This window comes from Paroedura picta, chromosome 7 (assembly GCF_049243985.1).
Source record: "Paroedura picta isolate Pp20150507F chromosome 7, Ppicta_v3.0, whole genome shotgun sequence".
NCBI lineage: Eukaryota > Metazoa > Chordata > Lepidosauria > Squamata > Gekkonidae > Paroedura > Paroedura picta.
The window spans coordinates 3,548,658-3,604,963 of NC_135375.1; the positions used below are offsets into that span (position 1 = coordinate 3,548,658).

The 56,306-nt window shown below is 51.4% G+C and overlaps 2 protein-coding genes across 5 annotated transcripts; both read right to left on the minus strand.

Moving 5' to 3' along the window:
- Positions 1–7,478: 7,478 nt before the first annotated feature.
- On the minus strand, positions 7,479–26,105 carry LOC143841995 (myogenesis-regulating glycosidase-like). 2 transcript variants are annotated; one of them, XM_077346567.1, is made up of 2 exons: positions 25,985–26,105; positions 7,479–10,427 (listed from the first exon to the last, which is right to left on the minus strand). In XM_077346567.1, exon 2 carries the CDS (start codon positions 10,211–10,213, stop codon positions 8,177–8,179), a length of 2,037 nt encoding a protein of 678 aa, XP_077202682.1. In that variant the 5' UTR covers positions 10,214–10,427; positions 25,985–26,105; the 3' UTR covers positions 7,479–8,176. The 2 variants fall into 2 exon arrangements, with proteins under 2 accessions (XP_077202682.1, XP_077202683.1); XM_077346568.1 differs by lacking the exon at positions 25,985–26,105 and adding an exon at positions 20,178–20,195.
- Positions 26,106–29,628: 3,523 nt separating this feature from the next.
- Positions 29,629–55,422, minus strand: SPMIP6 (sperm microtubule inner protein 6). 3 transcript variants are annotated; one of them, XM_077346387.1, is made up of 7 exons: positions 55,070–55,422; positions 42,651–42,798; positions 41,188–41,300; positions 38,944–39,019; positions 36,159–36,372; positions 33,070–33,159; positions 29,629–29,780 (listed from the first exon to the last, which is right to left on the minus strand). In XM_077346387.1, the coding sequence occupies exons 1-7, from the start codon at positions 55,202–55,204 to the stop codon at positions 29,672–29,674; spliced, it is 885 nt and encodes a 294-aa protein (XP_077202502.1). In that variant the 5' UTR covers positions 55,205–55,422; the 3' UTR covers positions 29,629–29,671. The 3 variants fall into 3 exon arrangements, with proteins under 3 accessions (XP_077202502.1, XP_077202504.1, XP_077202505.1); XM_077346389.1 differs by having other exon boundaries at positions 36,164–36,372; positions 55,070–55,420; XM_077346390.1 differs by lacking the exon at positions 55,070–55,422 and adding an exon at positions 46,047–46,249.
- Positions 55,423–56,306: the final 884 nt, after the last annotated feature.

Genomic DNA, 56,306 nt, shown 5'->3' on the forward strand with positions numbered 1-56,306 from the left:
CCTTCCCCTTCCCCTTCTTCTTCTTCTTCTTCTTCTTCTTCTTCTTCTTCTTCTTCTTCTTCTTCTTCTGTTAAGAAGACATATTTTGATGTGGAAACATCTTATGTGACATCCATAGGGAAAGTGTTTCAGATATGCAACAAAAAATGCAATGGAAATCCATTACGGAAGTAATCATCGACTAGCCAAATTGAAAGGACATGCAGAAACAAACTGTGACCCTCGAGGAGGCTGAGCATGAGATGCGCATGCCGCTCCGTGTGGTGCAGCTACAGGCAGCAAGCGTACCCCTCCAGCAGTGCGTCGTGATATCTCTGTTATTATTCAAACTATTCCAAAACTTTGAAAACTAACAGTTTTGTCTCATCGAGCTTTAATTTGACATAAAAATAGAAAAAAAATTAAAAATAAAAATAAAAAACCCAGGCTTTTCATGTTTGGTGTTTTCACATACCTCTTATGCAACAATCAGATTCTCACAATGTTGTCTGTACTTTTTGTATTTTTCATTGCCTCAAACTGTTCTACACGTATTTTCCACTTGAAGGTTGGCCAAGGAATCTGACGCTAGGCCCATCAAAGGAAGGGGAGGAGAAGTTCTTGTATGCTGGTGCAGGATGGTTGAATGTTTTCTCCTTAAATGCAGTTGCTTTGCATTGTCCATGGTCCAGTGTCTTTGTTCTGTTGCTTCAGACCAGCACAGCTACTCAACTGAGCAACTAATTATTCAAGGTTAGTAGCAACCCGAGAAAACAGAGCAAATAAGGCCTTTGTTTTTAGCTGGTTCGGTATTTTATTTAGCCCACAAAATAACAATTTTAGAATGTGAGGCTTGTCCATTCTGAGAAAAGGAAAAGTGATATCCTTACCATGACCAATGGATGAATTCAACACTGTCAGCTTCCGAATTACCCTGATTTCACCCTGAAGCTGCATGCTTAAGAGGGGAAACACCAGTCTGACTGAAGGAACAGCCCACAATTTCTACCTGCAGAACGGCTTCGGTCTTAGGTGGCACTTCAAAATGACCATGCAGGCCAAACTGACGCATGTTTACTTGGGAGCTAAACTCACTGAACTGAACAGAGGAAGAAGAGCTGCTGGTTTTCATATCCTGTTTTTCACGGCCTGAAGGAGTCTCACGAGGGTTTAAAATCGCCTTTCCTTCCTCTCTCCACAACAGAAGCCCTGTGATGTAGGTGGGGCTGAAAGAGCTTCTGACAGGACTGCTTGGTCAGAACAGCACTACCAGGACTGTGACCAGACCAGGGTCACTGAGCTGGCGGCATGGAGGGGGGAGTGGGGAATCAAACCCGGCTCTCCAGATTAGAAGCCACTGGTTACTAGGCAGCCGCTACTAGGCTTACTTCCCAGTGGGGGTGTATAATTCGTGAGAGCAACCCCCTTGGGAAGCCCCTCTCTTGTGGCTTCCGTATCCTACACACAAGGTGGGGATAATTCTAATTTATCCTACAAGCATGGGGTAAAGAGCAGAATGCACTGACCTGGATGGTGCAGCCTAGCCTGATCTTGTCATATCCCAGAAGATAAGGAGGGTCAGCCCTGGTTAGGATTTGGATGGGAGACCCCCAAGGAAGTCCCGGGTTGCTACGCAGAGGCAGGTGAGGGCCCACCACCTCTGTTTGTCTCTTGTGATGTTGTCAGGTCCCTCCAGGGGTTGTCTCATTGGAGTGGTTGTACGTGGCAGCAAAGTTGGCATCTGGGTTTGTTTGCAAGAGTCCATGTTCAAAGCAGATGTTGCATTGTTGTGGGTGAGGAGGTGTTTGAGATTGGGGGGCTGTCTGTGTGAAATAAAAGGTTTACCCCCCCCCCCCAGTGCTTGGGAAAAAGAACTGTCATTATCCAGGAAGTCCCTGATGGTGCCCAACTGTTTTGAGTTGAGAGCTACATGTCACCACTGGTGGTGTTCTGTTATTGTCTCTTTTGGGTCTGTCTTCCAGCAGGTTTTCTCTTGGAATCCTTCTGCCTTTGTTTCTTGACCTCATTGGGTGGGTACTTTGGAGCAGTTGCGGTTGTAGCATAGAGCCTGGCTGTATACTGTGGATTGTTTGGTATGTACAACCTCTGCTGGATAATGACAGTTCTCTTTCCCAACTACTGGAGGTCAAAACTTTTCTTGCACACAGACAACTGCCCAATCACAAATACCGTCTCGCTCACAACAATGCAACATCTAAATTGAACATGGACGCTGGTACCGGAGCTTGCAACAAACCCAGATGCCAACATTCAATAAGGGGCCTCAAAGTAGCCGTTTTATCGCCAAGGAACTTCAAGAACAAGCTAGAAAGGGAGACTGCAGAAAGGCAAGTTATTACAACATTCCAAACAGTGGCACGCCCTGGACTCAACAAGGACATGGGTTTTGTATCTCACTATGCATACTAACCTCGTTCAACTCTTATATCCACACTCCTTGCAATACCCTCTTCTTTTTGTTTTATTTGGGACAATTAATGTGATGTTAGTAATATGTGATGTAACTCAGAATCTAACTCTCTGGTCTCCGGACAAGATAACTGGCCAGCACAGCTTCACACTTCCAGGGTGCTCCCATGCTTGGGGGGAGACGGAGGGGGGCAGCAACTAGTCACTTTTAAGTCTTTCTTTTCACAACTGGGAAAGTGTCTGCTATTAATTACTAACCTGGACAGTTTTATTTCTCCAATGTTTTTGTGAACTACAACAGAACACAAAAGGACTGGTTAGCTGTTTTAGCAAAGAATTATCATATGGCATAAGATGGCATAATTGGGATACTATGACAGTTTACTAATATCTCACTCATTTACCTTTTTTCTATATATCTTTACTCTCATGATCCTTGTTCCATTTGGTCTGAGGAAGGGTGCCTGCACTCGAAAGCACCTGCCTTGAATAAATCTTTGTTGGTCTTAGTTTTTCTTATGCTTTTCGTGTGTTTGTGGGAAACCGGTCCGAGGCCTAATTGTGAACCTGCTAGAGGCAGCTTCTGGACAAAGCGTGATAAAAACGCCAAGGGCCGTCAAAGTGGTTTGCAATTAAAATACTCATGCAGAACATGCAAACATCGTAAAACTCTGAGCGGCTCTAAATGAGTTTATACTAGAAACAGATTAGCCACAGGCTGGTCAAAGGTCGAGCCTTTCTGCGTCAGCCGGCCTCAGATAGAAATCAAGACTTACATGCAAGTTGGAACACATTCTGGCCGTCCACTTCTGCCAACAGTGGCTGGGAAATGCCTGGTGGTTTAGGGTGAAGCCTGAGGAAGGAGGGATGGGGGGGGGGGACGGAAGGATTTCAGCTGGGTGTAATGCCAGAGTCCTCCCTCTGAAGCAGCCATTTCTTGCAGGGAAGCTGGTCTCCATGGTCTGGGTACGAGTTGTAATTCTGGGAGATCTCCAGGCCCCAGCCAGCATGGTGTAGTGGCTAAGAGTGGCGGCTTCTAATCTGGAGAGCTGGGTTTGATTCCCCACTCCTCCTCCACATGCAGCTAGCTGCGTGTCCTTGGGCCAGTCACAGTCCTGACAAAGCTGTTCTCACAGAGCCTCCTCAGCCTCATCTACCTTAGTTTGTGTTGTGGAGAGAAGAAGGCAATTGTGAGCCGCTTTGAGACTCCTTCACATACTGAAGCCAACTCTTTTTCTTCTAAGGAGAGGAATGCCAGCTTCCAGGGGGGACCTGGGGATCCCTTGGAAATATATCTCATCTCCTACGGGGATCAATTCTCCCAAATAAATGACTGCTTTGGAAGACGGACCTTTTGGCAGTGAACCCCACTGAGGTCCCAGACTCCGTCCCTAAATCTCCAGGGGTTTCCCAACCTGGATCTAGGACCCTACTGCTTCATCCCTGGGCAGCTTTACCTAACAGGTGATCAACACGCAAGCCCTCACTCTTGCTTCAGCCGGAGAGCGATCTCTGTGGAGATGGAGGACAGCATTTTAATACACTTCTGCAAACCTCTGGCTATGCAGCCAACCCATGCAGAAAGGCCAAGCCCTATGAAGACAGGTTGAGGGACTTGGGAATGTTCAGCCTGGAGAAAAGGAGGTTGAGAGGGGACATGATAGCCCTCTTTAAGTATTTGAAAGGTTGTCACTTGGAGGAGGGCAGGATGCTGTTTCTGCTGGCTGCAGAGGAAAGGACACGCAGTAGTGGGTTTAAACTACAAGCACAACGATATAGGCTAAATACCAGGAAAAAATTTACAGTCAGAGTAGTTCAGCAGTGGAATAGGCTGCCTAAGGAGGTGGTGAGCTCCCCCTCACTGGCAGCCTTCAAGCAGAGGTTGGAGACACACTTTTCTTGGATGCTTTAGGATGCTTTGGGCTGATCCTGCGTTGAGCAGGGGGTTGGACTAGATGGCCTCTATGGCCCCTTCCAACTCTATGATTCTATGATAACTTGGGCATGAAATTGGGGTCACTGTGCGTGTGCAGGTAGTTGTGAGTTCCTGCATTGTGCCGGGGGTTGGACTATTATTATAATTATTATTAATTATTGTTATTATTATTATTATTTCGATTTATTTCCCGCCACTCCCAAATGGCTCGTGGCGGGTTACGGTGTCTTAAAACCCCATTAAAGCTCCCATTAAAAGACTTAAAAGCCATCACAGCATGGCGGCACAATAATAAAATCCCCTTCCTACCCCCCTTCCTAAAAAGGGGGGGCGGAGGAAAAGGGGGGGCGGAGGACTAGATGACCCTGGAGATCCCTTCTAACTCTCTGATCCTATGATCTTGCTCTGGATACGTCTCAAATGCCTCAGCCTGGTTGTTTATTGTTTACACAGGTAAGTTTGCTCCTCTCTTTACCTGGAGCATTTTTAAAGGGCCTTTGCAATTGAATCCTAGGAATTCAGAGTAAGGCAACATTGGAATGGAGAAGGCAGTTCTGTGCTGTTTTCACCTCAGTCCCTTTGGGTCTTACAGCTCCAGCTTTCCCTGTCATGGAAAAGTCTCTCTGGCTCTTCCAGGTAGCCAGGGCAGCAACCAATTAGAGATTTTTTCCGCCTCGAGGGGAACACCAAAAGGGAACACTTGGTTCGCGGAGAGATTAGGCGGCTTAAATGAGCAGAAGCCACTGCTGAGGCCTATCGATGGAACAGGCTGGTCCTGACTTTAATAAAAAGAAATAAAGAAATACTATTGAGCAGGGCGTCGGACTAGATGGACTGCATAGCCCCTTCCAAGTCTCCGATCCTAGGAGCCCTTAAAGCATCTAGGTGCAGGCAGTGCATGACAAAAATGCTTATAGGATGAAGTCTACCCCTTAGGTTTTGTTGGCAGAGTCAAAATAGGCACAGGAGCCGAGCACCAGCAGCTTAAGAGAATTAAACTGAGCAAAACGGGGCTGTTCTGCCAGGCTGATGGTTGAGGCCAGGTATAAACATCAAGATTCTGGCCTCCCAGAGCTCTCCCACAAACATAAGTCCCCTGACCAACCTTAAAAATGTAGAAATTATCAGGAGAAGGGGGTTCATTGTTTTTAATGCTTTTATTGATCTTCATGTTGTTTAAGTTGGTTTATGACCTGCCCTGAGTCCACCAGAGAAGGAATAGACATTTAAAATTATTATTATTATTATAAAATAGTTTTACCGAGGACACAAACTTTGTAAGAGAAGATAGTCCTAACAGTCTAACTGACTAATCATTCAGGAGGGAATCAGGGAAGAATTGTGCTCAAAGGTACAGCACGTCTCCAACGGAGCCAATCAAGACACAAGGAGGAGGTTCTTTGAAAAATACCAGGAAGTTCGTAATCTGAATATGCTAACTACACATGACCTCCAGTGCCCCCTGTAGGATCATAGAGTGGGAAGGGACCTCCAGGGTCATCTAGTCCAACCCCCTGCACTATGCAGGAAACTCACAACTACTTGCCCACCCACGGTGACCATAACTCTGACCACCAAATTACAATCTCCCTAAATTCGCAGAATCCGCTTTTCTGTCAGAGGGCTATCCAGCCTCTGCTTAAAACGCCTGTTCCACGGAAGAACCGCTGTCAGGAACTTTTTCCGGATGTTCGGCTGAACATTCTTTTGAATTAATTTCAACCCATTGGTTCTGCTCAGGCCCTCTTGGGCAACAGGAAACAACTCCACTCCATCTTCTGTGTGACAGCCCTTCAAGGACTTGTAGATGGCCATCATACCACCTGTGCTCCTCCCTTGCCTTGAAACCACCTGCTGGGGTCTCCATGAGTCTTAGAAGAGGGACGACCAAGGGAGGCTGTGCAAAGGAAGGTGAAGGGAAACCCCTTCTGCTTCTCCCTTGCTGGGATTGCAATAAGTTGGGTGTGACTTAACAGCACTTTATCAACATGTGCTGTACCAGGTGGCTTATGGACGTGTAAAATGGCCCTCTAGCAATTCAGACCACTGGTCCATCAAGGCTGGTTTTGTCAGCTCAGACTGGTAGCCGATTTCCAGGGTCTCAGGAAAAGGGCCTTCCTATCACTTTCATACCACATCCTTTTAACTGGAGATACCAGGGATCGAACCAGAGACCTCTTCCCTTCAAAGTTGATGCTACACCACAAAACCACAGCCCCTCCTCCAAGCATCACCTTCCTTTTCTTTACAGGTTTGGAAAAGAAGCCACAAACCTGTGCCCAGGGCACCATGCCGTTTTCTGGGCAAAGAATAATGTTATTGTTGTTTGCCCCCCGATCGGTAATTCCACAGCCAAAGTTTGGGTCCCCCTTCTTAACCCTGCCACCCTGACCCCTTAAAATAGGATCTAACAGAGTCGCAGACCGGAGAGCTTCCGCTGGATGGGGGAGAAGTCAGATGGTCTTCTGAGAGCATCTGGCAAGGAACTGGCACAGTTCTTCCACTGGACTTCCACTATATATTTCTTGTAAGGCCTTGGAGGAGGAGCATGTCTCATGGCTTAAGTGCCATTCAGCACTTAACACCCACTCAGGGTGACCCCTGAGTGCCTCCTCCTGCAACCGGCTGGCCTGTATGTCCAGTGGCCAGCCTATCACCTCCTGTCCCCCACCCCTGATCACCCCCTCCTCCTTCCACTTCCCTCCAAGGCTCGGAGGCTGCAGATTCCTGCCACTTGAGAGCTGCCGCTGCCGGTGAGTTCCCTAACAGCAGCCTGCAGCTTTTCCGGGCCCAGGAGGGAGGGAGAGGCCGTCCACAGAGTTCTTCCACCCCCACCTCCCTAATCTAGTACCTGTTGTATTCCTCTATAGTCCAGTTCCCCTGTTGCTCTGCAAAGCCTATACAGAGTAGCCTTAAAGCATCCACTTTGGTCTTACCCTATTGGCCCTTACTAACACTGATCACATTGGAAGGGAGTACACAGGTGATATCACTTCCAGGAGGTGTGGCAGGCAGGGGTGACCAGTTGACATCACTTCCGGGGTTCCTCGAAGCCTGCAAAATATTTCCGGGGTCCCTCCATGGTCAAAACGTTGAAAAAGGCTTACTGGGAATGGGGAATTATTTTTATTGATGATCATTTTTCCAGCCTTGCCCAATACGAGGCAAGGAAAAAATATATATTTATATACACACATTTAGGCCTCTAATAATCCGATTTATCGTCGTTAGAAAAAAAGTTATTTCAAACAATAGCTTACTGCATTTTAAAACTTAAGGCTTGTTGTGCTATCAGAACCCTGTCCTATCTGAATTTCCCGGCCCAAGCGGGGCACGGATTCTTCTTCGTATGCAAACATCCCTTGGCTCACAATGGAAGAGGGCAAGGAAGAGCTTTCCTGCAGCTTATCGAAAGACCCAGCTTGCAACTTCTAGCTAGCAGCCTGCTCCTCAGGCTCCCAAATCCAGGATTATTTGGGTTTTGTCCGATTGGGAATGGCCCAGAAGGGCCTTCCCACAGCTCCGATGACACACTTCGAAGATGGAGGAAACACTTTTACGTGAATGCACATCGAGAAATGGAGGCAGAGGAGTTCTTCCTTTTCCGAGCGGGGTCTGAAAAGGTCCGTTGCCTCACTTGCAAATCTGCGACATCCCCTCCACCTTCCACCAAAGCTAGATCTTTCGCATCTTTCAAAGGTTCGTGTGCAGCCGCTTCCCGTTCTCCCCCTTCCCCTAACCGCAGGAATTACATTGCTTTTACAGTAATAGAATAAGGCATGATTACTCTCACAAAGCTAACAAGCTGGTGGCCGCGGTGGCGGAAGTAGGTTAGGAGACCCAAACGAAATAAGCAATCTCGTCCAGGTCGACCGGGTAGTCCGTCAGCAGGATTGGAGTCTTCTCAAAAAGCTCTCCCTTGTAGCTGCGCCATTTGCCAGCGGGGAGGTAGATGTCTCGTTCTTGTTTATTTTGTTCCAAGACCGGAGCGACCATGAGGGTGTCGCCAATGAGGAACTGGGAATCGATTTTGTGGGCATTCTCGTCGTTGGGGGAAATCCACCAGATGGGCCGTATGATGGGATCCCCCGTCTTGATGATCTCGCCGGCCAACTCCAACAGAAGGGGGGCAACCAAAGATTCGTGGAGCTGGGTGAACTTGTGGGCGATTTCTATGACCTCTTCGGTGTAGAGCCAGGGGGGCACGGAGAACTGCATGGACGGCATGAAGGCGGACAACTCCAGCCAGCGGATATAGAGCTCCCGGTCTGGGGTTCCCGTAGCTCCATCTGTCCTGTTGGGGAAAAAGTTTCCGCCAATCATGTCTGCCGAAATGAATGGGTATCCCAGCATGCTAATCGTCAGGACGGTCGGGATCAAGGACTTCAGTCCCAGTTCGTAGCCCCACACGGAGTCCCGGTCAATGATCCGGAAGAAGCAAGAGATATTCTGAGCCTTGTAGCCGACGCGGACCTCGGCCAACTCAAAAAAAGGGATGGCCATTTCCGTGTACCTCCGGGACCAAATGTCGGGATCCGACAAGGGACGGAAAGTGCTGAACTGCTTGGGAAGGTAGTTGGTCTCTCCGGCATCAAACTTGAAGGATGAGATGCCATACTTGTTGCTCAGGTGCCTCAAGTGACTCTGAAACCATTCCCTGGCAGAAGGGTTGGTGAAATCCAAGATGGCGCCAATGCCGTTCCACCACTCCACCATGGCAGGGAGCCTTCCGGTGGGCTCCTTGATAAAAAGCTGTCTCTCTATCCCCACCCCAAAGTTGGAGGAATTGTAATTGATGAACGGGTGAATCCACAGGGTGATCTTGAACCCGTCTTCTCGGAGCTTCTTGAACGTTTCCGTCACGTTGGGGAACTTCAACGGGTCAAAGTCGAAATCGCCGTACGCTTGTGTGTACGTGTCGTCTATTTCAATATGGCTGCAGTTAAATTTATACATCTTGATCTTCTCCGCAAAGCGTAGCAACTTATCCTGGTTAATCTCGTTTTTGTACAAGGCCCAAGTGGACCAGATGGGATACTTGAAGGCATTCTCTGAAGGTGTCCGGGAAGGTTTATCAAAATATCTCCGCACCATGTATTTGTGGATAGACGTGATGTCCGAACCGACACAGACACGATAACTCAGCTCCGGGAAAGGCTGCTGTCCCAGGGGAGGCTTGTAGGGCGAGTCCTTGTACCGGGCCTGAAAGAAGAGGGACCTCTCCGAAGCATTGAAGCCAAGGTGGAAGGGCACCGAGTCGTTAATCTTGATGGCCGCTGCTTTGGAGGAGACCCAGTACCGCTCCAAGATGCCCCCAAAGCTGTTCCTGAAAGCATGCACGTCACTTGTCACAAACGGCATAGGTTCTTGGTATCCCGGGAGCTGGATTGGCCAGTGCTGCACACTCATCTCACAGCCCCCGTACCAGTGGGCGTCCCCCCAGAACATCTTGTGGTCCACCACGGTGTCGGCCACCAACTCCTCCCACCGAACCCGGTAGCACATCACCGTGTCCTTGGGCTTGACGGTCTGTATGAAAAAACTGAACTTTCCTTTGTTTGACCTGGTGCAGCTTAAAATGTTCCCCTCCTTAGAGCACGACTCCAGGTCCAGAGTCCCCGACTGGAAGGCCACCTTGAAGACCACCTCCCCGTTATTGTTTCTGATGATGAACCCGTCGGACTTCAGGTCCATCTTCTCCGTCTTCAGCCTCTCAGCCTTCCGGAGGGAAGCCACGTAGTAGCACCAGGCGATGACCGCGGCAATGAACAGCATCAGGCCCAGAACTATGGCAAAGATCATGGGTTTGAGTTCCTTGGCTGGCTTCTGCTTCACCGGAGTGAAGTTCTCTGGCAAGAACGTGTACATGATCCTGTCCGCCCTTTCCGAAGCAGATGAGATGCGGAATCTGATGCAGAGTTCTGGAGCTGGTTTCAGCGGGTAGCAGAGAGCTGCCCTCCTTCCCTCCCTCCTCTTTACGGAGGGGTGATTCTTAATCGCATGTCGAAAAGGAAGGCACCATCTTCATTCCCACATCCGCTGCTTTTTTTCCTGGTTCCGTTCAGTCCCATAATGCAGGAGTCTGGAAGGAAGGAAGAGAGAGGGGGGTGAATGAGGACAGAAAATTGGTGATGTCTTTATTTAAAAGATGGCTGCATTCAATCCACGCGAGCAAATAATACGGCATTCTGACAAGCTTAAACGGTTTGAAGAAGAAGAGTTGGTTGTTCCATGCCACCTTTATCTCCCAGGAGGCTCAAAACAGCTCACAATCCCCTTCCCTTTCCTCTCCCCACAACAGACACCCTGTGGGGTGGGTGAGGCTGAGAGAGCCCTGATATCACTGCTCGGTCAGAACAGTTTTATCAGTGCCGTGGCGAGCCCAAGGTCACCCAGCTGGCTGCATTAGAAGATGCAAGACTGGGTGACAGCTGTGATTTCCCTGCAACGTGCAGGACAGTAGAGGTCCCTTCCAACACTATGATTCTAGTTTGACGGGGATCATTGGTTGAATTTTACTGGCTAACTAAACCAATTGCACTTACCCCCCACCACACGCACACAAACACACACTGTGGCCTTTCAGGAGATCCAGCCAGAGGAGGAGGAAGCCCTGGGCCAGCTGCCAGCTGGCAATCTCAGCCACTTTAGGAGGCTGTGAGAATTAATCATCCCTCAAGGCGGCAATCAAAGGGATCCCGAAACTTGTCAAATCAGATCCCATCTTTCAGATCTGGGTTGCAGGAGGAAGGCTAATCCTGCCCTCGGCCGGCATCAGATTTCAGCCAGAACCGAGAGGCCCGTCTCTTTCCCCGGCAGAGAGGGAGGTTATTTTTGCTCCTTGAAACATCTTGCTGAACAGGCAGCGCCTTTCCGCAGCTGCGGATCCGGCCCAGGCTTCTGCTAACCTCACCCCCCTCCCCAAAGGCTGGGCTCCAAACAGCCGCCCTCATTCTGCACAGCTCTGCCCGCTGCCGGGGGCTCACTGACCGGGCTGCTCCTGCAGGGTTCACATGCCGGAGACCTGGCTTGCTGGGGGGTGTTACACGGTTGCTAACCTCCAGGCCGGGCCAGGAGATCTCTTGGGATAACAACCCCTCTCCAGACTTCCGAGGCCAGGCCCCCGGGGTGGGCTGCAGGATTCTACCCCGCTGAGCCCCTCACCTCCAGAACCGAATAGGCTCCACGGTTAGAACAGGAAGCTAAACACAACTGCTTATTATGCAGTGCACAAAATCGTCAAGAGGAAAACAACATTCCACAGAACGCAAAGAAAACACAGCATTTCTGATTTACACATGAACACACACCACGAATGCAGCAATGGCCAAGGACAGGAGGGTGGTTCATAGTCAGGGATGCCAGCCTCCAGGTGGGACCTGGGGATCCCTCAGAATGACAGCTCATCTCCCATCAACTGAGAGCTGTTCCCCTGGAGAAAATGGCCATTCCGGGGGTGGATTGGATGACCTTAAACCTCACTGAAGTACCTCCCCTCTGCAAACCCCGCCTTTTGCAGGCTCCGCCCCCAAGACTCCAGGTGTTTCCCAACCCAGAGCTGGCAACCCTATAGAGAGCTACCATCTCCTCTACATGCAGGTCTGGTTCATATGATTTGGAGTGACTCTTCTCCAAAGACTCTTAGACAGCCTACTTTATCCTGAAAAAGATATTTTAATATATTACAGATGTGTGTGTGCTTGTACAATTCAAACCACTGAAGAAGGCCCCCCAAGCCAAAACATGGTTGGTCACGTGATTATGATATACATGTAAATATTCTTGAAAAGCAGTAGTCTATGTACGTGCTACTTGAACCTCTGGCTGTATGCTCAGGGATGGGCAAACGGTGGCTCTCCAGAGGTTGATGAACTACAATTCCCATGAGCCCCTGCCAGCATGGCTCTGCTCGAACAAACTGCAGATCCAGAAGGTCTCTCGCAACCCTTTGTGTGACGGAAGGTGTGTGCAAACACATTGCCTCGCTGTTTTTGAAACGTACACACACAAAACTCGCTCCTCAGCGTTCTGGGAACCCACAAGCGACTGGACCTTCGGCCCGCCAAGGAGCGGCTCTATTGGTGAACAGTAAACACAGAAAGACGCTTGTTCCTGGGGAGGAAAGCTATGGCAAATCTAGACAGCATCCTAAAAAGCAGAGACATCACCCTGCCAACAAAAGTGTGTTTAGTCAAGGCTAAGGTCTTCCCAGTTGCAATGTATGGCTGCGAAAGTTGGACCATAAGGAAGGCCGAGCGTCAAAGAATTGAAGCTTTTGAACTCTGGTGCTGGAGAAGACTCTTGCGAGTCCCTTGGACTGCAAGGCGAACAAACCGGTCAGTCCTAGAGGAGATCAGCCCTGCCTGCTCCTTAGAAGGCCAGATCCTGAAGAGGAAACTCAAATACTTTGGCCACCTCAAGAGAAGGAAGGACTCCCTGGAGAAGAGCCTCATGCTGGGAGCGATTGAGGGCAAAAGAAGAAGGGGACGACAGAGAATGAGGTGGCTGGATGGAGTCCCTGAAGCTGTTGGTGCAAACTTAAATGGACTCCGGGGAATGGTAGAGGACAGGAAGGCCTGGAGGATCATTGTCCATGGGGTTGCGATGGGTCGGACACGACTTCGCACCTAACAACAACAAAACACAGAAAACTGAATTTTCTGGATGCATCCCTGAATGTGGACAACATGGAGGGGGGGGGATATCAGCCAGATATTACCTGGATCTGAAGAGAGCAGGGAGGACGCAAATCTTTTCATCCCTTTAACTTCCCAGCCTTTTGGTTGTTTTCAATAATGGGATTAGGGTGGCATTAGGGGAGATTAGCCTCAACAAGGGATAGGTTTAAACCAGCAGAATGTCTGGCGGCCGAGCAGCATCAGGAGCCCTGGCCAGATGGCGGAAGGCTCTCGGCTGCCCACTGGGGCTTCCCCCCCCCTCCACCGCCAGCAAGCAGCTAATGGCTCATTGGAGCTGTAATCGGTTAAACCCACAGGCACGCTCCTAATTACAAAGCATCATGCCCTCTTTTAAAGATCCATTTGCTTAAAAAAACTATTGCCGACTTGCTTCATTTGTAGAATCCTAGAGCTGCAAAGTTGATCTCCCGGGTCATCTAGTCCAACCCCCTGCAGAATGCAAGAAACTCACAATTACCTGCCCACCTACAGTGTCCCAAATTCCATGCCCAGATGATGCCCCCCTCCCAAAATCTAGAATCCCTGGTCAGTCTGGCCTGGAGGAAATTTACTTTCTTTACCTCAAAGGGGCAATCAGCATTTCCCTGGGCATGCAAGAAGAGTCAAGCGGAGACACAATCCCTTCTGCCCAGCCACCCCCAATCTGCCTAAATCCTCTACTTTCCTTATTCGGTTGAGAAATGCATTCCTTGAAAATCCCGATTCAAAGAGCAACGCAAGGAGCCCTGCAGAAGAGGCGGCCCAGGGAAACGTCCAGCGTGGGAGGGCCCTTCGGCAACCGCTCTGGGGCGGAGATGGCCCACGAAATGTCTTGTTTTCTGCACGCCAGGCCCTGGGCACCGGGCCACCAAGTTCAGTGCCAGGGGCCTAGTGGGAACGCAAGCAGCTGCCTTGGCCCGCAGGCGGGTGAGTTGCGTAACAACAACAAAGAGGCTCGTGATTGGGAGAACGAAGCTGCAGAAGTGTGGAAATCACAACCGTGAACTGCAGGACGGGCGTCCCTACCCATCCTGGGCAAACTGTGCCGTGGGCTTCCATGCCCTGACGAGTTATTAAGGCAGAGCGCGGCCGGCTCGGCTCTCCGGGGGACGGGCCTTTGACGGGAGCACTTCACGGGCAGAATAGTCGTCACTCGAAGCAGGCAGCTGCAAAGCTAACTTAGGGGCGGCCCAGGGCTTCAGAGCGGATCAAATCAAGCAAAATGTCCAGGGCGATCCTTAACGCCTGGCTCACGGGTGGCTTAAAGGGGGATTAGACAGATTCAGGGAGGGAGGCTCCTGGCCAGGGTGACGGAGGGGAACCTCCACTGCGTTCAGAGGCACTGACAGGGCCAGGAGCAACATCAGGGGAGGGCCTCTAGGGCAATAATCCCACAGATGACATTCCTCGGAAGAAAGAAATCTGCTTCTGTATTATTAGAATTCGAGGAAAAGGATGCCTAATTGAGCACTGGAGTCTGAGAGGCCCGTGTTAATGTTGTTTAAACAGTTACTGTTCATATTAGAAATACTGTTATTCTGTTGTCACTGTTATTCATTGGACGTTTTTACTGAGCTGTACTGTATCGTTTCATGTTCTCCCACAGAATTGTAGCGTTGGAAGGGACCTCCAGGGTCATCTAGTCCAACCCCCTGCACAATGCAGGAAATTCACAACCACCTGCCCACCCACATTTACCCCAATTCCATGCCCATGATTACTCCCCCCCACACACACCAAAAAAATCTCCAGAATTCAGCCTTACATGTTCCATGTAAACCGCCCTGAGCCACAGGGGAGGGTGGCATATAAATCTAAGAAATAAATTCAGAACATAAATAAAACTCAAGCTTCAGGTGGGACATACTTGCCCTCTGACAAACGAATGATTCAGCCCAGAGCCTTAGCATTCACCCTTGTTTCTGAAAACTGATTTTGCTTCTTTACACACAAGCAAACAAGCACGTCCGGCCCACGCGCCAAGCGCATGCGCAGAGAGCATGACACCCCCAGAGAGGCACATGGGATTTAGCAGCAGTCGCAAGCTGAAGGCACATTTCCAAGGAAGCACATTCTCAAGTGGGGAGGCTTCTGCCTGAAGATTTAGAGCAGGGGAGGGCAAACTGTGGCCTTCCAGATGTCCATGGGCTACAACATTCCTGGAGCTCTGGGGTGGAGCCTGGGAAGGGCAGGGTCTGAGGAGGGGGAAAAGCTCAGCAGGAATAGGATCCCCTCCAGCCCCCCCTTCTGAAGCCGTCTCTTCTTCCGGAAGCTAAGCAGGGCAGGTGCTGGTCAGCACAGGGATGGGAGACCACCAAGACTTGCTGCTACTAGGAAAATGCAGCTGCAGAAGGAAGAGTCAGACTGCTGGCCCCCGACAGCCCCCTGATTCCTCGCTGCCCCCCTGGATCCTTCCACCGCCCCCCACAGGGGCGACATTCCGCCCACCCTGGGAACCCGTATTCTAGATCACAGCTGTAGGACGAGACTGAGCCTGTCATAATTGGGTCACTGTATATAAGAATAAACAGAGCCTCTTGTGGCGCAGAGTGGTAAGGCAGCAGACATGCAGTCTGAAAGCCCTGCCCTTGAGGCTGGGAGTTCGATCCCAGCAGCCGGCTCAAGGTTGACTCAGCCTTCCATCCTTCCGAGGTCGGTAAAATGAGTACCCAGCTTGCTGGGGGGTAAACGGTAATGACTGGGGAAGGCACTGGCAAACCACCCCGTATTGAGTCTGCCATGAAAACGCTGGAGGACGTCACCCCCAAGGGTCAGGCATGACTCAGTGATTGCACAGGGGATACCTTTACCTTTACCTTTTATATAAGAATGCTGCAGCCCCCAGTTGACAAGATCTGAGCCCGCCTACCAACAACAGGGCATTGTGGAGGATCTTAGTTCATGTATTTTGTGTCCATTTTAATGTGGTTTTTAATTGGACATTTGTAACCTGCCACGGGCCGGTTCGGGAGTGGTGGGTAATAAATTAAATTAAATGATGATGATGAATTTCTGGGGGCTTGTTGGCATTGTGACTTTACCCCGAGTCAGAGCTGATGGATTTTCACAGCATCGTGTCTGGCAGCTCTCTTTCATACAAGGGCAAATGTGGAATTGGCACCAAGATGCTCAGGTCCTGATGCCCACGCAAAGAATCTAGAATCACTGGACACGTCACCGTGACTCCTTCTCCCTAGAACCACCCTTAGGGCCAAAGCTCTCTTGGCTTAGAAAAGAAGTCTAATTTTGTTCACTTCCAGGAAGGGCCCGGGGCGCTCCACCTGCCTTGATTCCGCCATTGGCTTTATTATAATGCTGCATCCCCCCCCCCCCAAGATGACGGGCTCCAGAGGGGTGGCCTGTACATCTAAATAGTGATAAATCTTTCCTTAAATCCTGCTAACTCCTCAGTCAGGGCTGGCAGGCTGGGAAACAAGAAGAGCCAGTGACATGCAGGACGGCCTTCTCTGTGGTGGCCCCGGACTGTGCTGGGTGCTGTCCTGCCAGGGAGTGAGGGAGGGAGGAGGGGGTTAAATGTTTTAATATATATTTTAGATCAAATTATTCTGTATTGTGAGCTGCCCTGGGACCCTCGAATGAAGGTGTGGGGTGGAAATTCCTATATAAATAAAATACTGGGACATTTTTTTTGGGGGGAGGGGGGAGCCCGAGGATTGAACCTGGGGCCTTCTGCAGGCCAAGCATAGGCTCTGCCACTGAGCCAGGGTCTCAGGCCAAGGTCTTTCCCCTTCCCTCCTGCCTGGTCCTTTTAACTGGAGATGCCGGGGATTGAACCTGGGACCTTCTTCAGGCCAAGCATAGGCTCTGCCACTGAGCCAGGGTCTCAGGCCAAGGTCTTTCCCATCCCCTCCTGCCTGGTCCTTCTAACTGCAGATGCTGGGGATTGAACCTGGGACCTTCTTCAGGCCAAGCATAGGCTCTGCCACTGAGCCAGGGTCTCAGGCCAAGGTCTTTCCCATCCCCTCCTGCCTGGTCCTTTTCCCTGGGGCCCTCTGCATGCCACGCAGAAAGTCTACCCCTGTGCCACAGGACCTCCAACCTGCCCTTCTGAACTGGAGGCCCTGGGGGTTGAACTTGAGGCTGTCTTCTGCACGCTAAGAAGATGGTCTACCACCAAGCCACGGCCCCTCTCCTCGCCATAATAACAATGACTCAAGTTCTCCGCACCAGTGTCTGTAAATGGCTCATGCCGGCTGGCTCCTTGGCACGCAGCTGCCCGGTTCATGTTGCGTTGCCTCTGCACCTTAAGTGCCAGTCCGTGACACGCCACGAAGCAACACCAGACCGGCCTCAGCCTATTTGAAACCAGCTAATATTCCACTTGCCGGCTCGGGAGGGCCTCTCGTTTTCCCGGCCGAGGCCAAAGAGGCTTGCTGAGCTTGGCCCTGCAGTAGATAAACTTCAGTCGGATGCCAGGTGGCTGCGAAGAAAGACAGCCAAGGCTGGCTCCTTTGCTGGCAAATCCCCCATTCTCTGGGCTGGGTGTCCTTGGCTCTTGGGCACAGGCCCCAAGACTCCAGTCGGCCACTCAGGTAGAACAACCCCCAGCATGCTTACTAGGGAGTAAGCCCCACTGAATTAACTGGAACTGACTGCTGAGTAGACCTGTGAAAGGCTGCACTATGGGAGCCCCAGCACAGTTGCTCTGGTCATTTCTGCAGGGGGTCCCACTGCAGCGGCAGAGAGATCTTTAGCTTGGGGAGGGCAAACAAGCCACTCGGCCCCGAAGCATTCAGCTCAAGGGCAAAGGGCACCTTAGGAGCAAACATGAGTATCTGGCCACTGGGGCAGCTTTCAAAGCACAAAGCACAAAGCACAAAACGTGGCCTTCGAGATTCAGAAGGGCATCGATGTGCAGTTCTAAGACTGCTGACGCCAGTAGATGCAGAAGGGAGTAAAACTGTCCAGGGCGGGATGGTGGGAGCAAGAACGTGGGATTACCCCCCTCCAAATTAAGCAGAGTACCCTTTGTTTTCTTGCAAGGCCACCAAAGCACTTTTGCTGGGGATGCCAACCTCCAGGTGAGCCCTAGAGATGCCCTAGAGAATGATAACTGCTCTGCAGCCAGGGGAGATGAGTTTCTCTGGAGAAAACGGCTGAATCGGAGGGGGGACTCTGCAGCAGGATACTCTGCGGACCAAACTCTTCCTTCACAAGAATCTACCCAACATTTCCGGGGGATTTCCCCCAAGCCAGAGTTGGCAACCTTAACCCTTGCCCAAACGAGCTGCACTCAGCTCCCATTCTTCTTGTCATTTAAAGTCTATAAATTTCATATATGTATGAGAAGACTCCCCAAACAAGCATCGTTGGCTTTCATATTTCTCATTTGAAGAAGAGTTGGCTTTTATTTCCAGCTATTCACTACCCAGAGGAGTCTCAAAGCGGCTTCCAATCACCTTCCCTTCCTCTCCCCGCAACAGACACCCTGTGAGGTGGGTGAGGCTGAGAGAGCTCTAGAAGAACTGCTCTATGTGAACAGCTCTAACAGGACTCTGACCGGCCCAACGTAACCCAGCTGGCTGCATATGGAGGAGGAGGAGTGGGGAATCCAACCCGGCTCTCCAGATTAGAAGTTGCTGCTCTTAGGTCACATTTGGTTAAAAGGTCACAGGCGCAGTTTCAAAAGGGGAGTCAAGAGATTCATGAAGGCGTGGTCTAATCAGTGGCTACTGGCCACGCTAACTGAGGGGAACCTCCACATTCAGAGGCAGTCAACCTTTGAATCCCAGTGCCAGAAGGTGGCATCAAGGGAAGCTGAACTGTTATTCTGGGAGATCTCCAGGCCTGACCTGGAGGCTGGCAACCCTGTCTCCAAATGACAGAGATAATTTCTTCTGAAGGAAGTGGCTGCCTCTAGGGCATCAGACAATTTTTTAAATTATTAAAGAAAAACAGAAATATAAAAGGGATACGAAAAGAGACTGCCAATTAATCCAGCCAGTCCTAGAGAGAGACAGAGATCTGGTCTCTCATCAGGGGAAAAGGTGTGGAAGATCCTAAGGGACAAAAAGTAGTCAAATAACTGTTTGTACAGCCCATCTCATGCTGCTGCCATCAAGTCACGTAGCTCTTTTATAGGGTAACTTTTAAAAAATTAAATTAATTTTTATAATATTTATTTCTAAATTAAGTTTTTGCCAGCCAGTTTACATTTTGATAACCTAAATAATTGATTGTATCTATTTAATATTTTAAGTGCTTGTTTTGGTCTAAATAGCAGTAAATAAATATTCATGCATTCATACAAAAAGAGAGGCAGGGTTATACAACAAACCCTATTCCTCAAAAAGTTATTGAGACATTGCAGGGTACTTAGAACCAATTCTCTCTAGATCTCTGTCTCTCTAGATCAGTGGTTCTCAACCAGGGGGTCGGGACCCCTTTGGGGGTTGAACGACCCTTTCACGGCAGGGCAAGCAGCTTGACCGGGGGTGTGGGTGGGCTTGGCCTTGCCATTCACACAACAGCCTTGCAGGGTAGATCAAGAGAGCATTGGTTTGTCTGGAGCAGTGGAAAAGAGTGAGATCAGCATGGAGGGACAAGAGGCAGAACTGAACTGAGAAACCCCGGGGGAGGGGGGGGAGCCAATTTATCTACAATCACAAACCATGGATCTTCATGCCATTGGTCAATTTCAGTTTAATTTTTGTGAAAATACATGTGCATAATTTTAGGGTTGGGGGTCACCACAACAGGAGGAACTGGATTAAAGGGTCGCGGCATTAGGAAGGTGGAGAACCACTGGGCTAGATCTATTCTCCCAAACCTTATCACAATCATTCCAACATTCCTTATTTCAGACATCTTACCTTCATCTAAACTTTCAACAAGTCTGTTTTACCACTAGACTGTTAACTCTCATCCTAGCTACATATTCTATTGGACTCAGCCCTTAATAGGTCAGAATCCAAAAAGAAATCTACTATGTATCTCAAGATGCAGAAGAGAATCAAAAAAGAAAATATATATATATATTATTCAAATCCCAAGACTTTATATTCAGAATCTGACCTCATTCGCCGTGGCATTACACCATGTGGAGGCCCCGCCCATCGATAAACCCCGTCCCCCAGGCTCCACCCCCACAGCTCCCAAAATTTCCCAGTCCAGAGCTGGCCACCCTTGTGTACCTCAGAGGATTGGGAACAAGCATCAGGACTTCTGCAAAAGGTCCTGAAGAAAAGGAAGTTTCACAATATCACGATGTCGGTTCATAACAGGCCAGAAGACTCGCAATCCAGAGCTGAGTCAGCTGCACAAACATCTTGTGCAGTGCTACCAGCTTCGGGTAGGGAAATACCTGGGGATTGGGGGGGGGGGCGGAGTCACAGGAGGGTAGGGTTGGGGGAGAGGAGGGGCTTCAATGGGGCACAAGAGCCTACAGATCACCTTTCATTTTCTCCAGGGAAACCTATTTCTATCACCTGGAGAGCAGCTGTAATCGCAGGAGACCTTCAGGCACCACCTGGATATTGGCCACCCTCGTGATCTGCCCCGAATCCCCTGCTTGGAAGGAGGATTTTGCACGCCAGGAACAAGAGAAGGGGCTGCTGGAAATTACACCCCTGTGCTCTGTGTTTATCCCAGACGCAGGGAGCCTGCTTGCTGATCAAAGTGGTACAAAGAAGAGTAGTCATCATTGCAGGGGGGGCGGGGGGGGGGGGAATAGCACACCCGCCGCACGAGAGCCCGTCACGCGGAAGTTGATGTGCTCCTGCAAGCAAGGTGACCGAATCCGCACATTCAAGGTGGCCCCTCCCTCCCACCTCAGGCTGCCTTCGTTCCCCACGCAGGAGAAGGCTGTCTAGGCCAGGGGTAGTCAAACTGCGGCCCTCCAGATGTCCATGGACTACAATTCCCAGAAGCCCCTGCCAGCATTCGCTGGCAGGGGCTTCTGGGAATTGTAGTTCATGGACATCTGGAGGGCCGCAGTTTGACTACCCCTGGTCTAGGCTCTTCTTGACAGCAGCTCGGCCCTTCCAAAATTGGCCCGGGGCAAACTGTGACTCCACAGGACAGGAATAACGGGCCAGCTATGCAAAGCGTTCTGCCTGGTGTCCATCAGTCGCCATTTGCAATCTCAGCAGACAGCTATTCAACAAGAGAGGTACCGAGTCATCCACAACCGTCCCTTCCCAGGAGACGGCCAGGAAGGTCACAAATCGAACTCCAGTTGAATTCCGGATTCGGTTCAAGGGTTTGGTTTTAACCTTTAAGCCTTAAAAGTTTAAGGCCATGCACGGTCTGGGCCCTGTGCATCGGAGGGTCAGCTTCTCTGAATATGTCCCCCGGAGAGTTCTCCGATCAGCTAATGCCGACCGATTGGGGGTCCCCACAGAAGGGTCCCTTTGGCCTCAACCAGAGGATGGGCCTTCTTGAGTCTGGCCCCCACTTGGTGGGACGAACTCCTGGGAGTGATCAGGGCAAGTGGAAAAAACATCCAATCCGTCCGTCCCTCCCACACCCTCCCTCTATGAGCCTAGTGGCTTTGAATAATTACTTTTAATTATTTATACAATTTTAAAGTTTTAATACTGCTTCTAACAATAACATACAATTCCTTGTTTTTTTATGTGAATAGTTACCGAGCTTATTGTTGCAAACCGCCCCGAAATGACCACTCACAAGAAGCGTCAAAATAAATAAATTCAAAACAAAATTTTAAGAGCCCAACCCTCTGTGTACAAATAACTGTTCAGCGGTTCCGATTCTTGATGGGTTCCACTCACAATTCCACTCCTTCCCCTTTGGAAGCGGACTCAAGTCAGAGGTTCCCCAACCTTTTTGAGTCACTGGGACCACTTCGAATTTTAATGGCTGGCAGAGGAGGCGGGGCAAATCGGAATGCCCCGCCTCCTCCTGGGAGGATAGAAAGCCTGCAGGAGGCATGGAGTCACACAGGGACTACGAAAAACCCAGGGGCTTCCCCATCCTCTGGACCCTCCAGAAATGCTCAGGAGAACCAGTTGGAGAGCCCTGACATAAACGAACAATTAAATGGCTACAAATGACCGTGCTAGACCAAAAACTTGTGTTTGTCCAGACATGGTGGGAAGAAGCAGAAGCTTGTGGGTAAAACACCCACCGCTCCTCGGGGATTCAAGTGAAGGATCTAGTCCTTTGGATTTCGAAGTAACTTGGGAAGGCACAGAGAGCAAACATGTCATGAGGGCCGGCGAGAGACCTTCACCCCAAATCCTGGGACCTAAGTCCAAGCAAGACTTATCCTCTTAATCCCCTGCTCCTGATTAGGAGCACGTTGGAAGAAGAACTGGAGATGCCCCTTCTCCCTTCACCCCTTCTGTAGACTCCTCCACTGATTCATCGTATTCCATGCTTGCACCCTGCCCATGAGCCAAGCAGATCGGGGCAGAACACACAAAAGAGGCTCATCTGAGAGACTGGACCAAGGACCCTAAGAAGAGCGGCCAACTCAGGGGCACCCAAAGATCTCTGGGAATGACCACTCCTCTACAGAGGACCAGGCTCACGTCTGCTGGAGAAAGTGGCTGGCTGCTCAGGGGTACAGACTCTGTGGCACTGCAACACAGTGCACTGCTGCCCAACTAGGCTCCATCCCCCAAATCTCTGGCAATTTTACAACCCAGAACTGATACCCTATATGCCTAAGTGAATTTTCACAGAATCCTAGAAGGGGTCCTACAGGCCATCCAGTCCCACCCCCTGCTCAGTGCAGGATCAGCCTGAAGCATCCAGGAGAAGGATCTGTCCAGCCGCTGCCTGAAGACAGCCAGTGAGGGGGAGCTCCCCACCTCCTGAGGCAGCCCCTTCCACTGCTGAACTAGACTCCTGGAATCCTAGAGTGGGAAGGGGCCATGCAGGCCATCCAGTCCCACCCCCTGCTCAGTGCAGGATCAGCCTCAAGCATCCAGGAGAAGGATTTGTCCAGCCGCTGCTTGAAGACGGCCAGTGAGGGGGAGCTCCCCACCTCCTGAGGCAGCCCCTTCCACTGCTGAACTAGACTCACAGAATCATAGAGTGGGAAGGGGCCATGCAGGCCATCTAGTCCCACCCCCTGCTCAGTGCAGGATCAGCCTGAAGCACCCAGGAGAAGGATCTGTCCAGCCGCTGCTTGAAGACGGCCAGTGAAGGGGAGCTCCCCACCTCCTTAGGCAGCCCATTCCACTGCTGAACTAGACTCCTAGAATCCTAGAGTGGGAAGGGGCCATGCAGGCCATCTAGTCCCACCCCCTGCTCAGTGCAGGATCAGCCTCAAGCATCCAGGAGAAGGGTCTGTCCAGCTGCTGCTTGAAGACCGCCAGTGAGGGGGAGCTCCCCACCTCCTTAGGCAGCCCCTTCCACTGCTGAACTATTCTCTAATTTTGTGCAAGGACAGATCTTGAACGCAGGTCTCCACCGTCTCTCACATGAACTACCTCTTATTGGTTCTTAAAGAGACCCTCAACTCCTAGCATCATCTATGTTTGATGTCACCATATATAGAGAATAAGAATGCTCAATCCAGAGTCTTATTTCTCAGTCTGACTCTGTAGCCTCCCTAGCAGACGGCTATAGCTGAAAACAGGACCGGGGAGAAATCCGATGTCTGAAGGCCGATTCTAGGCCCTCTTCTGGGTCTCTCTTCTCGACCAAGAGCTATAATTGCCGTTCACTTTGTCCTTCTTATCCTCCAACGATTACAGGAGGAATTGGCGGACGGACGGGGAGATTAGAGGGTTCTTTCGATACCTCAGACCCCCAATTAAGAACATGACAGTCATTTAACACTCGGGACGCCTAATTACAACGAGACGAGACTCCGAGAACCGCCCGTACGAGTTTCTCGACTTAAAATGAGCAGGAGGGGAGCGTGTGGCTCCTCTGAACCGCTCAAGTCGCATTCACATCAGCGAGAGGATGTTCCCATGGCAAGGACACAACTTCATCAAGAACTGCTATAAGAACAATAAGAATGTTTATTTTTTATTTTACATTGTCACCTCTTTCACAGCTTGCCGATACGATGAATTTGGGGTTGGATGGGTAGGATTCCATCATAATACTATCAATGATTATAGTCAATATATATTAATCTTCTAAGGCGGATATTTAGTGGTGATTTAGATGTTTAGCATGGGATTAAGTAGCCATGCCGGAGAATAATAACCGCGGTAAAATAGATTAGCGATAAACAGTTTGAAGTAAGAACTATTAATTATTAACTAGTGTTAAATATTAACTGCTACCAAGATGGTGAGGAGGAGGAGATGGGAAAACTCTTCTGACTTATCTTTTTCATATACATTATAGAACGTACAGTAATCCTTGGACATTATGCTTTGCTATATATTTTTTTTGTTTGCCTATCTTTTTTTTCTTTTAAAATAAAAATTATCAAAGAAGAAGCCAGTCTGGCAGATCATGCCCTTGAGTATGACAACAAACAAACAAACCCAAGACAAGACAAGTTAATTCTAAGCAGGGGTGGCCTACCTCACAGGGTTGTTGTGAGGATTACAGAGGATCCCTAGGCCCCACCTGGAGGCTAGGATCCCTAATCTCCATTCTGCAGTGTGGAGAACTTTTCTCGATCCACTGTTTTCTTGCAGGCTCTTCTGACAATAGTCTCCAGATAATTACTTTAAGAGATAAATATACTCTTAAAATGCATTTCACCCCAAGTGCATTGCTGGCTGTTCCTGCCCAGCCGTGGTTTTAACTTATGAACCAACCCCAGGCTGAAGGAGGGCGGGGGGGGGGGGCTGCAAAGGCAACCTAATTTCCTTCTAGTTCTGCATCTGAAAGGGCTGACAAGGACTTGGCTCCTGTTCCCACCCCTCTGCCTGGGCTCCCTAGAGGTCATCTGCCAGGGTTTTAATTTTCAAAAGCGCTGCAGAAACATTTGTGAACATCACCTTGGTGCAGCTTCAAAGGGATTTTTTTTTTAATCCACATGGGGAGGGGGAGGTGGTGACATCACAGCAGGTCCCCCAATCAGCACCATGCCCTGCTTTTGCCCTGGCAGGGCTAGATTTTTTTTTATTCTTCAAGGACTTGAGTCTGGAGAGGAAAAGTACCCCTGGACCGAGGGCAGGGAGGGGCCCTCCCCAGCAGCCCCCCTGCAGGAAACATGGCATGCCTGACTCCTCTCTTCCCCCCTGTGCCACTTTCCAGGACCCCTTGACCGGTAGCCGCCGGGTGGGACCGATGGCTGGGGCCTGGGGATGTTCAGTTCTGCCTAGGGATGCCAGCCTCCAGGGGCGGCCTGGGGATCCCCAGAGCTCAACTCCAGACTGCAGGGGCCAGTCCAGGCCAGAGATCGGGCACAGGTTCGAATCCCTCCTCTGCACAGAAGTTCCTTGGGTGCCCACGGGGCCGCCACGCACTCTCAGCCTAACCTACCTCGCAGGGTTGTTGTGAGGATTGACTGAAGGAGACGACGCAGCAAGTGTGGGCCCCCAGCTGCGAAGAGCAGACGGTAGGGGTGCCAACCTCCAGGCGGGGCCTGGGGATTCCCTCCCCCCCGGATCCTAGCTCTTCTCCGGAGGGCAGAGATGGTTCCCCGGGGGGAAATGGATGCTTTGGCCCGGGGACAGGGCGGGGGTCTGTGTCTCCCTCCCCAGGCGTCTCCCCCCCTGGATGCGGCGCTGCTTGCGGGAGGTCCTCCTTGCTCTGCCCCCAGAAGACCCCCGAAGAAGACCCCCCCTCTCCCCGCCCACCTGTTGACCCAAGCAGGGGCAGAGCCACCCAGGGGCTCAGGGGCAGCCCCCTCCCCACCCCGCAGGGCACCCCGTCCGGCGCCACAGGGAGCCCCAGCCGGAGGGGAGGGGAGGGGAGGGGGCACCCAAAGGCCAAGCGCGCTCCTGCCGCTCACCTGCCCGCCTGCAGCCCGTCTGCAGCGCCCCTTGCAACAGGCCAGAAGTTGGGCGGATCGGGACCCCCTCCCGCCCCACTCCTCCCCTCCCGCCCCACTCACCCCGAGGCGGCCCCCGCGGGCTCCGGGCTGGGCGCAGGGCTGGCTCCATGCTCGTCCCCGCCGCGCTCAACTCAGGTGTAAGGGCGGGTGGGTTGGGGGGGGGGAGGGCGGGGAAAGGCATGCCGGGAGATGTAGTCCGGGAGGGGCCGGGCCAAGTCCGCCCGCAGCCGCCGAGCTCCGCCCGAGAGCGAGCGGCAGCCAGGGAGGGCCGGCCGGGCGGCGCGCCTTGCAGTGGAGCCTCCCTGGGCGGACGCAGCGGCCGTTGGGCATGGCCCCCGTGGGGGATGGCTGGTCTCAGGTATACTGCCTCTGCACCTGGATGCTCTAGGGCAGGGGGAGTCAACCTGTGGTCCTCCAGATGTTCATGGACTACAATTCCCTTGAGCCCCTGCCAGCGTTTGCTAAAGCAGGGGGAGTCAACCTGTGGTCCTCCAGATGTCCATGGACTACAATTCCCATGAGCCCCTCATGGGCTCATGGGAATTGTAGTCCATGGACATCTGGAGGACCACAGGTTGACTCCCCCTGCACTAGGGGGATACTGCAGTGGCCCCCAGGTGGGCTTCTGGCCGATTTGAAGGGGGCCACACAGAGAGAAGGGGACCCCGAAGGGTTGGGCAGGGGGACCCATGAGGAAGTTTGCCCTTCCTCCAGAGCAAGGAGAAGACAGCCTGTCCTCTGTGCCTTAGTGCGTGCTTGCATCCCTGCGTTCAAGAAGCAATAGACTAAACCCCCCCTTTCTCTGGGCCAGAAGTTCTACGCCTTAATTCCATCCTGTCTTTTAAAAAAAAGGTTTTCCAGGGTGGTCAAGTTTTCGTGATGTTCAGCCATCCACGGTCTCCTGTGTGTGTGTCCGTGTTGTGCCACATCCCTGTGGGGCAGCCGTGGGCCCTTCCTGGAAGACACCATGGTGGGGGAATCGCCCGGGACCCTGCACCCGGTGTGCTCTGGTCCGCCCCCCTTCCTGCCACTTTGTAGAGGATGATCTGCCAGTAGATTTGGACCCCCAAATCTAGATTTCAACTTCAGAATGGGAAGCCCATGATCGGAAAACCCATTCAACCGGTGTGGTTTCCAGCCTCTGTTTTGAATAAACAGCCCCAGTGTTTTGCTTCTTGCTTTGATTATCCTCCGACAGAGGGGTCATCGGTTTGTTTTCCCTCCTGGAGGCTGGCGCCCTAATTCATATTTCACCCTGCTCCCCAAGGCGCACCGAAAGCGGCCTACCTCATAGGGGTGGCTAGCCCAAGGTTCCCCAGTGAGTGTTCATCTCGTGGCGGAGTTACTGCCACAATGGGAGCTTTAAGGATTGGCAGGGCCCTAGCAGTGTACAATTGCAGCAGGAGCAGCCAAACTGGGGAAGGGTTTCTTCTAGCAATAGTCCTAATAGAGCTGTTCGCATCAGTTCTGTCAGAGCTCTCTCAGCCCCACTTACTTCACAGGGCCCTCCCAAGTGAAAAGGGGTGTGACTTTGAGAGTGCCCTTAAAGAACGAAAAGGGGGAGGAGAGAGGTTACAGCCCTGATCCATGGAGGGAAGGCACTGCGTGTGACTCCTGAAAGTGTGGGGCATGTGGTACATGGATAAACTGGCCCTGCCATGTTGGCCTGTGGGAGAAGAGCAAGATTCATGGTATGAGCATTTGAGAGTTTCAAAGCTCCCTTCTTTGAAGGGTTTAATTTGCTCATCACTAGCAGAAGGGTTTCTTTTAGTAACAGTCCTTGTAGCTTTACAGGAGAAGGTTAAAGCAGGCCTGCATCCTCCTTTGCTCAGATTCCCAGCAGGAAAATGCTTTTGACTGGGAAGCCGCAGAGGCTAACTTGGGCGTTTCTAATTTCAGACAACTGCCACAAACCAATTTAGGTTCGTCGCCTAGCACAAGCTGTTCTTGTCGAGAGGCGGCCTAGCATGCTGGTAGCGGTTAAGGAGACGGGCGAGGTGAGCAGAGACCTGGGTTCAAATCCCCTCTCTGCCCTGAAGCTCAGGGGGCGATCTTGGACCAGTCCCTCCCACTCGGCCTCCCCTTCCTCGTCGGTTTGCAATGCAGGTAAAACGAAAGGCATATTGAAAGAGGCAACATCTGCAGTGTGCATGATTAAGGGCATAGGATCATTATCTGCAGAGCTCTCTCGCTATTACAATTGTGCTGGGGGTTGGACTAGATGACCCTGGCGGTCCCTTCCAACTCTATGATTCCATGATTCTGTCTCAGGCTACAGGTTTCCCCCCCAAAATCTCCTGGTATTTTTGGAACTAGTGCTGGTAACCATAGGTCAGGGGTAGTCAAACTGCGGCCCTCCAGATGTCCATGGACTACAATTCCCATGAGCCCCTGCCAGCATTCGCTGGCAGGGGCTCATGGGAATTGTAGTCCACGGACATCTGGAGGACCGCAGTTTGACTACCCCTGGGATATATGGACCAAAGACGTCCCTTCCCAAGCATAACTGAATTTTTGGGCAGAGGCCTTGTTTCTTCCCTGTTCCAATCTGGCAGGTGGACTAACAATCTCTGAAGGTCTCAAGAAAGCTGCAGACCAGTGTCAGGATGAGGCCTTTGGACGGCCTTGGCAAACCCCGGGGTGTGGGGCAGGATGACTCTTCTGAAATATTATCCGCGCACAGCAGGCTGCCTCAGACGCTGTACACAAATTATTTCTGGAAGCAAAGGACATCAAGCGGGAGGGAACCCAATTTAAAGCCTGGTTTCGGATTTTCAAGTCATTCATGATGCTAGAAACTCTCGCCGCTAATGAAGGAAGCTCGGAGAGATCTTAATGATGTATCTCTGTTCAAGTCCTGGAAATCATTTCTAGATGAAGCGATGCCCGTGGAGAGCTCCCCAGCTGTTTGTTTAAATTTAATAATCCCAGCATGCATGTAATTTGGATCAAGCTGCAGCAATACTTCCTCTCAATGTGGAATTTTTCCTTCCTTCCTTCCTTCCTTCCTTCCTTCCTTCCTTCCTTCCTTCCTTCCTTCCTTCCTTCCTTCCTTCCTTCCTTCCTTCCTTCCTTCTTACACTTGCCTTCCCCTCCTCTCCTTACAACAGACACCCAGTGAGGCAGGTGAGGCAGAGAGAGCTCTGAGAGAGACTGCTCTGTGAGAACATCACTATCAGGGCTGTGACAAGCTCAAGGTCACTAAGCTGGTTGCATGTGGAGTAGCAGGGAATTGAACCCAGCTCTCCAGAAGTTGCCGCTCTTAACCACCACACCATGCTGGACATGATGCTTTATGGCAATTTATCCTATGGTTTTCTGGAGTTTGTGATTTCCTGCATTGCTTTCTAATTTCTAAGTAGGCTCTGTAGCCTTGACCAGCCTGATCTTGTCAGATTTCAAAAGCTGAGCAGGGTCACCCCTAGTTAGTTTTTGGATGGGAGACCACTGAGGGTTGCTATGCAGAGGCACACAAGGGCAACCCCCCCCCCCTTTTGTCTCCTGTCTTGAAAGTGCCCTGATCCCAGGGTCTCCATCCCAATTGGAGATCGGCAGAAATTTCTGTTTCCTTGGGGTCCTTTGGATGGCGAAGGAAGGAGAGGACCAGGTGCGGAGGGGAGGGGAATGCTCCCTCCTCGGCCCATTGCATCCCCCCGTGCTGGCAGTCTGGCTGCGTTGGGGGTCAGGAAGGGACAGACCGGTGGTTAGTCACCAGCGGAAAATTTAATGGCAGCCTGTCTCAGCTCTCTACCACCAACATGGCGGGCACGGGTAGGACTCGGAAGCAAACTCAGGATGAATTATATAGCTGTCCCTCTGGGCTCCTCCACTCTTCTTGAAGTGACTGGTATCCCACCTGGCGGAGACAGAAAAAGAAGAGGGTCAGGAGGGACGGAGGAGGGATTTTTAAAAGAAAATTCTAATCATACTGACCGTCCACCCCACCAGCGTCTGTCCGTAGCAGTAGGAGAGATCCAGAATCCTGCTTTCAGGAGCACCGGAAAGACGCACCACATTTGTGGCAGGGGAGGAGCTTCCTGGAATCACCACTCACTTTTTATTATTAATCAATGAATTATTATTATATTTATTATATTATTATTATATTTATAGGCTCTGTGAACAGGCTTGGGGCGGTTTAAAGATAAATCAGTAGGGGTGGCCCTGTTTGTCCGTCTGCAGCAGAGAGAATGTCGGACCCTTCAAGATCTGTTGTGTCTCTCTCCCTTTCTAGGCATAGTTTTTCCTCTTCATAAATAAAACTGTTTTGTTGTTTTAAGCTTCCAGGCACTCCACTCCCTTTGCATATTCAAACTCTGCCAACAGAACAGGAGTCCAGTTGAACCTTAAAGGCTAACAACACAGAGGGGGAGGCTTGGGGAGGGACGGCTCCCTTCTTCAGACTGCTTTTGGGGTGCAAGATGGAAGAAGACCAAGGTCATCCGGGCAGCAGTGGCTGCCTTGAGACCCCCTTCCTTCCCTTCCGGTCTTGAGAACTCAGAGGTCGGCCTGAGCAAATTTGCAGAGAGGAGAGGCTGGGGTCAAAGGGCAAAGTTTGCAGGGTCCATCTTGTGAAAGAGGCGACCTTCCAAAACATAATCTCTGCAGGGCTCATTCCAGGCTGTTTGCGCCCCTGCTGTGCTTCTGCCTGTGTCCACAGGGGCTCGGGCTAGAGTTGACCAGCGAGTGGTCAAGGCCACACAAACACCCAAAGCTGCTTTACCAGTCCACTCGCCCATTGAGGCCAGGTTGTCTACACAGACTGGCAGCAGCTCCCAGGGTCTCAGGCAAAGGGTTTTCTCATTGCACGGTAGCTCTCCTTTTAAGCCGGAGAAGCCAGGGACTGAACCTGGGACGTTTGGCGTCTCAAGCAGATGCTGCAGCCCTGGGCCAAATTCCTGCCCCCAGGGAGGGGTGCAAGTTGTTTTCAGGGCCACTGGCGTCTGGGGATTAGCCCTGCCTGCCCCCATGCTGATGGAGGAAGTGCCTCTGTCCAGGCAACAGAGATCAGTTCCCCTGGAGAAAGTGGCCACCGTGGAGGGCGGATCCCTGCATGTGAGAAGGGGGTGGAGGAAAAGGCAGGCTTTTAACGGTGGAGCAGTGGCAATTAGATTGTCTTTAATAGTCTTTAAAGACTATTTCTGGGATTTATGGAACTATGATCTGGCAACCTTATTATTGCAAGCCAATAATATGATGTAAACTGACCCAAGCCCATGCCAGGGGGTGGGGTGGGGTCACAGAAATTTAATGCAAGAGACGATGAGGATGATCTGGGGCCAAGGGACCAAGCCCTATGAAGATAGGTTGAGGGACTTGGGAATGTTCAGCCTGGAGAAAAGGAGGTTAAGAGGGGACATGATAGCCCTCTTTAAGTATTTGAAAGGTTGTCACTTGGAGGAGGGCAGGATGCTGTTTCTGCTGGCTGCAGAGGAGAGGACACGCAGTAATGGGTTTAAACTTCAAGTACAACGATATAGGCTAGATATCAGGAAAAAACTTTTCACAGTCAGAGTAGTTCAGCCGTGGAATGGGCTGCCTAAGGAGGTGGTGAGCTCCCCCTCACTGGAAGTCTTCAAGCAAAGGCTGGATACACACTTTTCTTGGATGCTTTAGGATGCTTAGGGCTGATCCTGCGTTGAGCAGGGGGTGGGACTAGATGGCCTGGATGGCCCCTTCCCACTCTATGATTCTATGACATACAGACGGACGGAGAGACACAGAGACAGATAGACAGATTAGCGAGAGAGAGAGCAGAGAGGGAGGGAGGGAGGGAGGGATAGGTAGGTAGGTCGGGAGAGAGAAAGGGAGGATAGATGGATGATAAAGAGAGATGAAAACGGAATTCGGAGCACCTGATACACATATTAATATAACGTTATATCGATATAAGAATGTCCTAGGGCAGATTTTAAAGACACAGCATGGGTAACTGAGGCAGTGACTCCAACCATCTGGAAGCCCCCTTATTGCTGAGCTCTACTGGCAGCTGCACCAGCAACGGGGGGAAGCTGAACAAGCCTGCCTCTTTTTCGAAAATGCCAACCCAGTCATCTGTGACTCCATTTAGAGTCTGGTGTCAATTTTTCTGACTTAAAAAAAAAAAAAGGTGAGATTCTGGCCTTCTATATTTGAAAAGGTGTCCAGGAAATGCACCTGTGGCCAAAAGGTCTGCTGCTTCTTTGCTCTTTATAAATCATTAGATTATATTCGAACTATTTGTTTCTCAAGTGCTTTTCTGGAAATCTCTCTCCATATGTGATACATTTTGCTTACAAGCTGCAAGTCCCCCTGGTGGCCAGAGAGGCCTCCTGCTGTCCACGAATTTCTTTTACTCTCCTTTGGCCAAAATATGGTTAGGTGCAAACTGACCAGCATTGCATTAAAAAGACCCTAAAAGTTGGGCTCGTTTGCAGCTCTGAGGATGGAATTGGGAGTTTCCCCGGACCATAATTTTAAGATTCCCTGCCCTTCTTTTTTGCATTGTGTGGGTCCTATTTGTTCTTTTATTTACTTTTGAATTTATATGCCACTGTTTGCAGTGATGCTGGCTTGCAGTGGCTGACAGGCAAAAAGGCCTACATATAAGAATATAAACCTCATCTCCAGTTACAAATATAATCCCCCAAAGAGGCAGAGCCAGCTACAAAATGGCTGCCCAGCCTCCCTTCAGTCACTCCAGGGGTAGTCAAACTGCGGCCCTCCAGATGTCCATGGTCTACAATTCCCAGAAGCCCCTGCCAGCAAATGCTGGCAGGGGCTCCTGGGAATTGTAGTCCATGGACATCTGGAGGGCCGCAGTTTGACTACCCCTGAGTCACTCAATCAAGGCCCTAGTGCTGTGGCAGTAGCTGCTGCTAAAGCAACATTTCTAAAAATCTGCCAAGCCAATCAAATCTCCAGTGGGCAACCAGAAGGTTTGCTGGACAAAAGCCCAGCCAAAGTGGAAGCCAGCAGATAACCCATAGAAAGGGGCAGGCAGCCATGTTGCAGGGAACCTCGTGGGCTCATGCAGATCTCCACAGCGCCCCCAAACCCTCGGAGGCCACCTCCCCCCCCCCATTTTGAAAGTCCCTGCAAGGTGAACTGCTGCTAGCCCCTTTCCCTTCCAGCCCCCTCCTCAAAGCTGGGTTTTAATTCCTTACTTAAGGTTCATATACGGGAAAGAAGGCAGCGGGTCGGGCATAGGTGCACATAGGGTCGTCTCTTGGTGGTGGTCGTAATACGGGAAATTCCTGGAAGAGGAGGAAGAAGAAGAGACGGCGGTTAGTGAGGAGAAAAGTGAGGGCCTTGCCCACTTCTCTCTTGCCCGGGACGGACGGACCAGATCCAAGGGGATGAAATTAATGAGAAAGAAATTCTGTCTAAACCTCCGGAAGAAGTTCCTGACAGTTAGGGTGGTTCCTCAGTGGAACAGGCTTCCTCGGAAGGTGGTGGGTTCTCCCTCTTTGGAGATGTTTAAGCAGAGGCTGGAGAGCCATCTGATGGAGAGGCTGATTCTGTGAAGGCTCAAGGGGGTGGCAGGTGACAGTAGATAAGCGATTGGGATGTGAGTGTCCTGCATGGTGCAGGGGGTTGGACTAGATGATCCAGGAGGTCCCTTCCAACTCTATGCTTCTAGAATTCTTTGGACATGGAGGGTTTCTTCTTTGCACACCAGACTGCCTTCCTCTCTTGCCTTAGCAGGTGGTGGAGCACGCATGAAGCTGCCTCCTACTGATTCAGGCCCTTGGTCCAGCAAGGTCTGTCAGCTGCTCTCCCATCACCCACTGCCTCATCCTTTCAAATGGAGACATCAAGGGTTGAAGCTGCAACCTTCTGCAGGCTAAGCAGAGGCTCTACCACTGAATCACTGTCCTCCCCATTTCAGGATAGGAGGAAACAACTGGGGGGGGGGGAGGCTGATAGCCATGAGCTTCCCCCACTTGAGAGGGCATAAACGTCCCAGTTTTGTGTTGCTTGGGCTGCCAACCTCCAGGTAACACCTGGAAACCTCCTGCTATGACCACGATAAGTTCCTCTGGAGAAAAGAGCTGCTTTGGAGGGTGACCTCTATGTCATTGTACCTCACGGAGGTCCCTGTACTCCCAGGCTCCACCCCAAATCTCCAGGAGTTTCCCAACCTGAATATGGCAACTGGACCCCCTCTTTGCTCTGCCATTGACTAGTGGGGGACTGGCAACCTTCAGTGTTTCTAGCACCACTTGTGCCCTTGCTTCCAAAGGAGACCACCCTCCCCGTTTCCTCCTGACATGCTAGACTCAAATATAAACGCCCACCCACACCCCGTGCACATGGAGGTTCCATTTAGCTAGCATGGCTAATGGCCATTGATAGCTGTACCCTCTACAGACTTCTCTAATCTTTCGATTAAATCAGCTCCTGGCCATAAACCACGCCCTGTGGTTGTGGGTGCCGTTTGTTAATTATAAATAATTGTGTGGAGCCCAGAGGAAGCAGCTGAAGGCAGAAAAGGGTTTCTCCTACAAGGTGACTCCAGCTTGGTTCAGCAAAGCCTTAAACCAGGAGTAGTCAAACTGCGGCCCTCCAGATGTCCATGGACTACAATTCCCAGGAGCCCCTGCCAGCATTCGCTGGCAGGGGCTCCTGGGAATTGTAGTCCATGGACATCTGGAGGGCCGCAGTTTGACTACCCCTGCCTTAAACACTGAAACCATCTCTGGTGTTTTGCAGAAGGGAGTGAGAAAGACAAGTTGGCAAGGTGCAGAAGATCCTTGCTATCTCAAATGTATTGCTCCCCTTTTGTTATGTGGTCTGATAGTCTCAGGGCACTTCCTTCCTTCCCTCTCTCTTCAACATGGCCTCTTTTTCCATATTGGCACCATGAGGGCAGAACAGAGTCCTGCATCTCTCTCCATCCTAGATAGTGGCAGTCTTAGAATCATGGAATCATAGAATTATAGAATTATAGAATCATAGAGTTGGAAGGGGCCATACAGGCCATCTAGTCCAACCCCCTGCTCAACGCAGGATCAGCCCTAAGCATCCTAAAGCATCCAAGAAAAGTGTGTATCCAACCTTTGCTTGAAGACTGCCAGCAGGGGGTTGGACTAGATGGCCTGTATGGTTCCTTCCAACTCTATGATTCTAGTTAGAATTTCTTAGAACTCTGCCTAGAAATGGATTTCCTAGCATGAAGTAAAATGAATGTGAAAAGACAAAGAGAAGTCTCAGGTTTCTTTGTTGATTTTCTTACCTGCACACACACATGGCTTCTGCTGTAGCTTTTAGCCACTGTGCCCTCTGCTGATTCTTATGGCCCTAATCGCCCAACTCTCTGAAGGTCAGTTGTACTAGCAGGAGATTCCAGGCACCGTCTGGGGATAAGCAACCCTTGCTTGGTGTCACTACCATATTGAGGACACCCAACCCCAGAGCTACAGAAGATCTGGATTAATGGCCAGGGGGACCCCATCAACTGCACTTCCCATGTGTATCCTACAGGGGAAGAAAGTGTAGGTTCAGGTGGGTCACTCCGTTGCTCAGAAGCAGCAGAACAAAGTTTACGTCCAGGAGGACCTTTGAGACTCACAAAGTTTTATTCTTTGTTGGTCTTAAAGGAGCCACTGGACTCAAACTTTGCAAAAAAAAAAGGTTTGTGTTCAATGTCCTTCGGTGCTCTTTCCTGAAAGATTATGGGCAGCTGGCTGTTGTGGGTTATTCAGGCTGTGTGGACATGGTCTGATCGTTTCATTTCCTGTGGTCAGCAACCTCTGGGCCAAAGTGTGGAGTGGGGTAGTCAAACTGCGGCCCTCCAGATGTCCCTGGACTACAATTCCCAGGAGCCCTTGCCAGCATTCGCTGGCGAATGCTGGCAAGGGCTCTTGGGAATTGTAGTCCATGGACATCTGGAGGGCCGCAGTTTGACTACCCCTGGTGTAAACAGTTGCTGGGCATTTAATTTACTTCTTGTGGGGGGGGGGAGTTATGCATTACATTCCTGACTTATTTGGGAGTTTGGAGTTCTTTATCAAGTCCATTAGAAAGTCTTTTTCCTGTGTCTGGGTGGAGTTCATTAGAAAGTCAGGGAATAAACTACCAGGCCATGACCATACAGCCTGGAAAACCCAGTACAACCAGTAGGCTCTGGCCATGCAATCCTTTTAAAATAATGGTCTGAAACCTTCTCTGGAAGCCAGGAACCCCACTTAAGACCCCCTCCCCGTCCCTGAGGGGGGGTTGGGGAGTGCACAAGCCGTCAAACCCTCCGAACCTTACAATCTTCTCAACTATCTGGCGGATCTGCTGTTCGTTGCTGGGCGCGCCGTCCACATAATAGTCCATTCCTCGCAAGCAGTAGTGGCGGCCGCTGCAGGGGCTGTAGTAGCCTTGGTACGGCATCCTGCCCGGGACGGTATAGCGGTGCTGGATGGACGGCAGCTGCTTCCGGGACAGACTGTTCAGCATGTTCACCACGACCTCTCGCTCTGGAGGGAAGGGGGGCAGGAGGCGGGGCGGAGAGGGGAAGAGAAGGCCGCAGGCATCAGCCCCGGGGAGCAAGAAAGGAGGGGGAACATGGGGGGACTTCCTGTGAAGCCGGCAGGGGGCAGGAAGCAGGGCAGGGCGTGGAGATGCCCAGGAATTATAATTGGTGTCCAGACAGCAAGGTCAGATCTCCCGGAGAAATGGATGCTTTGGAGCAGGGGTAGTCAAACTGCGGCCCTCCAGATGTCCATGGACTACAATTCCCAGGAACCCCCTGCCAGCGAATGCTGGCAGGGGCTCCTGGGAATTGTAGTCCATGGACATCTGGAGGGCCGCAGTTTGACTACCCCTGCTTTGGAGAGTGGACTCAAGGGCATGACACCTTGCTTGGATCTAGGGTTGCCAAACTCCAGGTGGGGGCTGGAGATCTCCGGAAATTACAACTGATCTCCAGATTCCATATCTCCATATCTATTTTTCTATTAATCCTTCCTTCCATCCATCTACCTATCCATTCAGCTATTCATCATTTGTCTATCTACTCTCTCTCTCTCTCTCATTTATTCTGCATCTTGGAAGATGGACTTCCTAAGACCCTCCGTTCTCTCTAAACCCCATTGTCTCAGACTGCACCCCCGAATCTCCAGCACTAGAAAAGACCAAGAGTCCTGGACCACCTTAAAGACTAACAAAATTTGTGGCAAGGGAAGAGGTTTCTTGAAAAAGTGTGCAGTGACTCACAAATCTCCTTCCACTGCTGAACTAGACTCCTAGAATCCTAGAGTGGGAAGGGGCCATGGAGGCCATCTAGTCCCACCCCCTGCTCAGTGCAGGATCAGCCTCCAGCATCCAGGAGAAGGATCTGTCCAGCCGCTGCTTGAAGACGGCCAGTGAGGGGGAGCTCCCCACCTCCTGAGGCAGCCCCTTCCATGGCTGAACTAGACTCCTAGAATCCTAGAGAGGGAAGGGGCCATGCAGGCCATCTAGTCCACCCCCTGCTCAGGGCAGGATCAGCCTCAAGCACCCAGGAGAAGGATCTGTCCAGCCGCTGCTTGAAGACGGCCAGTGAGGGGGAGCTCCCCACCTCCTCAGGCAGCCCTTCTACCATTGAACTACTTGGACTGTGCATTTTTTTTCTTGATATCTAGCTGATACTCTTCTACCCATAGTTTAAACCAATGACTGTGGGTTCTCTCCTCTGCCGCCAGTTGGAACCACTTCCATCTCTTGCTTTTTTCTGCTGCTGCAGACAGACTCTCACGCCCACCCCACCCCCCCATCTTGCTCTGCGTGAAGCAGTGAGCAGGGATACTGAAAGGTTCTCCCCTGCTGCAAATTGTCTTGAAGGTGCTGCTGGGCTCTGGCTCTTTTCCCTCGCTGCAGGTAGACACACCTGGCCACCCATCTTGAGCAAATCTGAGGTCCCTTCCCTTCCCGAAGCCCTCCCTCCTCAGCGTCCACCCCCAAATCCCCAGAATTTCCCAACCCAGAGCTGGCAACCCTATTTGGAGCTCGTCTCCAGTCTAGAGAGATCAGTTCCCCTGGAGAAAATGGCGTTCTCAGGGGGAGGCGGTGAATTCGACAGCGTTTTCCCATGCTAAGGCCTTCCTTCCCCTCCCCAAACCCTCCCTCCCCTGGCTCCACCCTCAAATCTCTGGGAATTTTATAACCCACCCTTGGCACACCTGTCTCAGTGGCTGCCCTGCCAGCTGTGCACGCCATGGGCCACACACATCATTACTCCGGGAGCCAAGCGTTATGGGGTGCACGGTGCTGACCAGTGGTGTCCCTAGCCTGTGCTTGCACTGTCCCAGAAGCAGGCAGCCGGCCTCATGATTTTGGACTGGAGCAGACTGGAGTGTGTTTGTGGGTGCAGGAGGGTGTCTCAGGCACCACGATGGCTCCAGCCATTTGCTCTCCAGGTTTCAGGTAGCCGTACCAGTGAGGCAAGAGAAGGGCAGCCGTTATGATGAAGGGGTTGGAGCCCTTCCCTACAGGAAAAGGCTGGAGAGTCAGGGACTTTCTGTTTGGAAAACAGAGGACCAGGGGGCTGTGTGCCTGTTGTATGACAGAAGGCCGCAGAGAGTTGAGAAAGAGAAATTTTTCTCCCTCTCCCAAAGGACTAGAACTTGAGGGCATCTCATGAAGCTGATGGGCAGTAGATTCAAAGCGGACAAAAGGAAAGACTACTTTACACAGAGAGGGCCCGAAATGTGGAATTTGCTGCTAGAGGACAGAGTGACGGCCACAGGAGGAGACAGCTTTCAAAGGGGATGAGTGAGCTTCATGGGGGACTAAATTTTCCAATAGCTACTAGTCATGGTGACTGGGGGAACCTCCACATTCAGAGGCACTCCTCTGCGTCAGAGAGCCAGGAGGCAACATCAGGGGAAGAACTTGGCCTCTTTGCCCTGGGGCTGGCCCCCCAGAGGAATTGCTTGACTACTGAGTGAGACAGGAGGCTGGACTAGATGGACCCTCACTCGTCTGATCCAGCAGGGCTCTCCTGAGGGTCTTAAGATTGTCCTTCCTCCGTCTCCTGCCCCGTTTCCTTGCTCAGATGCCTGAATTACCGTAACTATTGAGCCGTTCTGGTTTTGGAGGGTACTGCATGGGCATCCCACGAAGGATGGTCTCCATCCCGGAGTCCTGCAAGGAGAAATCGGATGGCATGAGCTCCTTTCGGCACAGAATCCTGAGGGAAGGGCGGTGAGCAGTCTGGGATGGGGTGGCGTCAAAGGCAGGGACAGAATTTCAGGCATGAACTTGAAGCTGCCTTCTGCTGAATTAGCCCCTTGGCCCATGAAGGTCAGTATTGTCTGCTCAGACTGGCAGCAGCTCTCCAGGGTCTCAGGTGGAGGTCTTTCCCATCCCCTCCTGCCTGGTCCGTTTAACAAGAGACAAACACTGGGACACCCCTGCCTGCCCACCCACTCACAGTCTGCCTAAGTTCATAAGATCAGCCTCTCCGTCAGATGGCTCTCCAGCCTCTGCTTAAAAATCTCCAAAGATGGAGAACCCACCACCTCCTGAGGAAGCCTGTTCCACTGAGAAACCGCTCTAACTGTCAGGAACTTCTTCCGGATGTTGAGAAGGAATTTCTTTTGAATTAATTTCATCTCATTGGTTCTGGTCTGTCCCTCTGGGGCAAGAGAGAACAACTCTGCTACATGGCAGCCTTTTAAATACTTGAAGATGGTTATCAGATCCGCTCCCAGCCGTCTCCTCTCCAGGCTAAACAAACCAAGCTCCCCCAACCTTTCCTCCTACGTCTTGGTCTCCAAACCTCTCACCATCTTTGTTGTCCTCCTCTGGACACGCTCCAGTTTGTCTACATCCCTCTTCAACTGGGGTGCCCAAAACTGAACACACACTACTCCAGAGCCAGAAAGCCAGCTTGGTGTAATGGTCAGGAGTGCAGACTTCTAATCTGGCAAGTTGGGTTTGATTCCCTGCTCCTCCTCCACGTGCAGCCAGCTGGGTGACCTTGGGCCAGTCACAGCACTGATAAAGCTGTTCTGACCAAACAGTAATATCAGGACTCTCTCAGCCTCTCCTACCTCCCAGCAGAGAAAAGTGGCATATAAGAACCAACTCTTCTTCTTCTTCTTCTTCTTCTTCTTCTTCTAAGTGTCGCAGACATGGCCTGAGAGATGCCTGTGAGAACGGTACCAGGCAGAATGGGGCCAGGGTCTTATTCATGCCTGTGAGCATTCACATATGAAGCAAGGGTTTATCTAATTTTGAGGCCAAATGAAGCAAGCAAAGGAGAGATCAACACTCTCCTTCCGCCCTCTTAATCCCCCCACAGCCTGGAGAGAAAGGGGGAGGGGGGATTCACTACCAAAGTGGGGCCAGCAAGTCACTTCCACCTGAGGCCTGAGCAGTTTCGTTCACCACCCTACCTGCTGGGCCTATTTTTACCCTGCACTTCCTCCAAGCAGGGATGCCAGCTCCGGGTTGAGAAATTCCTGGAGCTTTGGGGGTGAAGCCTGGGGAGGGTGCTCAGTGGGACCACCCAGTCTGCCCTCCCAAGCAGGGAAACTCATCTCTTGTAATTCCTGGAGGTCTCCAGGCCTCACCCAGAGATGAGTAACCCTAGTTAAAGATCGCATGGCAGACCTCTCCCCCCCCCCTTTCTGTTCTCAGAATGAGGGGTCAGGAGAGGATGGCTGGCCAATGCCCAATTCCCAGCTGGCTTGGGATTTGAACCCGCCTCTCCCCAGTTCTGGTTGAGCATACCACCCAGTGTGCCCAAAGAAACATGGATGCCAGCTGCAGACAGGAGAGGAACCTGAGTGGAGCAGAACCAGGCATGCCAACAACCTGGAGAAAAACCGCCCTGTGCCTTTAACAGAGGATGAGAAGGATTTTTAAAAATCTCTGTTAACAGGCGAGACTTTATTCTCTCTAGGTTGTTAAGAACCCTGCAGAGAGGGAGTGTAAAGAAGTGTGGGTGAGCCAGGGAGAGAGACAGGGGGCCAATAAAGAGTTCCCCCAAAACTACTTAGGGGGGCGGAACAGCATCTCACAATGTTGTGACATCAATTCCATGTGTGCAACTGGAAATGACACCATCACAGTCCATCATGCACTTGATGATATCAGAGAAAAAGACTCATTCTGGTGAGCCTCTGCCCCTGGTCTTCCAGGGGTTGCCAGTCATGGGGGGGGCCCCTCCAATACAGCTTAGCCTCATGTCTGTCAGGGAAGACGCATGAAAACTCCTCTTCCAGGGGCAAAGGCAGCCGTCCTCCCCAGGGAAAGGGCCTTCCTCCCCTGCTGCCCCCAGGTCAGAAAGGGCCCACAGGGATTACCCTGGGTATCCGCGGGAGGTAGGTGGTGTATCTGTTCCACGTCGCGCTGTTGTAGGGCCCGGTTCTCCACGTCGCGTACCTGTCGTCTCCAACGAAGACCGGATTGTACTTCTCTGCAATTTAAGGAGAAGACCGTATTCATTGGGGGGGTGTCAACAGAATGGCCGGCAGAGCCACAGAGGAAGGGGAGGGTGGGATCGAGACAAGAAAAGGGCCGGTAAGGAACGCCATCTGCCAAGAGCGCCTTGTTGGGCTCACCCTTGCCAAATCTGGATTGGGAAATTGCTGGAGATTGGGGGCTGGAGCCTGGGGAGGGGAGGATTTAGGGGGGGGGCTGGAATGCCAGAGAGGCCTCCCTCCCAGTAGGGTCACAACGTCACAGATAATGGCAGAAGGAATCCCGGTTGTAATGCCATACAACCCACCCTCTAAAGCAGGGGTAGTCAACCTGTGGTCCTCCAGATGTCCATGGACTACAATTCCCATGAGCCCCTGCCAGCATTTGCTGGCAGGGGCTCATGGGAATTGTAGTCCATGGACATCTGGAGGACCACAGGTTGACTACCCCTGCTCTAAAGCATCTGTTTTCTCCAGAGGAACGGATCTCTGTAGTCTGGAAGATGAGCTGTAATTCTGGGGGATCCCCAAGTCCCACCTGGAGGCTGGCAATACACAGTTAAGGTGGGGCTAAACTTCTGGTTTCTAGGCAGAGAACTCCAGAAGCCTTCCTGCAGTTGTCCTCTCCCAAGCACCAAGAAGACAGAACATCTCCACCCCAGACATCTCCACATAAGAACGTAAGAGAAGCCGTGTTGGATCAGGCCAATGGCCCATCCTGTCCAACACTCTGTGTCACACAGGGGCCATCAGGAGGTCTACCAGTGGGGCCAGAACTCCAGAAGCCCTCCCACTGTTGCCCCCCAAGCAACAAGAAGACAGAGCATAATCCCCCCCCCCAACATAAGAGAAGCCATGTTGGATCAGGCCAATGGCCCATCCAGTCCAACACTCTGTGTCACACAGGGACCAAAAGGCCAAGGACCACCAGGGGGTCCACCCGTGGGGCCAGAACTCCAGGAGCCCATTGATGCAACTGCTTGTACCTTGCTTTCCCCCTGTGCATTGGACTCAAATGGCCAGAGCGAAGCCTGGCACAGCCTTTGGTTACCAGCTCCTGGCTGGGGAATTTCTGGAGACTACTGGGTGAAGCCTGGACTTGGGGCATGAGGCATTTCAGTGATGTCCAGGGCCACAGAGTCCGCACTCCGAAGCATCCCTTCTCCAGGGGAACTGATTTCTCTAGTCTGGAGATCACCAGGCCTGATTCCTACAGGTCCTACTGTGCCTCTATTATGGTCTGGCACATCTGGTCCTCTGCATATCAACAGGAGCCCTCTTGGAGTGACCACCAAGGATGGAGAGCCAGACCCACAGGGGTTGGAGAAGGAAGTAGCAGCGCCTACCTTCTTCTCTGGTCACCCAGTACTTGTACGGCCGATAAGCTGTTGGTTCCATGGAATTCTTGTAGGTGTATTCCTGAACTGCCTTCTTCACCATCTTCTCCAGATGTGCCTGATCTACCTGGCTGTCCACTCTGGGCACCGTCAAACCCTGACAGGCAGCAAGGAGACACGTCAGTGCATTGCAGGAGGACCCCCAACATTATAGGGAGCGGGGAGCAGAGATGGTGGTGGATGCTGGTTTTGTCCCAGTAAGTAAGAACAGTGAGGAGCACAGTTCATATGTGGAGCACAGAAAAGTCAATTGCACATGGCAGAGGGATCCGAATGTCTAAAACTCATAACATTTGACAGCTTGCTGATATGTTATGTTCATAGAATCCTAGAATCATAGCGTTGGAAGGGGCCACAAAGGTCATTTTGTCCAAACCCCTGCTCAGTGCAGGATCAGGGGTTAAGAAACCCCTGAAACATTCTTGAGGCTTTGAGAATCCCAAAAAGGGGTCCAATCATCCAGAATATGGTTCTGAAGCATAGTTGTGTACTTGCCCACCCCCTGCTCAGTGCAGGATCAGCCTCAAGCATCCAGGAGAAGGATCTGTCCAGCCGCTGCTTGAAGACGGCCAGTGAGGGGGAGCTCCCCACCTCCTTAGGCAGCCCCTTCCACTGCTGAACTAGACTCCTAGAATCCTAGAGTGGGAAGGGGCCATGCAGGCCATCTAGTCCCACCCCCTGCTCAATGCAGGATCAGCCTCCAGCATCCAGGGGAAGGATCTGTCCAGCCGCTGCTTGAAGACGGCCAGTGAGGGGGAGCTCCCCACCTCCTTAGGCAGCCCCTTCCACTGCTGAACTAGACTCCTAGAATCCCAGAGTGGGAAGGGGCCATGCAGGCCATCTAGTCCCACTCCCTGCTCAGTGTAGGATCAGCCTCAAGCATCCAGGAGAAGGAACTGTCCAGCTCCTGCTTGAAGACGGCCAGTGAGGGGGAGCTCCCCACCTCCTTAGGCAGCCCCTTCCACTGCTGAACTAGACTCCCAGAATCCTAGAGTGGGAAGGGGCCACGCAGGCCATCTAGTCCCACCCCCTGCTCAGTGCAGGATCAGCCTCAGGCATCCAGGAGAAGGATCTGTCCAGCCGCTGCTTGAAGACCGCCAGTGAGGGGGAGCTCCCCACCTCCTTAGGCAGCCCCTTCCACTGCTGAACTAGACTCCCAGAATCCTAGAGTGGGAAGGGGCCACGCAGGCCATCTAGTCCCACCCCCTGCTCAGTGCAGGATCAGCCTCAGGCATCCAGGAGAAGGATCTGTCCAGCCGCTGCTTGAAGACCGCCAGTGAGGGGGAGCTCCCCACCTCCTTAGGCAGCCCCTTCCACTGCTGAACTAGACTCCCAGAATCCTAGAGTGGGAAGGGGCCACGCAGGCCATCTAGTCCCACCCCCTGCTCAGTGCAGGATCAGCCTCAGGCATCCAGGAGAAGGATCTGTCCAGCCGCTGCTTGAAGACGGCCAGTGAGGGGGAGCTCCCCACCTCCTTAGGCAGCCCCTTCCACTGCTGAACTAGACTCCCAGAATCCTAGAGTGGGAAGGGGCCATGGAGTCCATCTAGTCCCACCCCCTGCTCAGGGCAGGATCAGCCTCCAGCATCCAGGAGAAGGATCTGTCCAGCCGCTGCTTGAAGATGGCCAGTGAGGGGGAGCTCCCCACCTCCTCAGGCAGCCCCTTCCACTGCTGAACTAGACTCCTAGAATCCTAGAGTGGGAAGGGGCCACGCAGGCCATCTAGTCCCACCCCCTGCTCAGTGCAGGATCAGCCTCCAGCATCCAAGAGAAGGATCTGTCCAGCCGCTGCTTGAAGACGGCCAGTGAGGGGGAGCTCCCCACCTCCTTAGGCAGCCCCTTCCACTGCTGAACTAGACTCCTAGAATCCTAGAGTGGGAAGGGGCCACGCAGGCCATCTAGTCCCACCCCCTGCTCAGTGCAGGATCAGCCTCAGGCATCCAGGAGAAGGATCTGTCCAGCCGCTGCTTGAAGACCGCCAGTGAGGGGGAGCTCCCCACCTCCTTAGGCAGCCCCTTCCACTGCTGAACTAGACTCCCAGAATCCTAGAGTGGGAAGGGGCCACGCAGGCCATCTAGTCCCACCCCCTGCTCAGTGCAGGATCAGCCTCAGGCATCCAGGAGAAGGATCTGTCCAGCCGCTGCTTGAAGACCGCCAGTGAGGGGGAGCTCCCCACCTCCTTAGGCAGCCCCTTCCACTGCTGAACTAGACTCCCAGAATCCTAGAGTGGGAAGGGGCCACGCAGGCCATCTAGTCCCACCCCCTGCTCAGTGCAGGATCAGCCTCCAGCATCCAAGAGAAGGATCTGTCCAGCCACTGCTTGAAGACGGCCAGTGAGGGGGAGCTCCCCACCTCCTTAGGCAGCCCCTTCCACTGCTGAACTAGACTCCTAGAATCCTAGAGTGGGAAGGGGCCATGCAGGCCATCTAGTCCCACCCCCTGCTCTGTGCAGGATCAGCCTCCAGCATCCAAGAGAAGGATCTGTCCAGCCACTGCTTGAAGACGGCCAGTGAGGGGGAGCTCCCCACCTCCTTAGGCAGCCCCTTCCACTGCTGAACTAGACTCCTAGAATCCTAGAGTGGGAAGGGGCCATGCAGGCCATCTAGTCCCTCCCCCTGCTCAGTGCAGGATCAGCCTCCAGCATCCAAGAGAAGGATCTGTCCAGCCACTGCTTGAGGACAGCCAGTGAGGGGGATCTCCCCACCTCATTAGGCAGCCCATCCCACTGCTGACCTAGACTCACAGAATCCTAGATTGTGGCTGAGGTCTTTCACATCCTTTTAACTGGATGGGGGCTCAAAGCAGAAGCTCTCCCACTAAGCTCCTACCCAAATTTATCCCAGTAGACACTTTGGTGAGTTGGATCCGGCTTCATCCAGTACTTATTTATGTTTTTTTTTTTTAATGTATACCCCACTTCTCACAACAATGTTATCTCAAGGCGGCTTACAGAATAATAAAATCATAAAACAGCGTATCCCATTAAAACAACAATAACATTGATCACAGCACCCCACAGTTATGCTGGTAAATGGTCATCTCCCCAACCCAGCTCCACTGATTGCAACCAAGGACCAATGTCCCGATCTTTCTTGTAACCCTGGGGTGCTCGGATAGGGCAAGACCCCCTTTGTGCAGCAGCTCTAGATGTCCATGGCAATATCCCCTCCAAATACTCACCAGGGCCGACCCTGTTTAGCTTCCGAGATCTGAGAAGCTCAAGACAGTCTGGGCCAGCCAGGTCTGGCCAACCAAGGACCAGGCTCACTGCCCTGACATCTACATTGGGTTGCCAACCTTTGGGAAGAGGCGGGCACAGGAGTCACCAGAGAAGGGCCTCTCTTACCTCTTCCTTGTTCATTCACCAGCGTTTGCAGTCCTGACTAGCTGCTGCAAGGGTTGCCAGTTTCCAGGTGGGGCCTGGAGAGCTCCTGGGATCACCACTGAGATCAACTCTCCTGGAGAAAATGCCTGTTTTGGAGGGTGGAGTCTACAAAGTGGAACCTCGCTGAACTCTGCTCTCTTCCAGCCTTGCCCTCTGTCCCCTGGAGTTTTCCAACCAACACTTGGCAACCCAAGTTACTACACTGAGTCGCTGTGCTGTTTAAGAAGCTCTCTTGCCTTCCCAGGAACTGCGATGTTGTCACAGCCTGTGTAGCCAGGGAGACTGCAATGCAGAGGGAGGGAATTCTTTGTATTTGGTTCAGGTTGCCCTTGGCATTTACCTGTTGAGGTTACTTTTTCCAGGAGCACAAGAAAGGCGAATTGATCCCCCAAGCGGCAGCCAGCCAAAACCCCACACGGAAGGGGCTAGGAAGAGGACTTCTGCTTGGGCATTATGCTTTTACAATGAAGGGTGTTGAGGTTTTTTTTTTTATGGAAAAGCAGGAGATAGATTTGCAAAAGGAAAACGTTGAATGATATTGTGACCTATTTCAAACATTTTAGGCTGACAGTGAGGGGACTGGGATTCCCCAAGGTTTTCTACTCCTTGGCTTCGTCATCAACCCAACAGGAGACTGAGAACAAGAGACTGGGTTGGGAAAGGCAGCCGAAGAGAAGCTAGAAAAGAGCAGGAAACAGATTGCCAGATTTTAATAGAAAATAGATTCCAATATTAGAATAAATCAGTTGATAAAATGGAATGAAAATCATGAGCTATCTGAAAGGTTGTCACTTGGAGGAGGGCAGGATGCTGTTTCTGTTGGCTGCAGAGGAAAGGACACGCAGTAATGGGTTTAAACTTCAAGTACAACGATATGGGCTAGATATCAGGAAAAAAATTTCACAGTCAGAGTAGTTCAGCGGTGGAATAGGCTGCCTAAGGAGGTGGTGAGCTCCCCCTCACTGGCAGTCTTCAAGCAAAGGTTGGGTACACACATTTCTTGGATGCTTTAGGATGCTTAGGGCTGATCCTGCGTTGAGCAGGGGGTGGGACTAGATGGCCTGTATGGACCCTTCCAACTCTATGATTCTATGATTCTATGTAAATGATGGAAATTTTATATTTCATTTTATTATTTTGGAAAAGATATATTGTGACATTATCAGCTTGATATTCATATTTCTGGGAATGAAACATGTTGTGTGTATTCTCTCTTATTTTCATGTCTTTCTCTTTTTAGAATAAATACAATCTATATAATAAAAAAGCCATATAAGTTGATTCTGGATCAAATCAAGAATAAGAATGCTTTTATACCCTGCTTTTCTCTCCCTGAAGGAGTTTCACAGTGGCTTCCAATGGCCTTCCCTTTCCTCTCCCCACAACAGACACCCTGTGAGGGAGGGGAGGCTGAGAGAGCCCTGAGATTACTGAAGAAGAAGAAGAGTTGGTTCTTATATCCTTATATCCAAAGGAGTCTCAAAGCAGCTTCCAATCCCCTTTCCTCTCCCCACCACAGACACTCTGTGAGGGAGGTGGGGCTGAGAGAGCCCTGATATGAAGAAGAAGAAGAAGAGTTGGTTCTTATATGCTGCTTCTCTCTACCCAAAGGAGTTTCAAAGTGGCTTACAGTCGCCTTCCCTTTCCTCTCCCCACAACAGACACCCTGTGAGGCAGGTGGGGCTGAGAGAGCTCTGTGAGAACAGCTTCTATCAGGGCTGTGATGAGCCCAAAGTCACCCAACCAGCTGCATGTGGAGGAGGAGGAGTGGGGAAGCAGGCCCAGCTCTCCAGACTGCAGGCAGCTTTTGTTAACCACTGCACCAGTCTGAACTCTCCCTCGAAACTAAGACAAGAGGCCTAAGGTGACCGTCCTTTGGTTGGGTTATGAGTAGACAAGAGTCCCTGGAAAAACACAATCATGCTGGGAAGGTGGCAGGAAAAGAGGAAAGCCCAACCAGAGTCCCCCCATCACGAATGCTGCAGCCCTCAGGTGGCAAGACTTGAGCTGGGGGCCGTCAAAGAAAGGACAGATCCGGAAGTCATTCATCTGTAGGGTCATCCCGGGTAAGAAGTCCAAGAAAATCCACTTTTTCTTAAAAGTGCTGTCAGTCTGCTGCCTCTCCGCTCAACTCAGGCTCCCCCAAGGGAGAGAAAATTCCAAACATGAAGCATTTTAGACAGATGTCCCCTGAGGGCCTGTGGCTAGTAACCCAGGAGTCAGGGTGCAGGGTGGGGGCTTTGGTTATTTCGGAAGGGTGAAAAACAGTTCTAGGAAGGGCTGGGGAGGGGACAGGATTTATTAGAAAATGAATTCATGTTGATTGACAGAGCAGGAAAGCTGAACTGCCCCAAGCCTATAGCTAAAATAGACACGACTCTGGTTAGAGCTGCAGTGATGATCAGAATACAAGTCCCTGAGATCCAACCCCTTCGCCTCCCATCCACGACCCAGCCTCCCCTTTTGGTGCACCAGTTTTACCGGAGTGCTGACACCTGAACACATGAAGCTGCTATCTACTGAATCCAACCCCTGGCCCACCAATATCTACTCAGACTGGCTGCAGCTCTCCAGGGTCTCAGGCAGAGGTCTTTCACATTGTCTACTGCCTGGTCCTTAACGGAAGATACCAGGGATTGAACCTGGGACCTTCTGCTTGTCGAGATGACGCTCTGCCACGGAGCCACAGGGTCATGGTTAGCCAGCCCTGTGAGTTTTCTGAAGCTGAGCAGGGTCACGGCTGATTTGGGAAGGGAGACCACCAGGGAAATCCAGGGTTGCTCCACAGTGGAAGGCCATGTGAAGGCACCTTTTGCCTTGGAAACCCCCAGAACGTCCTGATTTGATGGTTCTTCTCGCTGCAAAGTTCCAAGCTCTCGCACCTGTTCCGGGGTCTTGCTAAAAACACTGGACATTCTCTTTCCCACAGACCACCCCCCCCCTGGAAGGGGGTCAGCGGGACCTGGCAGCAGAGCCATGTGTTACTTTACCTTGGAGAGTGGTGACTTTGTGCTCCACGCCTTGTGGGGGGGCTCCTGGTAGCTCTCCTTGGTCATGCACGGCACTCGGTAGGAGTCCGTGTAGGTGCTGATGGGGGTGTCTGTTTTATGCCCAAAGACAAACATCTCGCCAAAGGAAAGGGCTGCCTTGGAGCAAAACTATCGACAACTCTTGAGGGTCCCTAGAAAAAGGGGCTGGGGGCGTGCCTGTCCACGAAGGAGGTCTGCCTGCAAAACCAACCTTCCCTCCCACAGATAAGAAAATAAAAGGGGAAATCTTTGTAACTCTGATAATAAACTACAGCCTGTGAATGGCTTTCAAATCTCAAGCCCTGTCCCCCCCCCCTTCCCTGTCACTAACTCTTCCTGCGTCAGCTGTGATGTCACAGTCAGAAAGGGCAGCCATAACACAGGTGAGCTGGGGGAAATTTGGTCCAGCCTATGGGGCAAGGGGACAATGCCCCAAGGGTGACGCTTCGGAATACGGGAGCTTTTCCTAAGGATTTTGAATGCACACAATTGTGGGGGCTGTAGCTCGGCGGTAGAACCTCCGCTTGGCCTGCAGAAGGTCCCAGGTTCAATTCTTGGCATCTCCAGTTAAAGGACCAGGCAGGAGGGGATGGGAAAGACCTCAGTCTGAGACCCTGGAAAGCTGCTGCCAGTCTGAGGAGACAAGGGTGGACCCACCTGATGCCCCCTGGGTTTGGGCCACTGTCTGACACAGAGTGTTGAACCGGATGGGCCTGTGGCCTTAGCCAACATGGCTTCTCTTATGTTTTTATGTCTGGGGCAAGGATGCTCTGTCTTCTTGGTGCTTGTGGGGCAACTGTGGGAGGGCTCCTGGAGTTCTGGCCCTCATGGTGGAACTCCTGATGGCACCTGGGTTTTGGCCACTGCATGACACATGAGTGTTGGACTGGATTGGCCATGGGCCTTATCCAACATGGCTTCTCTTATGTTCTTAAGGGTCTGATCCCATGCAAGGCAACCTCATCAGCATTGCTAGGAGTTCTCTGCTCCAACATCTGGTTCTCCATACAGCCAGCTGTTTCCCAGAACCTCCCCGCAAGACATAAAGGAAAAAATGGCCCTCGTCTGGTTTTATTTGTTTGTTTTGCTCCCTAACTGAAATAAAACAGTGCCAACCGACTTGGGTGTGTTTATTCTAATAAAAGAGGGTGACGTACAGGCTGCACGATTACATGCGGGAGGTGTAAGGAACAGTTCAGCTGCACGTGTCGTTCCAGGGTCAGGGCTCTGCCTGGTCCCCCCTGAGACTTCCCAGAGCTCCCAGCCACAGCTCCCTCCACGTAAATGGAGATCCCAGAGAGGGAGTGTGGGGCTTTCTGCACCCCAAAGAGGTGCTTAGGTTCAGGCCCAGAACCTAAGTGGGACTTTTCCCATGTTGTTACGTCCGCTGCAATTCTTTATTTCTAGGACTGGGTTTCATGCCTGCACTCCTTTAGAATCATAGAGTGGGAAGGGGCCATAGAGGCCATCTAGTCCAACCCCCTGCTCAACGCAGGATCAGCCCAGAGCATCCTAAAGCATCCAAGAAAAGTGTGTCTCCAACCTTTGCTTGAAGACTGCCAGTGAGGGGGAGCTCACCACCTCCTTAGGCAGCGTATTCAGTTCTATTTTGGGGCAGTGTTTCATTAGCCCAGGTTTTCTCAACTTTGTTACTGTTGAGAACCCCAGGAAACATTTTTCAGGCTTTGAGAAACCCCAGAAGGGGTGCAATCGTGCAGAATACGATTGGGAAACGGAGCTGTAGACACGCCCACCCAGGGCCCCTCCCCTTCCCACCCCCTCCAGGCCCATCATTGGCCATTTTGGGAGAGGTGGGTGGGTTGAGACAACCATATATGGTTATATCACCTAATAAATGTGTAACATTTCTTTTTAAAAACTATTAAAATTAATTAATTCCCGCCCATTCAGAAAACTCTTCCAGGGCTGCATGAAGCCCTGGCTGAGAAAGCAGCATGCACGAGGAATGACTCAGTTATTAATCATTCCCAATGTATAATATTTTATGTATTTGCAGTCTGCTTTGATGGCCCTTGTGGCAGAGATTCTCTCCAACCCTGAGATAGGGTCACATGACATGCAAATATTGAATTTGCAACGTGGCTACAGGTCAATTTCTTTTTCAGCCGCAATTAGTTGATTATTGGAAGGACAAAATTGCAGGGGACCCCACATGCGCCCTAAGGGCCGTGCAGAAAGAGAAGCAGAATATATTTGGTCTGTTCAGAGAGGCTGAAGCCAATTGTGGAATGTTTGAGTCCAGGAGCCCCTGAAAGACTAACTAAATTGGTGGCAGGGGAGGAGCTTCCATGCCTCACGGATCACTATTTGTTAGTCGTAGTATGGCAGAGCTACGCACAGGAAGCCTTTATAATAATATAACATATAACATTTGTGGCAGGGGAGGAGCTTCCATGACTCACGGATCACTATTTACTTATCTTATTGCAAAGTTAGGCACAGGAAAAATCTAATAATATAAACTAGATAGCCAAGTAAGTGAAACAAGCCGGTTGGGCAACTTCCCTAAATACTAATATCTAAGTGTTATATCTAACTTTTAAGGGGTGCAATTCTAGCTCATGGTTACCTCCTCCTGGTGCTCCCCGGTTAACGTTAAAGAGCTCAAATTTTTGGCTGCTGGAGAATTGTAGGAATTCATGGCTATACAACACCCATGGAAACCTAGGGAAGATTTGGTATTTATGCCCTGCATTTCACTGTCTGAAGGAGCCTGAAAGTGGCATACAAACCCCTTTCCCTTCCTCTCCCCACAACAGACACCTCTGAGGTAGGTGGGGCTGAGAGAACTCTGAGAGAACTGTTCTATGAAAACTTTTCTAACAGGGCTGTGACTGGCCCAGAGTCACCCAGCTGGCTGCACGTGGAGGAGCAGGGAATCGAACCTGGCTCACCAGATTAGAAGCTACTGCTCTTAACCACACTGGCTCTCTTCACTTCTTCCGTACCTCACAGAATCTGCCACAAATGTTGTTAGTTGTTTGGGTGTTCCTGGACTCTTGCTCCTTTCTGTCGCTACAAACAGACTCACACGGCCACCCATCCTGATCTATATAATGCTACTGTGTCATTTGTGAGCTATCCCAGATATCATTCAGACTTGGCTGCTTCAAAGCACTGTATGCGGGGCTGCCCTTGAAGTCTATCTGGAAACCTCAGTTGGTTCAGACCATGACAGACAGATTTATTCATTCTATCTGGCTGGCTGGAATACTGTTGGCTGGTATTAAAAAGCTCTCTGTATATTCTCAGGAACAATTCAGGCAGATGGTTTGGATCTGGTTTAGGGCCAGGAGAACTGGAGGACGGCCTATGCCTTTACGAACCTATTAATGCCTCAAGATCTGTTTTACGGGATCTCTCTGCTTTTGGTATTTATGCTGGTTATGACTGAAGGTGTTGTCCTTAGAGAGATTATTCTCTCTAAGGACCTTCAGCTGGTACCCACGTTGGCAGCTTTGACAGACACAATTAAAATAGAGTTATTATCCACATGGCTAATGGAATGATGACATGTACCTCTCTGGCTTTTATCAGGTTTCCTGTTTCTTTACTATATTTATAATTTGACTTTCTCACTGAGACTCAAAACGTGGTGGATCCTACCCCTATCCGACTGCTCCACTGAGCAAAGCTTATTAATTTAGAAGGAGGAGAGTTGTTTTTTATACGCTGCTTTTCACTACCCGATAGAATCGCAAAGTGGCTTAAAATTGCCATCGCTTCCTCTCCCCACCCCAGACAACCTGTGGAGTAGGTGGAGCTGAGAGAGCTCTTGGAGAACTGTAACTGGCCAAAGGTCACCCAACTGGCTGCGTGTGGAGGAGGGGTAGAAAATCAACCCCCCTGGTTCTCCAGATTAGAAGCTTCACCACAATATCAAATTTAATATTTTTTTACCTCACCTTTCCTACTAGCTCTGGTTTAAAGCCCTCTCCAGCTCCAAAGAGCCTTCCTCCAACGCCCATTGGAGAAAGAGCTACTTAAATAAGGTTACTCAGAGGAGGGCTGGATCCAACCCAGGGGAAGCCAATGCAATCAATGGGATGACACAATGAATAAGGAAGGAACTGGGTGACCTGGGATGGCAGAAAGCGGGACAACTACCAGCCCACCCACAGTGCCCAGATGATGCCCCCTGAAGAAGAGCTGGTTTTTATACCCTGCTTTTCACAGCCCAGAGGAGTCTCAAAGTGGCTTCCCATCGCCTTCCCTTTTCTCTCCCGACAGCAGACATGTGAGGGGGGTGGGGCTGAGAGAGCTCTGATAGGACTGCTCGGTAGGGACAGCACAATCAGGACTGTGACTAGCCTAAAGTCACTCAGCTGGCAGCATGTGGAGGATGAGTGTGGAATCAAGCCTGGCTTGCCCGATCAGATGCCACCGCTCTTAACCACTATACCGAGGTGGTCAAACTCTGGCTCTCCAGATGTGCATGGACTAAAATTGTAGTCTATGAACATCTGGAGAGCTACAGTTTGGCCACCCTTGCAACCTTGCTGGCTATTAGGGAAGGGATGGAGAATAAAACAGCCAATATTGTAATGTTCCTATACAGATGTATGGTGCAGAATCATCCAGGACAGGGGTAGTCAACCTGTGGTCCTCCAGATGCCCATGGACTACAGTTCCAACGAGCCCCTGCCAGCGTTTGCTGGCAGGGGCTCATGGGAATTGTAGTCCATGGACATCTGGAGGACCACAGGTTGACTACCCATGATCCAGGATACTATGTCGAATTATGGTCATTGCACCTCCAAAAGGACATGGCAGAGTTGACAAAACGACAGAGGGTGGCAGCCAAGATAATTAGGGGGTTGTAACTCTCCCCTGGGAGGAGAGCTGAGGAGCCTGGGACAACTAAAGGGGGGGGGGATATGAGAGAGGATTATAAAATCCTGCATGGGCTGGAAAGAGTTGATAAAAAGAATGTTTCTCCCTCTCCCCAGAGAGTAGAACTTGAGGGTCTCTGAGATGCTGCTGAACTCCAAGCTAGCTGGGGCAGCTTCCTTTTGAACCCTCCTGCGTGCGGCTCTGGCAGCCTCACTCCAAGAGGACCGGGTAGAGCTGGAGAGAGCACAGAGGGGGCCACCAAGATGCTGTAGGGGCTGCAGCGCCTTCCCTAGGAGGAAAGGCTGAAGAGCCAGGGACCGCAAAGGGGGGGCACGAGAGAGGTTTATGAAATTAGCCGTAAGAGAAGCCTTTCTCCCTCTCCCAAAATACCTGACCTTGAGGGCATCCGGTGAAGCTAAGGGGCAGTCAGTCCAGGATGGAAATACTACTTGACACAGAGAGGGAATTCACAGCCAGAGGATATAGTGATGGCCACAGGAATAAACAGGTTTCAAAGGGGATTAGAGAGATTAGTGGGGGGTAAATCAGTCCAGGGCCTATTCTGCACACAATAGATAATGCACTTTCAATGCACTTTCGAAGTAGATTTTCCTGTTCTGCACAGGAAGATCCAGCTGCCAAAGCACAGTGAAAGTGCATTATCCTATGTGTGCAGAATGAGCCCAGGGATACTAGTCATGGAGACTGAGGGGAATCTCCACATTCAGACGTGCTAAATCCATCTAGTCTGGCATTCTGTCTCACCCAGTGGCCATTGAGTTTCTCTAGAGGGACAACAACACGGCCGAGACCTTCATAAGAACCTCTGAAGAGCCCTGCTGGATCTGATCAGTGGGGGGGTCCATCTAGTCCAGCCTCCCGTCTCACACATACTTGTGGACTATAAGCTAAGGATGAGCAGACAGTGGGACGTGGCAGGAAAGAAGGCCAACGCAGTATTAAACTGTATCAACAGAGGCGTCACATCAAAATCACACGATGTCTTAGTCCCGTGGCCTGTCCAAGCCTTCCTTCCACTTGCAGCTTGGGGGTCTAACTGAGGTGCACCTGGTGTGGGGCCACGGCGTTCTGGAGTCTTACCTGCGTCACAAACTTGTTTTCGCTCCACAGGGCCAACGGAGGGTCCTCAAAGGCTTTCTTGACGGTGTTCGGAGGCCGGTAGGAGTCCGTGTAGGTGCTGATGGGCGTCTTGGTCTTGCGGGCAAACAGGAACATTTTGACGGGTCGGTCTTCCTTCAGAGATCTCGAAAACCTCCACGCAGATCACAGGGGCAGCTGGCGGGGAGCACGTCATCGGCAGAGACGCCCAGAGTCCGGATGGCATTTAATTTCAGAACCTTTCCTCTGCGAGTGGTGAGAAGGGGAGAGGGGCTCTTCATGCCGGTGGGGCAGAATTGGTGAATGTTTCTTTTGCAGGCTCACAGCCCCTTTCCCAGCAGCTGGCCTCTGCATCACGTGTGATGTCACAGTTGGCCAAGGCAGGGCTGCAGAAGTGGGCAGTCCTTAGGAGACAGGAGGACCATGCTGAGGGGGTCAAGAGCAAAGGGTTTGGAATGGGGTAGGGGCCCCGGATCACAGGCAGGTGGGAGGGGATGGGAAAGAACTCTGCCTGAGACCCTGGAGAGCCCTGGAGAGGGGCCAGAGCTCAGGGGCAGAGCCTCTGCTTGGCAGGCAGCAGGTCCCAGGTTCAATCCCCAGCATCTCCAGTCAGAAGGACCAGGCAGGAGGGGATGGGAAAGAACTCTGCCTGAGACCCTGGAGAGCCATGGAGAGGGATCACAGCTCAGTGGTAGAGCCTCTGCTTGGCATGCAGTAGGTCCCAGGTTCAATCCCCGACAACTCCAGTTAAAAGGACCAGATGGGAGGGGATGGGAAAGAATTTTGCCTGAGACTCTGGAGAGCCATGGGGAGGGACCGTAGCTCAGTGGCAGAGCCTCTGCTTGGCATGTGGAAGGTCCCAGGTTCAATCCCCAGCAGCATCTCCAGTTAAAAAGGAGGTGATGTGAAGACCTCAACCTGAGATTCTGGAGAGCCGCTGACAGTCAGAGTAGACCATGCTGTGGGCAATGGGTCCGATGGGCCTTGGGTCCGATGCAGTATTAGGCAGCTTCATATGTGCCCAACGGGACAAGGGGAGCCAGTGGTGACTCAAAAACAAACCCCTGACTTTGCTTTAAGTCCACCCTGTTGCCTTTGCGTGGTTCTCTGCCTACCTCTGAGTAGAGGCGCTGGCTTTGGGGACCCTCCCCTCTTGCTGGCTGGACTCCCCTAAGAGCACAAGGCTCTTAGGACAAAACAGCAGCTGTGTCCTTATCCA

What these genes read in the sequence shown, in the direction of transcription:
- LOC143841995 (XM_077346567.1), bottom strand. Translation starts at nt 10,213, where the DNA reads ATGTACACGTTCTTGCCAGAGAACTTCACTCCGGTGAAGCAGAAGCCA.
- SPMIP6 (XM_077346387.1), bottom strand. Translation starts at nt 55,204, where the DNA reads ATGTTCCTGTTTGCCCGCAAGACCAAGACGCCCATCAGCACCTACACG. An exon ending in AAAACAAGTTTGTGACGCAG is followed by an intron (nt 42,799 to 55,069) that starts GTAAGACTCCAG and finishes GCTGCCTGTCAG; the next exon opens with GGTTTGACGGTGCCCAGAGT. An exon ending in ATAGTTGAGAAGATTGTAAG is followed by an intron (nt 33,160 to 36,158) that starts GTTCGGAGGGTT and finishes CTCCTCTTCCAG; the next exon opens with GAATTTCCCGTATTACGACC.